Below are 72,089 nucleotides of genomic sequence, written 5' to 3'. Positions count from 1 at the left end.
GTGTTGGAGTAATTTCTGTTTTTTATTTTGTCATTGATTTTTACTCTCAGTCCATTATGATCTGATCGAACACAAGGCAGTAGCTCTATTTCTTTGCATTTCCTAAGGGCTGCTTTGTGGCATAACATATGGTCTATTTCGAGAAGTTTCCATGTGCTGCTGAGAAGAAAGTGAATCCACTTGTTGATGGATGGAATATTCTATATATGTCTATTAAGTCTAGGTTATTGATTGTGTTATTGAATTCTATGGTTTCTTTGTTTGGTTTTTGTTTGGAAGATCTATCTAGGGTGAATTATTGTGTTGTGGTCTATGTGATTCCTGAAATTGAGAAGGATTTGTTTGATGTACGGGGATGTACCATTGTTTGGGGCATAAATATTTACTATTGTTATGTCTCCTGATTTATGGTTCCCTTCAGCAGTATGAAATATCCTTCTTTATCCCTTCTGACTAACTTTGGCTTGAAGTCCACTTATCTGATATAAGGATGGAAACCCCTGCTTTTTTACTGAGTCCATGTGCGTGGTAGGTTTTTCCCCATCCTTTCACCTTTAGTTTGTGGATGTCTTTTTCTATGAGATGAGTCTCTTGCATGCAGCATTTTGTTGGGTCTTTCTTTTTAATCCATTCTGCCAGTCTATGTCTTTTGATTGATGAGTTTAGGCCATTAACATTCAGGGTTATTATTGAGATATGATTTGTATTCCCAGACATTTGGCTTATTTTTGGTTTCTAAGTTGGCTTGTTTCTCCTTGGAGTGGCTAAGGTAGTTTCTCCCTTTGCTGACCTACATTGTGGTTTTTCATTTCCTCCTCTTGGAATATTTTGTTGAGAACATTCTGTAGCGCAGGCTTTCTACTTGTAAATTCTTTTAACTTTTGTTTATCATGGAAGGGATTTCAGAGTTTTGGGCAACAAAGACAAAATATATAACCTTAAAAATAAAGATGACCATGGAGAAAAGATGTTGAGACCATGAATAGAACTCTCAAAAAATATGGGGTAATATGAAAAGACCAAACTTAAGATTTATCAGGAAAAATGAAGGCTCAGTAAAACAAACCAAAGGAATGCACAATCTTTTCAAAGAAGTATCAGAAATTTCTCAAACCTTTTAAATGAAATGGAAAATCAAATACAGGAGACTTACAGGACTGCAAATATGAAAAACTACAACAGATCCACACCAAGGCACATTATTATAAAAGTGTCTAAGAGAGAATAAAGATAGAATTTCATAGACCAGAGAAAAACAACAGTTCACATTTAGAGGAAAAACAATATGGATTTCAGCTGATTTCTCCACCTACACTGTAAAAGTCAGGAGGTCTTTAAATAATATATACCAAGGTCTGAAAGAAAGTGGATGCCAACCAAGAACACTATACCCAGCATTTTATTTATTTATTTTTATTTACTTTTATTTTTTAAAAATATTTTTAGTTGTAGATGGACATAATTCCTTTATTTTGTTTATTTAGTTTTTCATGTGGTGCTGGAGATTGAACCCAGTGCTTCATGCATGTTAGGCAAGTGCTCTACCATTGACCACAACCCAGCCCTTAAGCTTCACTTTTGATGATAAAGTAAAAACCCTCTACAATAAATAAGTTAAAAGAATTACAACTGGAAAGCCTGCACTACATACCCAATAAAATATTTCACAAAGAAGAAATGTAAAGTAAATTTGATTACTTAGCACTAGAAGAATAGTCAATAAATGAAGAAACTAATACAAATTATAAACCAAATAAAATGTCAGGGAACAAATATCATTTCTCAATAGTTACATTGAATTCAAAAATCCTTAACACATCAATCAATGAACATGGGCTGGTAGATTGGGATAAAATAGAAGACCCAAAAACATGTTGCCTCCCAGAGACTTACACCATATGCAAAGACACCCACATACTGAAGGTAAAATGTGGGAAAAAACATCATTCACATGGATCTCATAAACATGCAGGGGTTGCTATCCTTATATTGAATAAAGTAGACTTCAAGCTAGTGATAATCAGAGGGGACAAAGAAAAACATTTCATACTGTATAACTCATCCTGTTTCAACTATACAACAAGAAGAAATAACAATATTTACGCCCTAAACAATGGAGCATCTACATACATCGAACAAACCCTGCTTAATTTCAAGAATCGAATGTACCACAGCTCTACAATACTGGTTGACTATCATGTCTCTCCCATCACTGGATAGATCTTCCAAACAAAAGCTAAACAAAGAAGCTGCACAACTAAAAATACAATTAATAATGTAGATTTAATAGAAATATATAGAACATTTCATCCACCAATGACTGAGTACACTTTCTTCTCAAGAGCAGATGGAATATTTTCTAAAATGGACCATGTCTTAGGCCCAAAAGCAAATTTTAGAAAATACAAAAAGTAGAGATAATAGCATCCATTCTATCAGATTATAATGGGATAAATTAGACATCAAAGATAAAAAATAGAAGCTACTTTAACATCTGGAGACTAAAAAATGTGTTATTGAATGATCAATACATAGCAGAAGAAATCAGGTGTGAAATAAAAAAAAAATTAGTGGAAAATGGGAATAATGACAGAACGTACCAAAATTTCTAGGACAGTATGAAATCCAATCTAAGAGAAAAGTTCATAGCATTGGACTCATTCATTAAAAGAACAGAAAGTCACCAAGTAAATAATCTAACATTACAACTCAATGCCCTAGAAAAAGAAGAACAAATCAACACCAAAAGAATCAGAGGAGCTGAAGAAATAGCTCTTGTTGGAGAGCGCTCACCTAGCACGTGTAAGGACCCCAGTTCGAATCCCCGGCATTTCAGAGGGCAGGAAAAAAAAAAAAAGAAAGAAAGATACTCTTTGGAACTGAAGAATTAGAAGACGGAATATTTAAAAGCAGAGCCAAAGTATGAAATTGAAACAAACAAAATAAAAAAAAAATCAATGAAACGAAAAGTTGGTTCTTTGAAAAAATAAGATTGATAAATCCTTAGCCAAGCTAAGGAAGAGAAAGAGGGAAAAAACTTCAATTACTAAAATTCATGATGACAAAGGATATGTCATGACAGACACTACTGAAATACAGACAATAATCAGAAACCATTTATACTCCAATAAATTAGAAAATCTTGAAGACTTCAACAAATTCCTAAGGACATATGACCAGTGCAAACTGAACCTGGAGGACAGAGAAATTTTAAACAGATCATTTTCAAGCAAAGAAACTGAAGACACCGTCAAAAAGAAAGAAAAGCCCAGACCAGTTCTCTTCTGAGTTCTACCAGACCTTCAAAGAAGAACTAACAGCAATCCTCCTCAAATTATTCCATGAAATACAAAAGGAAGAAAGCCTTCCGAACTCACTCAATGAAGCTGGTATCACTCTGATATCAAAAGCAGACTAAGACACATCAAGGAAAGAAAACTTGAGACCAATATCCCCAATGAACATAGATGCAAAAATTCTTAATAAGAAAATGGCAAAGTATCTTAAAAACATATTAAAACGATACTGCACAAAAACTTGACACCAAATAAAACAAAGAACCTAATCAATAAATGGGCAAAGGAACTGAACAGGAACTTTGCAGAAGAAGAAATATAATCGATCAACAAATAGATGAAAAAGTGTTCAACATCTCTAGCAGTTAGCTATGCTGAGATTCCATGTCATTCCAATCAGAATGGCAATTATCAAGAATACACGTGACAATAAATGTTGGTAAGGATTTAGGGAAAAAGTTCACTCATACATTGCTGGTGGACCTGCAAATTGGTGCAACAACTCTGGAAAGCAGTATGGAGATTCCTCAGAAAATTTGGAATGGAACCACCATTTGACCCACTTTCCTCACTACCCAGTTTATACCCAAAGGACTTAAAATAAACACACTACAGTGACACAGCCACATCAATGTTTACAGCAGCTCCATTCACAATAGCCAAGCTATGGAACCAGCCTAGGTGCTCTTCAACAGATGAATGTATAAAGAAAATGTGGTTCATATACACAATGGAATATTACTCAGCCATAAAGAAGAATGAAATTATGACATTTGCCAGGAAATGAATGGAAATGGAGAATATAATGCTAAGTGAAATAAGCCAGTTCTAAAAAACTAAAAGTCGAATGTTCTGTCTGCTATGGAGAGCAGGCATGGGCCAGAAAATTCAGATATATATTATTTTGAAGGACACTGGTTTTCCTTATGCACACTGGGACTAGGGCAAGTTACATTTACCTGTCAAAAGTTACTTTCTTGTATGTAGGTCAGTACAGTTGCTCCTTGGGGTGTTGGTCATAGAAGCAAACTAAGTAAGCTAATGCTGAGGATGTCACTGCTTCTGCAGCCTGAGATATAAGCCCTGCTCTAAATGGTGATGGGTATGGAACTGAGGGCACTGAGGAAAAGGTACATGCCACTAGTGTAGCCAACTGCCACTGGACACAGCCCCAGGAAGAATGGAGGTTTGGCAAAGACTGGAGGTATGGAGGTGCCATCTTTGAGCCTGTCACCACTCAACTCTTCTTGGAGCAGTCCCTGGTCTTTTGTAAGCTTCTCCCAGTAAACCATATGTCTGCAACACTGTCTCTGGGCACTTTCTTTGACTTTCTCACAAGATTTCCCGCAGCTCTGGCACAGCTGTGCTATGGAAGTGACAAAGGAAAGACTGGGAGAGAAATGGAGAGAGAAGCCAGCATAGCAGTGCTCATCTGTAATCCCAGCAATTTGGGAGACTGAGGTTGGAGGATCACACATTGCATGCCAACCTCAGCAATCGAGCAAAAACCTGAACAACTTAATCTCAAAATAAACAACAAAAGCACTGGGAATGGGGATGCAACTCAGTGGTAAAACATCCCTAGTTTCAATTCCAGCACCAAAAAACCAACCAACCAACCAACCAAACAACAACAAGCGCATGCACGCGCGCACACACACACAAGCTAGAGAAGGAAGGAAGGGAATGAAGAAAATCTGCTTGCTGCCTGAGATTGAGCCTGGTCACATGAAAACCCAAAGCAGCAGCAGCATCTCACAGTCAACCCTCAGCTTACTTGGTGACTCTCCTCATAGGCCAGCTCTATTGTCTGTCGTTTGAAACGCCGTTATAAACAAAAGTGTAGAGGTGAATGTGTTTCACTTCCTGATAGGAGAGTGAGTGTAGTACATGTGCCTGTTTTGAATCATTTCTAGCAATTCTCAAAGGTTAGTTCTGCTTTGAAAGATCTTGTTTTCAACCATCAAAATCTGCTTAATCAAACTTTTATTAGATCAAACCTTTATGATTTCATTTTAAAAAGTTCTCTATTAGGAAATTTTCCTACTCAATAGATTGAACATGAGTCACCTCATTTTCTCTTGTTTCTAACGTGTCTCTTTTTATTCCTTCTCCTAGGCACTTACTCTATTTACATCCTTAACACATCTCACTAGGCCTGCTACTAGATCCTGCATTACTTTCTGTTCCCATTTTCCCTAATTTAATTTATTCAGGCTGTTAATAGGACTGTGTAAAAATGGTGATAAATCTTGATTTTTTTCTTCCAAAACATTACATTTCATGATTATAATTTCTTTGCATAATTCACTTTAGATCACCTGGCAAAAAGCTCTTTTATCAATCCCTCTCAAACACCTTCCCAGCCTCGATTTCTCCTCCACACTCCTTGTGTATTATTCTGTACAAATTTGTTGTATGGGATGCACCAGGTGCTGTCACATTTCTTTGTTTTTGTTCTTGCTCTTTCCTCCTCTTTACAGGTTTGGAAACACTATTTCACTACAAATTCCACTCCCTTCATGACACCTTGGATGTGTTCCCAGCTATCTGATCTATCTTCTTTATCTTCCCCATGGAGCAAAAACATACGTGAGAGATGGAGAAAGGTTCACCCTCTAGTCAGAGTTCATTCAGGGGTAATGTTGATGTGAGTTGTAATTTAGTCTTCAACGAAGCAAACTAAACAGGGAAAGAAAAGAAATATTAATTGGTTCATGCAATTGAAAACTCCTTACCTGAGCTGCCTGAACACAGTGTGGGGCTAACGTTCTCAGGGATCTGCCCCTCAGTTTATTTTATGACTGTGATTTTTGTCCATATTAATTTCAGTCTCAAGCCAACCCTCCACTCATGCAGGGTGGAAAAGTAGTTCTCAGGAGCCCTAGCTTTTCACAGTGTGTTTAGTTCTTGATCTCAGAATGAAAGAAATTCTCTTTCACAGCAGTCAGTCACAGCAGGACTTGAATTGTCTGGGTTTTAGCACATCTCCACTTTGAGCCCCTGGTTATTTGGGGGAAGTTTGAATTCTCTGATTGACCAGTCTAGGTGGTAATCTCATTCCTATGGCAAAGGAGGTAGGGCTAGGTAATGGGAAGGAAGAGAAGAATTATGTAGAGTAGAAAGACCCTTGCAGAATAAAGTAATTTTTGTTCATTGAATTCTCTGTTGGGTACTTTAATCTTGCCCTGTCAGAGCTGGCCACTCAGGGATATCTTGTGTTTGTTGAGGGCAAATGTCAAAAATCTTCAACAAACCTTGGCCAATTCAACAGTGGTTAGCTGATTGAAGAACCTTCAGGAGATGATGAATAAAACAGCAACCAAGGCCAGCATCATTAAACTAATATTCTTTAGAACCTTTCAAAGTTTCATTAATGAAACTTGATATTTTTCAGTACTTTAGGGAAGTTGAAGTACACTAAACAATGGGACAAGGTTAGTACTTAAGATGGGATCAGTAAATGAAGGGACAGGGTTAGTGTTTAGCCTGCAATCAGTTTCTTTGAAATATCAGACCCCCAATGCAGCTATAATTTGAATAACAGCAATTATGAATTAAAATTTTTTCCTCAGAAAAATTGTTGTATTTATTAAGAAATTGTTGGTGTAATTTTTTGGCATTGCTGAGCACAAACAGGACTCAAAACTTGCATTTTCAAATTTGTTGTCAAACAAATTTGTTGACAACAAGTTGTCAGTGAATTTTGTTCTATAGTCTTAAGAAGCATGAGCCTTGCTAAGAGTTCCAAAATCTTCAAAAGGGATTATTAAAGAGTAGTTCTTTTTCTTTTCTTCTTTTCTCTTCTTTTTTTTTCTTTTCTTAGTAACTTTAGATTAGCTGTGAAAACACCCCTGCTTTGCATTCTTTGCTCTAAAGAGTCTGCATGATTTATTTCAGCTAGTTATTTCATTGGTAAGGTGCTATCAGAGAGTTGACCCATGTGGCCACCACATGGATGGTATTGTATTGTGACCACCTAATTAGGGATGTTGCATTCAACAAACTCTTAATAAAGCAGTTTCTAACCTTTTTTTCATCATGACCATGTTGTAGAGGTTGTTTAGTATACAGGTTAAGCATTATGAAGTTGAAATCAGATTTAACTTGATATGAAATCCCCTCTACTGTTTCTTACCACTTGGTATTTTTGGACAAGTAACTAAGCCTCCCTGGTGCTTATTTTACTGACCTGTAAAATGGGGCTAATAATATATGTTAAAGAGAATTGTGAATCTTACAGCAAATGATGTGATGCTTTGTACAAAGCATGTGACACACTGTAAAGACTCAATATGATATAAGGGCTATTAGCAAAAGAGTGATTTTATCTACTATTGGTACTGATCACTTTTGAGAGAAAGCAGAACTGGACATTACTGTTGAAGGAATATTTCCTCAGTCATACTTAAGTACTTCTGTTTAAAATGAATAGTTTTTCAGCATGAATGTTGGCATTTGGAAGACAGAGCATTTGTGATGCAGTGTTCTGCTTTTATACTGTGAGGGGTTGAAGTCTCTGCTACTTTGTCCCCCCACCCATACTAAATGCTACTCCTCTCTAAGGACGACTGCTGGTATTTTATGACAAACACACCCACTTGTTGATCACTGGGCCAGACCCAGCGAGACTTCTCATCTCCCACAAGTTAGAAATATCTTACTCCAATTGAGATTAAATTGAATGTTTTGGGGAAATGTAAAGCTGCTGTACTCCAGATTCTTAAATATGAAGGATGTGAAGTGAAGCAAGGTGGAGTGTACAGGGGAACCTAAATGGGCCTCTCAGGGTTCCACTGAGGCCACAAATCATGGAACTGTGTTATGATCAGAGTCATGATACTGTTAGACTGTTGATGACTTGCTTAGTTTCATCACTGCCCTGGTTCTGGAGTGATGACATTATCTCCTGCAAAGCACAATTCTGCTTTATATGTGCACATAACATGCATTTATTGTTATATAAGTTCAAATCCACTGTCAATTACTGTTTATAGTCATTAAAAATTTTTTTTTTATTCTGCAGTAATTTCAAACCTATAGAAATGTTACAAGACTGGTTGATGGAATTCCTGTATGGCCTTTCCTCAAACTTGTTGAACCAATCTTATTGACCAAACAGGATTTAAAGTTTTTTACACATCATTAATGAGGGAGACAGGTTTATATTATGAATAGTTCAAATATTTGTCTATATATAATAAATATTGAAGTGAATTTTCAAATGGTTGAAAAACTTTGTAATGGGGGAGGGGAGACCACTGAACCTGCCTGGATATAAATTATTTACTGCCTCCTAAAATGCCCAGTGTACCCAGGCCTGGAGAGCAGAGCCTGGAATCACAGTGACTTTTCTTGTTGCCATTGTTCTTACTGCAGCTGGAAGAAACAGTTCCTGCAAGGCTGCCCACCAGACAGTGTGTCCACACATGTCATGCAGCGTGGTGCTGAGCACAGGTGCCAGCTGCCCATTGACCACTCTAAAATAGAACCCCTGGAATCCTGTGCCTGAAGCACGATGCTAAAGTAATGAAACTTCACCTGACGAAATATCCAGGTCAAGCACATTTAGCTAGAGAAATTCTGTTTTTCCTTGATTGCAATTTTGATGAATTTATTGTTTTCTTGCTTAAATTTTTCATTATCCTCTGGAGTTTCATGGAAAATCCAAGGTCCCCTCAGCAGGCACTAACCTGTTGGAATGATCAGACTCAATTATTGGAGTCAGGTCGCCTTCATTGTGGAGGTAGCAGGTAGGCACCCAACCCGCCTGCCTTGTGGAGCCAAGTGGCCAGCAGCCAGGCCGCCCAATCACCAGGCCAAGCACAGATAACATCACTGAGGGACCCCGCCTGACCCCTGCACCAGGGGCGGTGACATCACCGGTCGGTTGCAGTCGCAGAGCGAGCTGGCGGGTGAGTCAGGTCTCCTGCACGGTGGAGCTAGCGAGAGCCTTCTTTATAGGCTGGTGCAGGCATTTTGAATTTTTCCTGAGGGTGTGGCCATCATCATTGGAAGGGCAGCTCCCTTCCTGAGACACCTAAAGGAGACTAGAAGACCTCTGACAGGACCCAGGAGTCAAGAAGAGGAGTTATTGAGAGACTCTGGACCAACTCAGAGCCCCTGGTGAGTCTCTCCCACTGGATGGGCTCCCCAAATGGGGCAGTAGTACTGAAACACAGGGAACTTCGTGGAGTAGAGTGGCCCAGTGAGACTCCCCTGCTGGAGCCATGAACCCAGTCAACCGGGAGCATTGCAGAGGAGGGCTGCACAGTTAGAGGCTTCAACACAGAGTGAGGGTTCGAGGCCCAGGCAGTAGCTAGGTCCCCAGGGAATGTAGCAGAGGAGGGCCGCTCAGAGAGGGAGTCCCTCAAAGGGAAAGGCTCCCCAGACCAGGCGGTAGATCAAGACCCCTGGGAACACCCACTCCAGGTGGTAGTTCTGGACCGAAGGGAACTCCTCAGAGGAGAGCTGCCCAGAGGAACTTCCCCACTGGGTGAGTCTTCCCCTCTGGATGAGGCTTTCCCACCAGGGCAGTAGAACCACAGACACAGACCCAGATCAGACATGCCCCAGTCTGCAGTCTAGTCCCCCTTTGACTGACCATCAGTCAAGTGGAGTGCCTCTGCCCACTGAGAGTGAATATACCCCATCTGAAGGCCACCACCCCTAGAGGGACAGCTTCCTAGTGGAGCACCACATTATCAAGTTCATCCAAGACTTCAGGCTACTGAAGAGATGAGTTATTGGATATCCACAGAGACAATATTAGTCAATAGAGGAAATTTGCAATATCCCAGAGTGTCTTTATTAGAGTGGTACATACCTGAGCAATATGAGAACACAAGGGAAGAAAATGTCCCAAACAAACCTAGGCAGTATAGCAATAAAATCCAATGACAGCATGGCAGAAGAAATGTCAGAAAGGGAGTTCAGAATGTACATAATTAAAATGATCAGGGAAGCAAACGAGGAGATGAAAGAGCAAATGCAGACATTGAATGATGAGATGAAAGAGCAAATGCAGGCATTGAATGATCACACCAATCGACTGTTAAAAGAGCAAATACAGGAAGAAAGGATCATTTCAATAATGAGTTAGAGATATTGAAAAAAAACCAAACAGAAATCCTTGAAATTAAGGAAACAATAATCCAAATTAAAAACTCCATAGAAAGCATAACCAATAGGATAGAACACCTGGAAGACAGAACCTCAGATATTGAAGACAAAATATTTAATCTTGAAAACAAAGTTGAACAAACGGAGAAGATGGTAAGAAATCATGAACAGAATCTCCAAGAACTATGGGATATTATGAAAAGGCCAAATTTGAGAATTATTGGGATTGAGGAAGGCTTAGAGAAACAAACCAAAGGAATGAACAATCTATTCAATGAAATAATATCAGAAAGTTTCCCAAATCTAAAGAATGAAATGGAAAATCAAGTTCAAGAGGCTTATAGGACTCCAAATACACAAAATTACAACAGACCCACACCAAAGCACATTATAATGAAAATACCTAACATACAAAATAAAGATAGAATTTTAAAGACTGCGAGAGAAAAGAATCAAATTACAATCAGGGGGAAACCAATACAGATATCAGCAGATTTTTCAATCCAGACCCTAAAAACTAGAAGGGACTGGAACGACATTTTTCAAGCCCTGAAAGAAAATGGATGCCAACCAAGAATCTTATACCCAGCAAAACTTACCTTCGGATTTGATGACGAAATAAAATCCTTCCAGGATAAACAAAAGCTAAAAGAATTTACAAAAAGAAAGCCGGCATAACAGAACATTGTCAACAAAATCTTCCATGAGGAAGAGATGAAAAACAACGATGCAAATCAGCAACGGGAGGAACTACCCTAAAGGAATAGCCAAATAAATGAGAAACCAAATCATGTCAAAAAACAAAAATGAGCCAAATGATTGGGAATACAAATCATATCTCAATAATAACTCTGAATGTTAATGGTCTGAATTCATCAATCAAAAGACATAGACTGGCAGATTGGATTAAAAAGAAAGATACGACAATATGCTGCCTGCAAGAGACTCATCTCATAGAAAGAGATACCCATAGACTAAAGGTGAAAGGATGGGAAAAAACATACCATGCACATGGACTCAGCAAAAAAGCTGGAGTATCCATCCTCATTTCAGATAATGTGGACTTCAAGCCAAAGTTAGTCAGAAGGGATAAAGAAGGACATTTCATACTGCTTAAGGGAAGCATAAATCAGCAAGATATAACAATCATAAACATCTATGCCCCAAACAGTGGCTCATCCATGTACGTCAAACAAATCCTTCTCGATTTTAGTAATCAAATAGACCACAACACAATAATACTAGGTGATTTTAACACACCTCTCTCACCACTGGGCAGATCCTCCAAACAAAAATTGAACAAAGAAACCATAGAACTCAATAACACAATCAGTAATTTAGACTTAACGGACATGTATAGAATATACCATCCAACAAAGAGCCAATAAACTTTCTTCACAGCAGCACAGGGATCCTTCTCTAAAATAGACAATATTCTATGCCACCAAGCTAATGTTAGCAAGTACAAGAAGATAGAGATACTACCTTCTATTATATCAGATCATAATGGATTGAAATTAGAAATAAATGACAGAGTAAAAACCAGAAACTACTCCAACACCTAGAGTTTAAATAATATGCTATTATATGATGAATGGATAACAGAACATCAGGAAGGAAATAAAAAAAATTCTTAGAGGTAAATGAGAACAAAGAAGCATCATATAAACTTCTCTGGGACACTATGAAAGCAGTACTTAGAGGAAAATTTATTTCATGGACTGCATTCAATAAATGAAGAAAAAATCAATAAATTAATGACCTAACACTGCAGCTCAAAGACCTACAAAAAGAACAGAACAACACCAAAAGTAGTAGAAGACAGGAAATAGTTAAACTCAGAGCTGAAATCAATGAAATTGAAACAAAAGAAACAACCGAAAAAATTGACAAAACAAATAGTTGGTTCTTTGAAAAAATAAACAAAATTGATAAACCCTTAGCCACACTAACAAAGAGGAGAGAGAAAACTCAATATACTAAAATTTGGAATGAACAAGGAAATATCACAACAGACACAAGTGAAATACAAAACATAATTAGAAGCTATTTTGAAAATCTATACTCCAACAAAACAGAAAATCTCGAAGACATCAACTGGTTTCTAGAGACATATGAATTACCTAAACTGAATCAGGAGGACATACACAATTTAAATAGATCAATTTCAAGTAATGAAATAGAAGAAGTCATCAAAAGCCTACCAACAAAGAAAAGTCCGGGACCAGATGGGTTCTCAGCCGAGTTCTACAAAACCTTTAAAGAAGAGCTCATTCCAATACTTCTCAAAGTATTCCATAAAATAGAAGAGGAGGGAACCCTCTCAAACTCATTCTATGAAGCCAATATCAAGCCTGATACCTAAACCAGATAGAGACACATCCAGGAAAGAAAATTTCAGACCAATATCCTTAAAGAGAAGTTAGGAAAACTACCCCATCAACATAAAAATTCTCAACAAAATTTTAGCAAATCGCATACAAAAATATATTAAAAAGATAGTGCACCACGATCAAGTGGGTTTTATCCCAGGGATGCAAGGTTGGTTCAACATTAGGAAATCAATAAATGTAATTCACCATATCAACAGATTTAAGTCAAGAATCACATGATTATTGTGATAGATGCAGAAAAAGCATTTGATAAAATACAGCACCCCTTCATGCACAAAACACTAGAAAAAGCAGGGATAGCGGGAACATTTCTTAACATTGTAAAGGCCATCTATGCTAAGCCCATGGCCAATATCATTCTAAATGGTGAAAAACTGAAAGCATTCCCCCTAAAAACTGGAACAAGGCAGAGATGCCCTCTTTCACCACTTCTATTCAACATCGTCCTTGAAACTCTAGCCAGAGCAATTAGACAGACCAAGGAAATTAAAGGGATACGAATAGGAAAAGAAGAACTCAAACTATCCCTATTTGCTGATGATATGATTATATATTTAGAGGGACCAGGAAATTCCACCAGAAAACTTTTAGAACTCATAAGTGAATTCAGTAAAGTAGCAGGATATAAGATCAATGCTCATAAATCCAATGCATTTTTATACATGTGATGAATCTTCAGAAAGAGAAGTTAGGAAAACTACCCCATTCACAGTAGCCTCGAAAAAAATAAAATACTTGGGAATCAATCTAACAAAAGGGGTGAAAGACCTCAACAACAAGAATTACAGAGCACTAAAGAAATAAATTAAAGAAAACCTTAGAAGATGGAAAGATCTCCCATGTTCTTGGATAGGCAGTACTAATATTGTCAAAATGGCCATACTACCAAAAGTGCTATACAGATTCAATGCAATTCCAATTAGAATCCCAATGATGTATCTCACAGAAATAGAGCAAGCAACCATGAAATTCATTTGGAAGCATAAGAAACCAAAAATAGCTAAAGCGATCCTTAGCAGGAAGAGTGAAGCAGGGGGTATCGCAATACCAGATCTTCATCTATACTACAAAGCAATATTAACAAAAACAGCATGGTATTGGCACCAAAATAGACAGGTAGATCAATGGTACAGAATAGAGGACATGGACACAAACCCAGATAAATACAATTTTCTCATACTAGACAAAGGGGCCAAAAATATGCAATGGAGAAAAGATAGCCTCTTCAACAAATGGTGCTGGGAAAACTGGAAATCCATATGCAACAGAATGAAACTAAACCCCTATCTCTCACCCTGCACAAAAATCAACTCAATGGATCAAGGACCTCGGAATCAGACCAGAGACCTTGCATCTTATAGAAGAAAAAGTAGGTCCAAATCTTCAACATGTCGGCCTAGGATCAGACTTTCTTAACAGGACTCCCATAGCACAAGAAATAAAAGCAAGAATCAATAACTGGGATAGATTCAAACTAAATAGCCTTCTCTCAGCAAAGGAAACTGTCAGCAATGCGAAGAGAGAACCAACAGAGTGGGAGAAAATCTTTGCCACTCATACTTCAGCTAGAGCACTAATTTCCAGAATATATAAAGAACTCAAAAACTCTACACGAAGAATACAAATAACCCAATCAACAAATGGGCTAAGGAAATGAACAGACACTTCATAGAAGAAGATTTACAAGCAATCAACAGATATATGAAAAAATGTTCAACATCTCTAGTAATAAGAGAAATGCAAATCAAAACTACCCTAAGATTCCCTCTCACCCCAATTAGAATGGCGATTATCAAGAATACAAGCAACAATAGGTGTTGGCGAGGATGTGGGGAATAATGTACACTCATACATTGCTGGTGGGGCTGCAAATTAGTGCAGCCACCCTGGAAAGCAGTGTGGAGATTCCTTAGAAAACTTGGTATGGAACCACCATTTGACCCAACTGTCCCACTCCTTGGCCTATACCCAAAGGACTTAAAATCAGCATACTACAGAGATACAGCCACAACAATGTTCGTAGCCGCTCAATTCACAATAGCCAGATTGTGAAACCAACCTAGATGTCCTTCAATTGATGAATGGATAAAGAAACTGTGGTATATACATACAATGGAATATTACTCCACCATAAAGAATGATAAAATTATGGCATTTGCAGGCAAATGGATGAAATTGGAGAATATCATGCTAAGTGAGATAAGCCAATCTCAAAAAACCAAAGGATGAATAATCTCACTGATAAGTGGATGATGACACATAATGGGGGTGAGAGGGGTTAGTGTTAGGGTTAGGGTTAGGGAGGGGGGCAAGAATGGAGGAAGGAGGGACTATATAGAAGGATAAGAGGGGTGCAGGGGTCGGGGGGGAAGAAAAAAATAACCGAGTGAATCAAAAACTATTATCCTAGGTAAATGTATGATTACACAAATGGTATGCCTCTACTTCATGTACAGAGAAACAAGATGTATCCCATTTGTTTACAATAAAAATGAATTAAAAAAAAGAATCAATTATTACATTGCTTTAAAGAAAAAAATTCAAACAAATGAAAGAGTTGAGATTGACATTGATTTGTTTTGTTGGGTGTTTCTTTTTTCTCCATCTCTCTCTTTTTTCTCTAGTTCTGCTTTGCCCCCAACTAGGATAGGAGAAAGAAAGCAGAAGGTTTATCTTTTTCCATTTTAGTCACAGACAGAAACAGACTGGTAATGCTTGGCAGAAATCTTTGTTTTTATTTATTTGATTTATAAGGAGAGGAGACAAATTCTGCAAAGGGCTTCTTTTATCAAGAGAACTCACAGCTGGGAAGTAAATAACCACAAAAATGCACCACCTTTAACTCCAGGGTTGAAAAACTAACAGCAAGCCAGGGTAAAGCCATCTGGAGGCTTCTTAGAGTTGGAGAAAGAATTTTTTGGTTTATTACTGTTTTACTCTCTTAATTTCATTTATAATAAGCTTGGAGAAGCAAAAAGAAATATGAATATTCAGAGCACTTTTGTTTCATTATTAGAGCTTCATGATTCTACAATCTCTCTACTTGTTTTCCCGCACTGTGGTTGGAGTTCTGAAGTCAGCTGGATTCCTTAGGACAATGCAGCAGTTCATCAGTTGTAGAATTCTAACTTAGTTGATCCAGTTGGTCCTTCATGGAAATGCATGGATAGTCCACCATCATTCTAATGTGATTAACTTTAATAACTGAACTAATAAATCAATAAATAAAACCACCGGGATTACTATGCATTGGCACAGAGCCAATGAAAAAAATTAAATGATGAAGACCAAACTAAAAAGAAAGTATCTAAAACACAAATGACCAAATGGAGGCTTAATTTACATATATATTTAAAATTTAATTCTTCATATCTACATAGGGAAAATTAAAAAAAAAAACACCCAAGAAAACAATGAAGATAGCACATGAAGAAAAAGCCAGTCAGAGAGGCCAGTGGACATTTGCCTCACTTTACCTCACCTGGAGCTGGTAGAGGTATTGTGTGCCCCAGGAGAGAGGATCTCTTCAGGGGTGCAGGAGGATGGGATCCCAGGAGGGTCCCTCAGGTAAGGGACAGTGATCCTGATGGTAAATAGTCCAGTTGTCAGAGGACAAGGCAGCTCTGAACCTCTCTGGAGACTCTTCCCTCACTGGCAGCACTAGGCACAGCCCATGTGACTGCCCCATCTTAGGAGGATTCTGATTGGCTTGTTTTCTGAGTTTGTGCATGTGCACCTTGTCCTGCCAAGGGTCTGATTGACAGCTTCCTTGCCCAGTTCCAGGGCAAGTCACTACAGGTTTTTGTCATACTGGTCACCTTCTCCTTCCTGGGCCACAATCACAAGGTCAGCCTCACAAGTGGGGAGAGAAAGTCTCCTGATCCAGGTCCTGGTCTCATGGGAAAAGAGTCTTTTATCACTAGGCTTTCTGTTGGATGTAGGCAGCTGTCGTGCATCCTCTTTATCAGGTTATGCTGATCTCTGGCTCAGGTAGACTATACTCTGGATGTTGAATTTTGTCCTGTTTTCCTCTATCGATTGAGGGAGATATGCTACTTATAGGGTGTAATTTTTTTTAAAAGAAATTTTAGGTTCATAGGAAAATTGAGCATAAAGTAAAGAGAGTCTGTCCCCACATATGCATTGCTTCCTGTACAGCCCTACTCATCTTCCACTAGGGCAATGCCTTTGCTGCAGTTTGGGAACTTCCAATGACACATCATTTTAATCCGAATTCCCTTGTATACTTTAGGGTTCACCGTAGGCTTTGCACATTCTGGGCATTTGGACACACGTGTGACAACAGTGTGTCCATCACTATAGTGTCATCTTGAGTAGTTTCATGGCCCTAAAAGTGCTCTGGGCCTCACCTAGTCAGCCTTCCTTCCCCCAGCCCTCAGCACACACTCATCTTTTTTGCTCTTTTTGTTATTTTTAGTTACATATGACAGGAGAATTCAATTGGTATAATTTTAAAAGCATGGCATATAATTTGCTCTAAATCAGTCTCCAGTACTTCCCCTTTCCATCACCTACTCCTTCTCCATCCCATTTCCTCAATGCTACTGAATTTTCTGCTAAACAATTAGAGCCATTTAAAAAAAATTAGTGCCTCGATTTACATAGAGGGAAATGCATGATGGTATATTCATCTAGGTACAAAGGAAAGTGAGGTCAGACTCATTCCACTGTTCTTCCCTCACCTCATCCCACTTCCCTACCCCCAATCCTCTTTTTTGATGGATTCTTCCCCCTTTCTCTCTCTCTCTTCCATTCTGTTTCAAAAAACAATTTTTTAAAACTTTTTTTTGGATTAGCTTCTACATATCAGAGACAACATTTAGCCTTTAACTTTCTGAATGTGGTTTATTTCACTTAGCGTAGTAGTCTCTAGTTCTATCCATTTGCTGGCAAATGCCATGATTCCAATCTTGTTTATGACTGAATACTACTCTATTGTGTATACAGACCACATTTTCTTCATCCATTCATCTGCTGTTGGGCACCTAAGAGGGCTGTATACCTTGGCTACTGTGATTTGTACTGCTATAAACATTAATGTGGCTGTGTCTTTATAGTATGCTGACTTTATATATATATATATATGTATATATATATATATATATATTTTTTTTTTATCTATATCAAAGGGTAAAAGAGCAGGGCTATATGGTAGTTTCATTTCTAGTTGTTTTCTTTCTCTTTCTTTCTTTTTTTTTTTTTTTTTTTTTTGGTACTGGAGATTGAACACAGGGGCACTTAACCACTGAGCCACATCCCAAGCCCTTTTTTTGTATTTTATTTAGAGGTCAAGTCTGAGTTGTTTAGGACCTTGCTAAGTTGCAGAGGCTGGGTTTGAACTTGTGATCCTCATATCTCATCCTCCCAAATGCTAGGACTATAGGCAAGTGCCACTGAACCTGGATTATTCCTAGCTTTTGTGAAAAATCTCCATACTGCTTTCCAGAGTGGTCGCACATAAATATTCAGTCCTACCAACACTGTATGAGAGCACACACTAATGTTTGCAGTGTCTTTATGTAGGGCAGGCAGGAAGGCAGAAGTGGCTCCTGCTGCTGCTTTGGCTGAGGCCTTTAAAATTTTTTTAAATTTTTTTTAATTTTTACAGAATGCATTTTGATTCATTGTATACAAATGGGGTACATCTTTTTGTTTTTGTGGTTATGCACAATGTAGATTCATACCATTCATGTAATCATACATGTACATAGGGTCATGATGTGAAAAGATCTGGATCCTTCCATTTAGAGCTCCCCACTCCCATGTTATTCGACAAGAGTGCTGATGGGCACCGGCCACAGGAGCAGGCAAGGAAGGAGCTGGTCTCCTGATGGCAGTTCTTGCCCAGAGCAGAGGAGGGAGCAGAGGCACAATAACTTAGTGCCCTGGGGGACTAAGCTCTGCCCAGCTCTGTCTCTGCCTGATAATGAGAAGGGAACAGGGGTCAGGAAGGTGAAGTGACTGGGACTGAAACCAGGGAGTGTGAGGAGGAGTTTTGAAGGGGCTCTTGGCTGGGGAAGAGGGACCTTGGGAGCCATGTTTCTTCTCACACTCGGATGCATGGAGGCAGCCACTGCATCAGATTCCAGGAGAGGAGAGGCTCTGGGCCCTGGGAGATTCCTCCCTCATCTCTGCTGTGCATGGTCTCTGGGCATCGGAGGTCACCCAGGCTGAGACTCATCCTTGGGGCAGGCTTCGGGAGTGAGCAGGATGGCTATGTGTTGCCTGGGTCCCAGATGGCGTTGGCCTCACTTCTCACAGCCCAGTCCTCCAGGCCCACATCATGTGCAGTAAATGAAACTCCTGCTCCAGGGGTGATTTCAGTGTCTGGGAGTTCCTCACTGAAGGGAAAGCAGTGAAGTCTTGCATTTTTGTGGCCTACAACTGTTGGGTGTTTGGGCACAATATTTCCGGGTTACTTTCTGCCTTGTTTTCTTTTACCTGGTCCTATGTGGTCATCCTCTGCAAAAGTTCTGAAGCCAAACAGGAAGACCTGGGACCCTCCTCTGTCACTGCCTTGAAGATCTGAGGGATGGTCTCCATGAGATGAGAGACAGGACCCATTTTTTTGTAAGAGGTTAGACCTCCAGGGGAGCTGTGTGAGCCCATGATGGCATTTTGGTTGGGGCAGAAGCTCATACAATTGGTCAAGGGCTTCTGGTCAGATCTGTCTTCAGAGGTTTAGGGGTCATGTTTCTCTGCAGGCCCCCAGGCCTGGGCATGAAGGAAAAGAATTCTCCATGGACCACTTGGGGCTTAAATATGGACTGTGCTCCTATAAAGTCACTGGAATCCTTGCTCTGAAAATCCTGCGTCTCCATGACTACTGGGGTCCTTATGCCCAGAAATTCCTTTCTTCCTATTTCTGGTGGCTCTGAACACAGTGTTCCCCAGCAGGTGTCTTGGGTACAGCTGGATGATACAGTCTGTAAAAGTTTGAACTGCCTGCTCCTGAGTCAAAATAGCCAATTTTCTCCTAAAACTGGCTGATCTGCAGGATGTCTTAGAGTTGTGAGCAGACAATACCAGCTTCATCTGATGAGGTCTGCAGACGGAGGCAGGGACCCCCCAAATGGAGCACAGTGTCTGCAGGTTCAGGAAATCAGATATTGGAGACACTTTGACTAAATGTTCATGCAAACTCTTTGCACACTTGTAGGATGACTTGCATGTAGATTTCAGACCAGTTGCCAGCTGTGTGTTCTCAGGAAGCCAAGGCAGGCACGGAGACTGGGCTCATGGTAGTTTAGCCCTTGTGTCACTTTTGTGGCTTTTAGGGCTGGGACAGAGGTGAATCGCACAGCTTGCTGAGCTACCAGCCCGTGTTCTTTGAGTATTCCTTGAGTGAACCTTGTTATTATTTTTGGTTGTTCTGGAAATAACACCAAAGGTCCAAATCATTTTGCAGCCTAAGTGGAATTAATATTTTCCCAGCACAAGTGCCCAAGGAAATCTGAAAGTTCCCCTTAGCTTTACCCTAGGGCCCTGTCCTTCACTTTCTTAAAGTATTCACTTTTAAAAAGAATCATAAATGTAAATACTTTCTCTGCTCCTATGTAATGGGAAGTTTCAGAGGACCTTTGCCAGTCTCAAAGCCAGGAATGTTCTTCTAAAGGCCCTGGGGTCTCCCCCTTATTCTTTAAATAAAGAAAAGATGACTTGGGACCATGCCTGTCTTAGGTTGTCCATGGCAAATTACATCCTTACCCGTCATTGGAATTCTGACCTCCAGGCGTCAGAACCCTGTCTTAGGTTGGTATGCATTTCCACGGAGCTTACCCGTCTTTGACTACTGGTCCAGCATGCTTAGCCATACTTGGGGGGCTGTGCCTGTCTCAATGGCTGTCAAAGTCTGTACTATAGCCTGTTGATGACATCAGGCATCTTGGTGAGCTCTGATTTGGCTGCGTATAACATAGGCTATTCCTAAGCAGATAATAATTAGAACAGCTACTGTTCCAGCCCACTGTTTTGTCAATCCCAGGGCTTTAGATACCGATGCAACTTGAACCTTGGTGGCATTGACTCTGAGTATTTCAACTCATAGCTGACTGGTTAAATTATCAAACGTAGATGACCAATTACCAGTAAGGTAGACAGAGAGATTTTTAGATAACATAACCACAGAGCTAAGGTTATTATAAGCAATAGGGGTGACACACACTGCTCTTAAAGGATAAACACATCCCAGTCCCAAAAGTTCTTGCAAGATATCCACTTGTTCTTGTAGCAAGTCCACTCTTTGATTTACAAGGAGTATGCCTGCTGTTAGATGTTGGTTTAGGGTCTCTTTAGTCTGTAAGGCTGCAGCTGTCAAGTGATTGTTGTTGCTGTCAATGCTGCTGCTGCGGTTGCGGCTGCCACTGCAGAGACTGCTACCGTGGTGACCACGGACGCTGTGATGCCAAAATCTCTTCTGTTTCTTGATAGTAACACTGGCAATTCCGCATCTGTAACAGAGACTGGGACTGGTAGGAAGGTAGGAACACACATTAAGACTGCCAGCGGGAACCTAGAAGCATTCGAACATTGAGAGAGATAGCATCCTAAGAGACTAAAAAGAGGTTGTAAGTTAGTTCAAGGGGGGCTACGAGCATCATGGTCATCAGAAGTATATTGGTCTGAGTTACTTGTTGGTAGCGTTGGCACTGGTCGAGTTAGTCACTCAGGAACCCAGATAGGGCAATGTTTTATCCTGTGGAAACACACAAACCGAGCCGTGGCTCCAGTAATAGCACCGGGTCCGGGCCTGTTCCATTGTCCTGTAAGAACATCCTTCCATTTTACCGTCGCTCTATCATGTTGTTTATGATTGCCATGTCTCTCAGCGGCACAGTGATCCTCATTATCCAGAGTTAAAAATTTTTAAAATAAAGAGGCAAAGAGAAAGTTTATCTTTAGAGGACCTGAAGGTCTCCCCTATTCCCCCTTTTAGTTTATTTACAGACTTTCTTAGCACTTATTTAGACCCTCATGTATTTTATCACATAAGCACTTTCTTACCCAGAAACATTGTTTTTCACTAAATATATTTCCATATCTAGAACCTTTTATTTTTTTCTTTCCTGTTGACCTTTTTTGTTCACATTCTGAAACAACTCTTATGAAATTTCTTAATTTATATAAATTACTCCATTTTAATACGATTAAATATTTTGTTATTTATAGTACTCTAATTGAAACACAGTTGAAACCTTTAGAACCCTTTGTATAGAATTATACCTATTAGGACATAACTGTTAGTAACCTTGTTTTTAGTTTAGTGATGACACAAAACAATTTTCTGTACAAACACATTTGAGTAATCCCATGCATGTCAATTCTAATTCATTTATTTTCTTAAAAAAAAAAAAAAAAACCAAGATATTAGACAAGTGTCCTGAACAGTATTTGCCAGATTTTTCTTGTTGGAGGAAAGTCCTAGAAAAATTGATGTTAGACATTTTATAACATCAACATTATATTAGTTTGACCACCTAGAGACTTGCAAGTTATTTTCAAGACATTTTACTTCTATTAGTTTACCCAATTTAAATTGAACCTTTTTAAATCACGTGAATTAAAAATATTTGGATCCATTTTTAAATTTTAATTTTAGGAGCGCTCAGTTTGATACAGACAAAACATGACATCAGCACAACATACATATAACACAAAATCAAAGGCCTTGAAACTTTATAGGTGAATCTCCATTGCAATGTAAGAGATGTTCAAAAACTCTAGTTGAGTAAAAAAAAATAGAACTGATCAAAAAGTCATGAGTTCAAAAAAATGTAGAATTCAAAAAAAAACAAGAGTCCTGGAAAAATGAAGCGGCCGTTAAGTACTTTAGTAAAGCCATAAAATTTACTTTTGCTGGAGTTCAGGTAAGACTTTTTGCTCTTTTTTTCTTTTCTTTTCTTTTTTTTTTTTTTTTTTGGGTTTGAGACAGGTCTCCTACTGAGCCTTCAGGCTTTCTCTATTTACATTTCAATGTAAGCCTTGACTGAGATTTGGATCTGAAAGGGGATGAAATGTTCCAGCAGAAACTTGATGCCTAGGGCATTTTAACCCTTAATCCTGGTTAGTAATCAATTCAGGTTTGGATGCAGAAAATTGTGAAACAATTATCTCCCAATATTTGTGGGGACTGGGGCTACTATATCATACTCCTTACTAGGACATGCCACTGATGGTTGGGCTGGTTACTCCCTCCACACCGGCATATGTGGGACCTCATGGCAAGAGGACTAGGTGGGCTGGGTGGGGCGAAGTTGGAGGAGGAGAAGGAATTAGCATAGAAGCGCAAGGAAGAAGAGACTTAAAGATAAGGAATCCCTTTCCATCTGCCCGCTCGCTTGTGGAAGCTGTGTGCCAATATCTTTGGTAGCCACAATCCACCTTCCCATGGAGCCATCTTTCATCCCTGCACAGGCCAATTTGTTATCGGTAGTCATTCCTTCCCAAACTAACATTTTAACATTTACGGGGAGGCCCTACAGGGAGGGGGGAGGTTAGAGTGTGTGAGTTTCTGGAAGGAGATGCAACCTGGAGGAGCCGGCGGTTCTTTAGGCAACGGCTCTTTGGGGAGAAACTTGGAGCCCCCTTTGGGAGGTCCTGGAGAGAAGCAGGCCTTAAGGGCGGATAACGTAGGGCAGACTCCTAATGGGGGACCCTCCCCTAAACTGATTTCCCTCTTCCTAACAAGTTGTTCCTCACACCCAGTTTCATTTTCCTTGTCTGTCTCTGATCTTATTGATGTCCTTTCTGATGCTTTAGACCTTTCCTCTTTTATTTCCTCCAAAACCTCTTCCCCTTGTTTTATGGCCTCTCTGCATTTGGTTCGGGCTGTTTTAGTTTCAAGAGGAATTCCATTGGCCCAGAGCAAATCCTTTAAGGGACCTTCCATGCGCATTCCTGACATTTCAGTGCCCATTTTTCTCTATTAAACTAACAGAATGCAAAGCACTTTAACTAGCAAAACAAAAGCGAAATCACTTACAAACACTCAATCTCTGTAGCTTATCCCTCGAACTTTAACTCGTTGCTTTTCCCACAAACTTTAACTCGTCGCTTTTCCCGTGAACTTTACCCGTGAACTTTAACTTGTCGCTTTTCCTGCGAACTTTAACTCGTCACTTTTCCCGCGAACTTTAACTCCATTGCTTCCCGCGAACTTTAACTCTGTTGCTTCCCGCGAACTTTAACTCGTCGCTTCCCGTGAACTTTAACTCTGTTGCTTATCCAGCGAACTTTAACTTGTCACTTATCCAGCAAACTTTAACTCTTGGCTTATCGAGCAAACTTTAACTTGTTGCTTACCCTGCGAACTTTAACTCGTCGTTTACCCTGCGAACTTTAACTCGTCGCTTATCCAGCGAACTTTAACCTGGCCAGACTGTACTTTACTTTCCCTGTATTTACCTGATCAGTTCCTTCTTTGTAACTTGAGGTCCCGGGTTTCGGCACCACTTATGATCGCCCACCGCCTGCGGGGACAATCACAACGCGTACGCTCTTCTTCATCACAGAACCAAAAGAGTTTATTCCACAAGTCTCCGACTTATATTGAGAACATCAGCCTATCAGAGAGTAGACTACCAGGAAAGTCAACCTATCAAGGAACAGTCTCCAGGCAGATACCAGGATCGCCTCATGTACAACAGCCAACCAGAGTTACTTCCTAAAACTTGTATATGAGTGCAGCTATGTCTGGCAAGCTGCCAGGCGCAATCTTAGAGATCAGGCCACGGTGCGGCTCTGGGGCCCTCAGAGCCCGCCCCTGACACTGGGGGACATCCCTTGGAAGTGCAGGCCTGGAGGAAATCAGCAGCCCTGTCTCCCAAGTGGCTCTGGGTCCATGAGAGCCTAACTTCAGTGGCACCAGTTAGTGAACACAGATGGCCACTGCCTGATCACAGAGAGAAACACTTGCCAATTCAGGGAGAACTCATTGTGCTGGACACATAGCACTGTTCAACCTCCGTCCCAACATCCTCTGTTACTTCTGCACTGGCTCCTATCTGTGTTTACAAACCCTCCTGCCTTGGTTTCAGAGCAGCTGAGCAGACTGTGCTCTGGCCTATTTCCTGTTGGCTATAGTCTTGATTCACTTCCCCTTATCTTTTTAACTTTGACCACTCCAAGTTTTGCTTTGCATCAACAAAAGCGAAGTGTAGAAGCCTTACAAACCAAATAGACCCTTCCCCATCTAGTTTTTATATTATAGTTGTCCTGTGGTGTCACATAAACATAACTGGACCCCACATTCTGAAACCAAGGTACGATTTCTGCAGTTGAAGTCATATACATATTAGAGAATTGAAGAGGAGACAACATGACTGTCACCTTTCCCAGATAATTGCCATGTTAGTTGCTTTCTTTTATTTCTGAAGACAACCTTCCCATTTAAAAACAGCCTGATAATTTCCATTCACCTCTTTCTGTGGTGTCTCTTTGTGGGGTCTGGAGTCCACTTCTCCTAGTGTCCTTCTCTCTCTCTCTCTCTCTCTCTCTTTCTCTCTCTCTTTTTTGATAATTCACTTCTTTATTGCCAATATAACTGCTAAGGAAATAAGTGCATGTTGGGCATCAACAGTAGCCCATATGTCAGTGCAACAGATAAAAATATCAATGATCTGGTTCCAGAAGAAGGATGGCATTCTAGAGCCCCTCCAACACCTGGAGTTCAAGGTGATCCTGGGTAGGAGGAGGTGCATTTCTCAGCAAGGACTCCCTTAGTTGTTTCCTGAATTTAGTTCTCTTATTCTTAAACCAAACCTGCACTCTGGCTTCACTCACATTCATGCATCTTGCAAGTTCCCTTCTGGTGCTCACATAAGGGTACTGAGTTTCTTGGAAAACATTTTCTAGTTCCTGCACCTGCGACTGCGAGAACTTGTATTGGGTTCGTGGACACCTGCGACGGGGCTGTGGAATTGAAGCGGCCCCGTTTGCAGGCTGCTCGGGTTGTTGCTCCTGCCCGGGCTGCTGCGGCTGCTGCCCAGGCCCCTGGGTAGGCCACCGGCCTCGTGGTCTATATCATCTTCCTGGTTCACAGAGCCCTTATGGTTGAGGTTAGCCTCTTGAATCACGTCTTCCATGAGGCCTACAGCTCCTTCACGCAAGTGGCCGCCTGCAGTAGGGGCCGCTTCCTCTTCCGCGGCCGCAGTGCTACACCTTGCTCTGCTTCAGCTGCCATCTCCGTATTATACATCCCCAGACCATAGTAGTCGGCACCAGTGTGCCAGGACTGCGACGGCGCACCAGACGCTGCGTGGTGTCCACAAGAGCAGTTTGGCTGGCAATAGAGTCGCGCCACAGGGTGGTACTCTGTCCTTCCCTCTTGGACAGCCTGTGCCTTGGTTTTGTTTTCTTCCATTCCTTCAGGATGTCTGCTGCAGCTGGCATGCTGGATCCGTCGTTCTTTTCTTTTAATACTTTAACAGTGTTTTTCCTGTCTCCTCTGTCCCCCTAGTACAAATACGTACCCGTATAATGTTTTCATTGGAATTTTAATTGGACATGCACTTCATTCACCTGCGGCTTTTCTTAATTTACTGTAGACAAATGACCACCAACAAAAAATACACCCTGGATCATATTTTAAGGCTTAAGTGTGCACAGTGTAATTCATCCTGGAAATGATCATGTGCTTGCCCTGTTTCTTTCATCTCTACTTGGTTGGCTGGTCCTAGAGTACTAGTTCTAACCTGACTCTGGAGCTTCATCTCCAAACCATTCCTCATCTGTTGGTATGTCTGGGTTGTGCTCATCTGCTCCCTGGCCAATGCCTTTTCCCTGCCTGTGGTTGTCCCCTGTTTAGGGAGCTTCCTTGACTTCCAGACAGCAGGATGTACCTCCATAATTGGGTTAACCCTATTGTTCTTGCTTCCCCTCTAGGCAGGTATGCATGGGGGCACATGTGTCTTAGAGTATCTCAGTTTTCTCAGTATGCTCTGCAGGGCCTGGCTCCAAAGGGTGCTAATTAAATGTTTGGTGATTGAATATGTGTCTGTGAGTTAGCCTGAGAAAGGGAAGCCATGCCTATCATCCAGAAATGAGTCTGAAGGTCAAAGATTGGACAGGGTTGGGGAAAGTTTCAGTGCCAGAGGGCATATCTAACTTGAATGAAGTGTAGGGTAATACCACCCACACCACCATGAGAAAAAATTTTTAAATTGTTTATTTGGTTGTCCTGAGGGGTATGAACAACATCAGCATTGAATATGCTCAGTGTTGTAGACTGAAAGACAGTTTGTCCTGCAAAATTACCACCATGAAGCCCTAATTACCAACAGGGAGGCATTTGGAGGGCAGTCTTTGAGAGGTGATTGGATGTGAATGAGATCATGAGGGAGTAACGTTTATGATGGCATTAGTGCCTTTAGAAGAAGTGACACCAAAGTTTTCCTCCACCAAGTGAGGACACAAAAAGAAAGTGACTGTCTGCCTGTTAGGAGGAGGCTTTCACTGGAGAATGAAAATTAAACTTGGCATTTGCAGTATCAGGAAATCCAGAAAGAATTCCTTTTCTACTAGGCACCAAGTCCCTAGTGTTTTGTGATACATCCTGAAGTAATGAAGACTGTCACTCATGATGGCCTAAGAAGAATTCAGGTTCTCTACATTCCATTAAGTGCAAACATCCTTGTTGACATAGGCAGAGGCTCCTTAGTTACCTATTGCTGCCCTATTTTTGCTCTTCCCTGTGTTCCCTAAAATTCGGGGTATCAAGGTGAACACTCAGAGTAATTTCCTGGCTTCAGAGAGCAACCATCCTGGGCTTTCCTCAGCCTAACCCCCAAACCACTTGACTATTGTCCAAGCCCATAGCTGCTTCTTCCTCACCAGTTCTCACAGGGACTCCCCATGATCCCTGGGTGCTCATTCTCCTTGATGTGAATGAGCAATGAGCACAGCTTGTCAAACTGCAGATGTGCTCCTCTCTGTCTCAGGTGAAGCCCAGGGTCTGGGATCTTTGGATCTGGGATCATAAGACTGATGAATAGCATGTGTTCAATGCTGACTGTGACAGGTACTGTTCTGAGCCTATCAAGTGTACTCGTCTAAATTTTATTCTTACTTTAACTGTGGAAAGCAGGTCCTATTATATCTCCTGTTTTGCAGATGGGGGAACTGAGGCACAAACTGGATAAGGTCTTTGACCCAAGTTAGCAACTGTGGGTTACTGAAGCAGGGAGTGACTCAGCTGCTCTGGATCAAGACTTCATGCTTTGAGTTGGAGCCTAACTAGGCTGTGATACTGGGAAGAACTTGGTCCAGACCTGCTTCATTTGCATAGACCATAGGGCTTACTGGGTGTTGGTGAGGAGGAGAGAATTCTCAGCAGTAGAACTTGAGGGAAGGGGGCAGCAATGTTTGTGGCATAACCAAGAGGACCTGAGGTGGATCCTTTACCCACCTTGGCCCAATGTCTCTACACACCCAAAAATGAAGACTTGGGATTTTATGGGCACAGGTTCATCTATGCAGGACAGATGAGTGAAGGGTGTATATACTGAGAGCTGTGTGGTTTTATGTTCTGCTCTGTGTAATGGTGTTTCAGACAGTTTTTTTTTACTGCTGTGACTAATGGACCCAACCAGACCAACTGTAGAGGAGGAAGGGTTTATTTGGGGGTTCACAGTTTCGGAGGTCTCAATCCATAGACAGCAGACTCCATTCCTTGGGGCTCAAGATGAGGCAGGACATCATGGCAGAAAAGTGTGGCAGAGGGAAGCAGCTCACATGGTGAACAGGAAGAGAGAGATAGAGATAGAGATAGAAAGAAATAGAGAGAGAGGAGCCAGGAAGGGACAAAATGAAATGACTAAGGGCACAACCATATTAACTACTTCCTCCAGGTTCAGCTCACAGCATATGGGTCCTCCCTTGTAATCTATTCAAATTACAAATCCATCAAAAGGATTAATCTACGGATTATGTTGCAGCTCTTATAATCAAATCATTTCACCTCTGAACATTCCTGCATTGTCTAAGGAGCTCTCTTTGGGGACAGCTGACATCCAAACCATTACATCCTCTTTCACACCTGCCTCACTCTACTCGAGTGCCTCTTGGTTTCCTCCTTTGAGATTCGTCCTCCCCAAATCAGGGACTTTGCTTCCTCACAAGGCAGCTCTGTTTCACAAGCTGTTTCAATTTTTTTTTCAAAAATAAATAGATATAACTGTGCTGAATTTATATTGAGAATATTTGAAATTACATTCAAGTAAATGCTGCTCTTAGAAGATGCCTCTAGGCAGAAAAAAGGGAGTCTTACTTTTCACCCCACATCCTCCTAGACTATATGTCCTTCAATAATTAAAGCATGATTTTAATATCAGGTCATTCCTCCTTCCCTCCTCCAGCCTCCCCCAACACTCACAAGTCCCAGGTTGTCATGTGGCACAGCGAGAGTCATCCCTCATTAACTGTGCACCGCCTGTGCCACACACTAAGCATACAAAATGCCATCCCTCACTTTACAACACATTCCATGAATTTCTATCTCATGTTTCCATTTCTGCTTAGACAGAAAAAAAGAAGTCTATTCAAATTCTGGGATTTCTCTGGCCTGTCAGGCTTAAAAGTCACTTACTGCAGTGGCCACCTCTACAGCTGCTTCAAACTGAACTCCTGGCTACAATGGAGGTAGCCTAGTTGGACAGTGGGTCCTCCCCATGGCTGGATGGGCCTGTCCTGGAATGACTGCTGGTTATGGGTATTCATTGACCTTGGCAGTGGGGATGCTTCCATGAACCCCTGATTAGACTTGTCACAGCGACTCATGGCCCCCTCAGCTGCTGGGATCAGACTCTGGTGCACTGTGAGGTGGGATACAGGGCTCCTCTGCTGGCTCCACTTACTGTCTCTTCAATGGAGCCGACAAGTGGGATGTCGTAGCAATTCCTACCCTCTGCAGGAGCAGATGTGTGTTTGAGAGGCTTCCATGATTTGACTGCGTCCCCAGTGTAGCAAGTGTTGAAGAATAGGATGTTCTCAGGTGTTTTGCCCATGAGAATAATGCTGTCATGAGTGGATGAACCTACTTATACTGGGAGTGCATCTTTTTAAAAATGCTTTTGTTTATTCTAATCAGTTATACATGATAACAGAATGCACTAACACATCATACATAAATGGAGTATAATTTGTCATTCTTCTCGTTGTACTTGATGTAGAATGGCACGGGTCATGTAGTCATACAGGTCAGGTACATGGGGTAAAAATGTCTGATTCATTCTACTACCCTTCCACCCTCGCACCACCTCCCCTCCCTTCACTCCCCTCTACCTAATCTAAAGTAACTCTATTCTTCCCTAGCCACCACCCCCTTATTTTGAATTAGCATCCACATATCAGACAAAAATTTTGGCCTTTAGTGTTTTGGAATTGACTTATTTGGCTTAGCATGATAATTCTCCAGCTCCATCCATTTACTGGCAAATGCTATCATTTCATTCTTTAAGACTGAGTAATATTACATTGTGTGTGTATAGTGCATTTTCTTTATCCATTCATCTGTTGAAGGGCACTTACATTGATTCCATTGTTTTGCTATTGTGAGTTGAGCTGCCACAAACATTGATGTGGCTGTGTCACTGTAGTATGCTGATTTTGAGTTCTTTGGGATAAACCAAAGAGTGGGATAGCTGGGTCAAATGGTGGATCCATTCCAAATTTTCTGAGGAATCTCTATACTGCTTTCTATATTTGTTGCACTAATGTGCAATCCCACCAGCAATGTATGAGTGAGACTTTTCCCCCAACACTTATTGTTGCTTGTATTCTTGATAATTGTCATTCTAACTGGAGTGAGATGAAATCTTAAGAGTAGTTTTGTTTTGTGGTTTCTCTAGTTGAACATTTTTTTATATATTTGTTAATTGATTGTATTTCTTCTGTGAAGTATGTGTTCAGTTCCTTAGCCATTTATTTATTGGGTTATTTGTTTTTTTGGTGTTGAGTTTTTTGAGTTCTTTATATATCCTGGAGATTAATGCTCTATCTGAGGTGCAGGTGGTAAAGATTTTCTCCCATTCTGTTGGCCGTCTCTTCACATTATTGATTGTTTCCTTGCTGAGAAGAAGCTTTTTAGTTTGACTCTATCCCACTTATTGATTCTTGGTTTTACTCCTTGCACATTAGGAGTCTTGTTAAGGAAGTCAGGTTGTAAGCTGACATGGTGAAAATTTGGGCCTACTTTTTCTTCTCTTAGGCTCAGGGTCTCTATTCTAGTGCCTAAGTCTTTGATCCACTCTGAGTTGAGCTTTGTGCAGGGTGAGAGATAGGGGTTTAATTTCATTTTCTATGTATGGATTTCCAATTTTCCCAGCACCATTTGTTGAATATATTATATTTTCTCCAGTGAATGTTTTTGGCACCTTTGTCTAGTATAAGATAATAGTATTTATGTGGATTTGTCTCTGTGTCTTCTATTCTGTACCTTTGGTTTATGTGTCTCTTTTGGTGCCAATAACATGCCATTTTTGTTACTATGGCTCTGTAGTATAACTTAAGGTCTGGTGTTGTAATGCCTCCTGCATCACTCTTCTTGGCTATTCTGGGTCTCTTATTCTTCCAAATGAATTTCATAATTGCTTTTTCTAATTCTTTGAAGAATGTCATTGGGATTTAATAGGAATCATTAAATCTGTATAATGTTTTTGGAAATAGGGCTTTTTTTTTTTTTTTTTTTGCGGTGCTGGGGATTGAACCTGGGGCCTTGTGCTTGCGAGGCAAGCACTGAGCTATATCCCCAGCCCAAAATGGCCATTTTGATAACATTAATTCTGCCTATCCATGAGTATGGGAGATAATTTCATTTTTTTTTTTTTGCAGTGCTGGGGATTGAACCCAGGGCCTTGTGCTTGCAATGCAAGCACTCTACCCACTGAGCTATATCCCAGCCCTATTTTCATCTTCTAAGTTCTTCTTTAATTGCTTTCTTCAGTGTTCTGTAGTTTTCAGTGTAGAGGTCTTTCACCTCTTTTGTTAGATCGATTCCCAAGTATTTTATTTTTTGAGGTTATTGTGAATGGGATAGTTTTCCTAATTTCTCTTTCAATAGATTCATAACTGATGTATAGGAACATGTTTGATTTATGGGTGATAATTTTATATCCTGTTACTTTGCTGAACGCCTTTATTAGTTCTGTAAGGTTTTGGGTGGGATTTTTTGGATCTTTTAAATATAGAATCATGTCACTGTCATATAGTGATAGTGAGTTCTTCTTTTCCCATCTGTATCCCTTTAATTTCTTCTGTCTAATTGCTCTGGCTAGAGTTTCAAGGATGACGTTGAATAGAAATGGTGAAAGAGGGCATCCCTGTCCTGTTCCACTTTTTACAGGCAATGATTTCAATTTTTCTCCATTTAGAATGATGTTGGACTTAGGTTTAGCATATATAGCTTTTTAAGTGTTGAGGTCTGTTCATATTATCCCTATTTTTTCTAGTGGTTGAACACGAAGAGGTGCTGTATTTTGTCAAATGCTTTTTCTGCATCTATTGAGATGATCATGATTCTTGTCTTTATGTCTATTGATGTGATGAGTTACATTTTTTATTTCTGTATATTGAACCAACCTTACATCCCTGGGATGATTCCTACTTGATCATGGTTCATGAACTTTTAAGTATGTTTCTATATGTGTTTTTTTTCAGAATTTTATTGAGAATTTTTGCATGTATGTTCATCAGGAATACTTGTCTAACGTTTTCTTTCCCTGATGTATCTTTTTTCTGGTTATGGTATCAGGGTGATACTAGCCTCACAGAATGAGTTTGGAAGGGTTCCCTCCTTTTCTATTTCATGGAATAATTTGAGTAGTATTGGTGTTAATTATTCATCAAAGGTCTTGTAGAACTCAGATGGGAATCTGGTCCAGGGCTTTTCTTGACTGGTAGGTTTTTTTTTTTTTTTTTTAACTTTTTATTTTTATTTTTTATTTATTTATTTATTATTTTATTGTAAACAAATGGGATACATGTTGTTTGTCTGTTTGTACATGGCGTAAAGGCATACCATTTGTGTAATCATAAATTTACATAGAGTAATGCTGTTTGATTCATTTAGTTATTTTTTCCCTTCCCCCCACCCCTCCCACCCCTCTTTTCCCTCTATACAGTCCTTGCTTCCTCCATTCTTGCCCCCCTCCCTAACCCTGAAGGGCATCTAGGTTGGTTCCACAATCTGGCTATGGTGAATTGAGCAGCAATGAACATTGATGTGGCTGTATCTCTGTAGTATGCCGATTTTAAGTCCTTTGGGTATAGGCCAAGGAGTGGGATAGCTGGGTCAAATGGTGGTTCCATTCCAAGTTTTCTAAGGAGTCTCCACACTGCTTTCCAGAGTGGCTGCACTAATTTGCAACCCCATTGACTGGTAGGTTTTTGATGGCATCTTCTATTTCATTGCTTGTAATTTATGTGTTTAAATTGTGTATGTCCTACTGGTTCAGTTTGGGTATGTCAAATGTTTCTAGAAATTTGTTGATATCTTCAAGATTTTCTATTTATTAGAGTATCAATTTTCAAAATATTTTCTAATTATCTTCTGTATTTCAGTAGTGTCTGTTGTGATATTTCTCTTTTCATCATGAATTTTAGTAATTTGAGTTTTCTTTCTCTTTGTTAGTGTAACTAAAGGTTTATCAATTTTATTTATTTTCTCAAAGAACCAACATTTTTGTTTTGTCAATTTTTTGAATTTTTTCTTTTGTTTCAATTTCTTTGATTTCAGCTCTGATTTTAGCTATTTCCTCTCTTCTACTTTTGGTGTTATTCTGTTCTTGTTTTTCTAGGACTTTGAGCTGTAATGTTAGGTCATTTATTTGTTGACTTTCTATTCTCTTAATGAGCGAACTCAAGGCAATGAACTATTCTCTTAGCACTGTCTTCAAAGTGTCTCAGAGATTTTGATATGTTATGTCGTTGTTCTCATTTATCTCTAAGTATTTTTTTTATTTCATTCCTCATTTCTTCTATTATCCATTCTTCATTCAGTGGCATATTTTTTAGTCTCCAGTTGTTAAAGTAGCTTCTATTTTTTATTTTATCATTTATTTCTAATTTCATTCCATTATGATCTGATAGAATGCAGGGTATTATCTTTTTTTTTTTTTGTATTTGCTAACAAACCTTTGTGGCATAAGATATGTTTTATTATATAGAAGGATCCTTGTGCTGTTGAGAAGAAAAAGTATTCATTCATGGATAGATGAAATATTCCATATACATCTGTAAATTATTGATTGTATTATTTTGTTCTATAATTTGTTTAATTTTTGTTTGGAAGATCTGTCCAGTAGTGAGAGAGGTGTGTTAATGTCACCCAGTGTGTTTTGTTGTGGTCTATTTGATTCTTGAAATTGAAAAGGGTTTGTTTGATGTACATAGATGATCCATTCTTTGGGGCATAAATATTTATGATTGTTATGTCTTGCTGATGTATGCTTTCGTTAAGCAGTATGAAATGTCCTTCTTTGTCCCTTCTGATTAACTTTGGCTTGAAGTCCACTTTATATGTTTCAAGGATGGAAACCTCTGCTTGTTCACATGATTCATATGAGTGATATGTTTTTTCCCATCCTCTCACCTTCAGTCTGTGAATATCTTTGCCTATGAAATGAGTCTGTTCTAGAAAGCATATCATTGGGTCTTTTTTTTTTTTTTTAAATCCAATCTGTCTGTCTATGTCTTTTGCGTGATGAGTTTAGGTCATTAATGATCAAGGTTATTATTGAGATGTGATTTGTATTCCTGATCATTTTGCTTTATTTCTGGTTTTAAATTTGACTTAGTTTCTTCTTTGATTGACTATTCCTTTAATGAAATTCCCTCCTTTGCTGGTTTTCACTTTTTTTTTCATTTCATCCCCGTGGAACATTTGGTTAAGAATGTTTTGGGCTGGGGAGATAGCTCAGCTGGTAGAGTGCTTGCCTCGCAAACACAAGGCCCTGAGTTCGATACCCAGTACTGCAAAAAAAAAAAAAAAAAAAAAAAAAAAAGAATGTTTTGTAGTACAGGCTTTCTAGTTGTGAATTCTTTTAAGCTTAGTTTTGCTGGTTATAAAATTCTTGGTTGTCATTCATTTTCTATCAGAGCTTAATATATATTATTCTAGAACCTCCTAGCTTTGAAGGTCTGGGTTAAGAAATCGGCTAAGTTCTGAATTGGTTTCCCCCTATACATAATTTGATATTTTTCTCTCATGGCCTTTAAAATTCCATACCTATTCTGCTTGTTAATCATTCTCATTGTAATGTGCCTTGGTGTGGGTCTGCTGTAATTTTGTACACTTAGCCTCTTGTATTTGATTTTACATTTCATTCTTTAGGTTGGGAAATTTTCTGATTTATGTCATTGAAAAGATTGTGCATTCCTTTGGTTTGTATCTCTGCATCTTCATCTATCCCAATAAATCATAAATTTGGTGTTTTCATGTTCTTCCATAACTTTTGAACAATTGTTTCCATTGGCATTCAAAAATATCTCAGTTTCTCTTCTCCTCTGATAGGTAGGGTTGTCTGGAGTTTGATGATAGCTACAGTCTGGTGGGTACTGGCCCAGTTGGTTGGGTAAGCTGATAGCAAGATGCCCTCACACCCTCTTCCAACCTTCTGACCCCTTGTAGGCAGTGTGGTCTATCCCTGCACACTTAAGGACTTGTTGAGTTGGGGAGAACCTGGCTCTCTTCAGCCTCTCCAGCCTGTACTCCTCATGGGTGAAATGCCTCCAGTCTCCAACTTTCCAGGCTCAGATGTGCCCACCCATGCAGACCCAGGTACAAACTGATGAATTGTGTCTTCAGATTCCCCAGGCTCCATAACACTGCAGTCCCTAGATCTCAATGCTGTTTCAGCTTGCAGTCAGAGAGACCACCAGGGATGCACTCACACAAAGGAGGAATCATGTGAAAAAGCATCAAGATGGCAGCCACTAGCACACCCAGCAGAAAGATCACATGGGCAGCCAAACCTGCAGGGATCCTGACACTGGACCTCCAGGTCCTGGTTGGTGTCCTCAAATAGAGGTGGCTGTACCCCAAGATGGCAATGTCAGCAAACCTGCAGGCACCCCAGGTCCTGGCCAGTGTCCCAAGATGGAGGCAGCTGCACGTAACCAAACCTGCAGGCACCCTGACAGTGGACCTTCAGGCCCTGGCTTGGGGTGGCAGTGGTGGCGTTATCAGTGGCGGCCCTGGGAGTGCATCTTTATCTCAAAGATGGCTTGGTGACAAAGGTGAAATCAGTCTTCTTCCACCCTCTCTTGCCCTCTTATCTTGTACCACAGGATGATGAAGCAAGATTGCCCAAGCAAGAAGCCAGCACCTTGATATTGCATGTCCCAGCCTATAAAATGAAGAATGAAATCCCTTCTCTTTAAAAGTGTCCCAGTCCTTGCTGTTGTGTTACAGCAACACAAAATGGGTTAAGAGACCCAGTGCAAAAGGAAAATTCAGAATCTCTTAGAAAAAAATGCAGGAGGAAATTGCTTATGGGATCCAATTATAATGCTTTCACCTTTAAAATATTTTATTTTGGATAAAAAAACAATACAACACAGGCAGACAACATATTTATATATTATGAAACACATTTTTTAAAAATCCAAACCACTTTATTTTTAATTTATTTTTAAATTTATTTTTATCATAAACAAACGAGATACATCTTGTTTCTCTGTTTGTACATGAAGTAGAGGCATGCCATTTGTTGAAACACAATTTTGACATCATTATTTATATAAAATAATACAAATATAGCATTTCATTGATTTTATTTGTTTGCACTACTGAGGATGGAACCCAGGCGGACCATACCACTGAGTTATTTTTTGAAACAGGAACTCACTAGGTTGCCAAGGCTGACCTTGAACACATGATCCTCCTTCCTTAGCCTCCCAAGTAGCTTAGATTATAGATTCATTTCTTATGTGAATTTTAAAATTATGTCATTTGATTTCATATTCTTACGAACTTTGTTTTATTGATATACTTGAAAGAAGTATCAGTCACTTGGGAAAAGATTACAATGAATTTTAATAGTTTATTATTTTGTGGAGGATTTTTAAATCAATTCAACCATTGTATAATAAGCTATAATGACAATAGATGACTTTGTGGACAATTATTTCTCAGTATAAGTTTATTACTGGAATGGACCATGACTCTTGAAGAATTTTTCTAAAATGATGTGAATGTTCAAATAAGTTCATGAAAATGTGGATTCCATATGAAATTTTTGCCATATTTGTTCAGAGGAAATAGCCAAAATTTTGTATTACTTAAAAGTGACATGTGATATTTTGATGTACATATATCTTGTACATTTATGGCTGTACTCAAGCTAATTAACATACCCACCCACTCACATATTTACTGTGTGTTGGGGTGTGTGTGGTGACATCAATTGAAAGTAGCACATTCTAAGTATCCCACAGAGTGTTAATGACTGTAGGGACCTGGCTGTAGGTTAGATGTTCATAATTTATTCATCCTGCATCACTGAAACTTTGTACTCTTTGGCCAACAGTTCCTGACTTCCCAAATCCGAAGCTCCTGGCAACCACCATCTTGCTTGTTGCTTCTAGAGAGCAACTGGATTTGATTCCACATTTAATTGAAGTCAGGTAGCATGAACTTATACATTTCCTTGTTTCACTTAGAATAATGTCTCCTAAGCTCATTAGGGTTTCAAATGACAAGATTCCTTGCAGTTTGAAGTCTTAATGATGCTCTGGGTGTCAAATGCCTAACATGGTTTTGTATGTTGACATAATCTTGCAATACTATTTAAGAAAATTAATGAGTTTTTTTTTTCAGAAATAATTTCTGAAACACCATTTTCTTTTATGTGTGCCAAGGATCAAACCCAGGAGTGGTTACAAATGATCCACATCTCTAGTCCTATCTATCCATCCATCTCTTTATTTATTCTGAGAAAGGGTCTTGCTAAGTTGTTTAGGGCCTTGTCAAGTTGCTGAGGCTGGTTTTGAACTTGCAATCCTCCTGCCTCAGCCTCCCAAGCTGCTGGGAATACAGGTATATACTACCACGCCTGGCCCAAAGCATTTCTTAAGTATCAGAGGGATAAGTATTTGAGGACAATCTTTGGAGCTGTTGTGACTAACCTGAGGCATTGGGGTGAGCCTGCTGTCTGTGCCTGAAAACACCATGAGTTGATAGACTTGTAGGTGGACATGACTCTGCACCTGCAAAGTCTGGGAATCAAAATGTTTCACAGAAGGAACAGCCACACACTCAGAATAAATTCACAGAGCTAAACCGAAATCATTCTGTGAAAAGATACATCTAGAAATGAAATAAATTTGTTATAAAAACTTTAAAATAAAATGACCAAAATATGAATATTACAACAAAAAATCTTGTGACTGAAGTAAATCAGAATAAAATAAGGCAATAACTTTATGAATGAAGTACTGATAATTAAAGAAAATCAATGATTCAGAGAGTATGTGAATTTTGATATGTGGTTGGAAAACTGTAAATAATCGGAGTGGTTCTGGAAATGGACTCTCATGTAAAGGGAATGAGAACAGATTTTGGCAGAGCAGCAGGAGTTGTCCCATTCCAAGACAGGCCTTGTATACAGGAACAATAATCAGGTGCTGCACCAAAATAGAGAAGGACAGATGCGATGGAAATGATGACAGAGGAGGCTCAACTTACTGCATTGGGAAGCGCAGAGCCAAGAACTATCAGGAAGGAAGGGGTTATTTTAGGAAGCATTGCAGAGAAATGTTGGAGTGAAGCTCTGTTCAGATGGAAGAGTTTCACTGAATTCTGCTGCTCATTAAAAAAAAATCACAAAACAAATTTCATTTGAAAATGAGCCACAGATAATTCAAACTGCAATGAAGGTGTGTAGGGGAAACAGGAAGAAGCACAGAGTGAGGGCAACTCAGAACCAGAGAGTTCTCAGTGCTGGTGACACCTGCTAAGTGTGCAAGGCCCTTTTTCAAAACCAAGTTTAAAGCCACTAAGAAAAATGTTACTGAGCATGAAAGGGAATGAGAGGGGCTGAGAAATGATTGGACAGGAACTCAGGAGAGAACCAGCAAACAGGAAAATCACTTCAGCCATGAAGTGTAAACCAGAGGAAAAACAGGGAAGGACTGTTGCTTATACCAGCAGCAGAAAATGAAAAAGGGGAACAGTTTCACACAAATTAATCAAGGGATGGAAAAAGACTTGAGAAATGTCATAACTCAAGGATAGCTGAAGAAGATCTGATATATGAATGAAAGAACCACAGCAAAGACACAAAGCAAATATTAAAATTATGACTCATTTCTTTGGAAATAAAAATATAAGGATTATTTCAAGAAAATATTGAGCACTGACTTAGAATGACTCATAACAAGTGATATTCTTGTGAAATCTTGGACTTTGAGAAAAAGAGAAATACTCTGAGCATCTGGATTAAAAGAACAAATGCCACGGTAGAGAGGAAAGTAGTATCTCCTCAGTGTTTTGGAGACGAATATTGTGGTGGAGGGACTGACACCTGTCAGGCTGACTATTGGCAATAAAGTCCATGTTGACCCAAGTCAACATGGAAGACCTCAGGTAACATCGTCCCTGGAATTTCTTTCAGAAAAAGAAATGGAGAAGATGACGAAGTTCCTAGGGAGTCAGTGACATGATGGTCTGCTGTTATTGGTGGTTAGTGTGATCCATTAAAGAAAACTACAGGTGTAGGAGAGAGGTAGTGTTGTGTTGGTGGTCACTAGGGTCACTAATTTATAATCTGCTAAAGGAGACTTTTGCTTATGATGTTTTCCTATGATATGTTTTATTTTACAGAAAACAATTTGAAGTGTAAGTGGTAACAGTGACTATCATTTAATATAAAACCATCCAAAATTAACTCAACCTCTGTGCTTTTGTGTGTGTGTGTGTGTGTGTGTGCTCAGGATCAAACCCAAGGGTGCTAACACACTGAGCCACATCTCCAGCTTTTAAGATATATTTTTTTAAGACAGGGTCTCTCTGAGTTACACAGGGCCTCCTAAATTTGCTGAGGCTGTTTTAATGCCCATCCTTCTGTCTCAGCCTCCTGAGTCACTGGGATTACAGGAGTGTGGAACTACACCTGACTATCTGTATGCTTTTCGGTTAAAATCATAATGCTGTGGAATAACATAAATTTTATTATGGTGGTATATTCTAGCATTGGAAGAACTATAGAAAACACTGCTTTTTTGCTTGTTTGCTTGAACTGAAGAACCCCTGGGCAATTTAGCAATGAGCTACATTCCCAGTTCTTATTTTGAGACAGGGTCTCTTTTATTTGCTGAGTGTCTTGATAGTTGCCTAGGTTGGCCTCAAACTTGTGATTCTCATGCCTCAGCCTCCACGTCAGATAGATTATAGGAATGCACCTCTGGGACCACAAGTCAATGCTTTGAATATGCATTAAAACTGGCTACGTTGATATTATTTGGTTCCATGTCACAATGTCCTTTTAAAAAAGGAACATAAGCAATTTACAGTGCTGTTCTTTTAACCCCTCTACTTGAGCACTGCATTGAACTAAGTTTCTGAGCACAGAGTGATATTTTTTATATCTATACACACCAAGTCCTTGAATCCTCAGATTGAGAAATGGTGCCAGGAATTAACTCAGATCCTAGAAGGGTTCACAGTAACTAAGGTTTTCCAGGACTTGGATGTGTCCCAGCTGGTCATAGACATTATAGTGTCCTTGCTTGAGGCCAAGACTGCTTGCCCACAAGTCTGGGTGGAGTGGGTGAACTCGTCTGCATGAAAAGCCTGATACTCTCTTCATCCTATGTTTTTCCACTTCTTCCAAATTTAGTGATTCACTAACCATAGTCCCTGTGAGTTTGGGATTGGACAGGCAAAGTGGGTCCCTCTCCTGCAGAGTAAGAGGTTGAAGTTATGGTAGCTTCTACACAAAGGACACAGTGAGCAGCCTCTCTGAGTCACACACAGTGGTACCAACAGACCTGCAGCCTCTGTTACTGGTTACAGCAGCAGAAGGAGGCTCAGCCTGGCAGCAGGAGGAGCAGCTGTGGAATGTGATCTCTTCCCTGGGATGTGTTCTTGGGGCCTCCTTCACTGAAGTGCATGGATTGGTACCATCCTCTTGTCTCCACTTGCGCGATCACACAACAGCAGCCTCTGCAAAGCTCACCTCAGTGTTTCTGGTTTCTTCCTGTGTCACAGAAAAGTGAGCCAGGCACTGGACAACATGGGTACTTACTTGTCTTACTCTGCATCCACCTCACTACAGTCACATTTTCCCTCTTCTTCTTAGTCTGAGAGGAATTGTGGTCATATAGATAGAAGGGTGGGTTCATGAATATAGTCAATCACCTACCTGCTGGTCCCCATTTTGCACTGTCATGCCTGTCTGCACAGGCTTGCCGGGCTCACCTGTCCTGGCTGTCCTGTATGGGACAGGTGTTCTTCAATGAAAGGAGTGGGGACATCAGGAGTACTTCCATTCTGAATGGGGACAGGTGAAGTACAGGTGAAGTACAAATCTCCTCAGTGCCCATGACCATTGCAGTGGTCAAGCAGAGTCTTCTGGGCAACCAAGACACCAGCAGGCACTGAATCATGGCCTAGTAGAAGCAGCAGTTGGCAGTGTGGTGGGACATGGTTTTCATAGATATCTTAGATCCAACAGTCTCAACGTTGTGGGCAAGTGTCCTGCAGGGATGCAGGAGTGGCAGCAGCAGCCACAACCCAGCCATGCCAGGACTCCATAGGGTTGACAACAACTGGCTTGGCTACCTGGCTGTGTGACAGGGTAGCTGGTGACTGTCAATCCAGCATGTGAACCACTGTAGGTGACAGTTAAACAGTTGGGAGCATGTTGTGGCAGTGACCAACAGACCCCCATTTAATTCTTCCTCATATTTCCAGAGGGAATGGGATTATTTCTTATATTGTAGGCACTTGGGCTCCACCTCTCATCCTTAGCCTGACTTCTCCCTTTTGTGCTTCTGTGAGGGCTGCATACAGGTCACTATAGTGCAGGGTCCAGCAGAAGTCATGGGTGGGTGGTGTTATTAATGTTGCATGCAGCAGAGACACCAGATCACCATGCAATGTATGGCCCCAGGGGAGCATATCCCTGAACTTTTCCACTGGGGAAGTAGCCAATATGAGTGACAAGGTCAAAACTGTGTCTTTTTCAGTTTTTCTTAGTGCCGAACACATGGAGGTTGGACTCTTTGCTTTTGGATATGGAGTGACCAGAAATCCAGCAAAAAGCAAAACCAAAACAACAGTTTCAAAGTGAAACACACTTAATTCAGTTTCCATTAGTCTGACCTCCCAAGTTCCACTCCAGAGACCATTCTTTTTGCTCTCAGCCTGAGTTCCATGAAATCTTTGCATCCCCGTTAAACTGTAGTTGAATAGGACCACTATAAGGTGTTGGACTTTTCAATATGAGGTGTCCCTTGGAAATTCGTATGTGAGACAATGCAAGAAAGTTTTGAGGTGAAATGATAGAATTATAAGAGTATTAAATGAAGCAGTTCCTTAATGCACTCAGATGATTAAATGGGTGATAAGTGTAGACAGGGAGGTATTGGCCAGAAGAAATAGGTCCATGTGAACATGGCTTTGGGGTTTATATTTTGTACCTGGTGAGATGCTCTCTCTCTGCTTCTTAGTGGCCATGTCTTGAGCTGCTTTCTTCCACCACCTTCTTTTGACAAGATGTTTTCTATCATCTTGGGCCCAGAATTATGAACACAGCTGACTATGAACTACCTCTGAAACCATGGGAAATAAACTTTTCCTCCCCTAATTATTCTTGTCATCTCTTTGGTCACAGGGACAAAAAAAGTTGATTAGAACAGAAACAGGTTCCAACAGTTGAGTTGCTTGCAGTGACTTGTCTGACCATGTGGTTCAGGAAATTGTGGAGGCTATTGGTATTTGGGGTAGAAATTTTGAATAGTTTCAAGATGCAGGTAGGAAAAGCTTTGAACATTGTAAAGGAAGCTTATTATGTGATTCTAGTGTAAGCTCTGAAGATAAAAATGCTGATAGGACTGGTAATAGGAAAGACTGCTCATGAGGTTGCAGAGGAGAAGGAGGACTCTTGGAAATGCAACTAGAGGACATTCATGTTACATTCTGGTAAAGATATTGTCTACATTATGCACAGGCTCTGTGACTGTGTGATGGAATTTAGGCGTAATTTAATTAATCTGGTGGAGGAAATTTCAAGGAAGTACAGCTTTTAGGCAGCGATATGGATATTGCTAGCAAATTTTATTTGGGTTTATTGTGATAATGTGGAGCAGAAGGAAGAGTGTAAACTTGAATTTTGGCCAGAAAAGTTGGAGTAAAACCGAGCCTCAAGAAGTTGTGGTTGTTGATGCATTATAGTCACTAAAGAGATGATAAAGAAATTACACAATCACAGTAGGAGAGATGGCTTGAGGGCATTTCAGGAATTGGTAGGATCATACACAACTCAGGTTCATAGGATATAAAAGTACAAATTCCATTGAGAAGAGAAACTACCAGAAAGTTTTTTTCTCCAAGCTCAATCAGCCATTCAAAGGCTGCAGCAGCCAGGGTACCCAGAGGCTTGGCTACTGCTTGAGATGGTGGCAGACATTGCCTTCAACCACGTGGTGCTGGTTCTGCAGGAATGCAGGATGCTGGAGTTAGGGGGTCATGAAGGCTTCCAACAAGACTTCAAAGGAAGGCCTGGCAGTTCAAAGTATAATGAAGTGAGAGTTCCTGTAGGTAGGTCCTGAGAGGGTCAGGAGTGCAGCTGTGAGAAGAAAGCAGAAGCTGCAGTAGAGACCCCTGGGGTTCAGAGATGCACATACTGTGGAATATATGTCAGGGAATGCTGCTGGCTGAGGAGAGAGCCAGCCTATGTGAGAGACTGAGGGACAAGGCTGCCCAAGTCCTTTGGAGCTCACTGTGCACAACACGGGCCCCTGGTGCTGGGCATGGGGATACAGGTCTTGTTGGCCCAGCTGGGTTTTTGTCTTGATTTCTATCCATTTCTTCTTTCTGTCTATTTCTCCCTTTTGGGATTGAAATATTTATTCTGTATATTGGATATATAATACAATTAAGAGTTTAATTTGAGTTCCGGAAAAGACTTTGGACATTGAGTTTTGGGCAATGATGAAAACTGTTCTGATTTGGGCATCTGCTGGAGATGTACTGAATGTATTTTCCATGATGAGATGTTTCCAGCTTTTTGGAGATAATGGGTGGCACGTGGAATTTTGGAGATAGGCATATCTCCAATGAGGTAATTTCAGAGGTGAAATTATTAGATTATGAGATTGGTACCTTAATCTATGAATAAATCTATTGGGTGTATTAATAATTTGAAACTACTACTGTTTTGGGTGATAAATGGGGAAGGCAGGAAGAAGTAGGTCACTGGGGCCGTGCCCTTAAAGATTCTATTTTGTCACTTGGTCCTCCTTTCTCTCTGCTTCATAGTAGCCATGAGCTGAGAAGCTTCCTGCAAAATACCATTCTTCCATGAAGTTCTGCCTCACCTCACGCCCAGAGCAAGGGAGCTGGCTGCCCATGGACTAAGACCTCTGAAACATGAGGTGTTCTGCAACACCTTGGTCCACAGCAGTGTAACCAGCCTAACATAGACTGAGATATCTGAAAAGTATGGTTCAAGGCAACAGCAAGAGTACTGGATTCCATTAATATGGATCAGAAAGAAAGATATGTCTATACTTTGGTTAGAAGAAAAGGGACTTCATCCCCTCAAAATGTACATATTTTGCCTGATGCTAATATCAGAGTCAGGCACCATTACTGGTTCCAGATTCCTGGCCTATTCCACAGACTATTCTAATGGTTCTCTAAAATTTTATGCTGGAAATTACTAAGGAAAACCTGACTAGAGCTGCTCTGGGGTAACTGATGGCAGTTTGAATTGGATAATTGATGAGTCCAGATGACTACAGTCATGTCAAGCAGAATACGTACAGATATTCTTTGCAGTCATGTGATATTGATATCTAAATAACCAAAAGGAAAGAAGCCCCAGAATAGCCCTCTGAAAGATGATAATAATTTGGTGGTTACGTGTGAGAAAAGAAGCATCACAGAGTCCCGAGGAGCTCTAAACTAAGAGCAGCAGTGGATATGGGGCCTTGCTCCTTATCCTGGGGGCCTTCCTCTGAGGAAGCCAGCTTGTCCCCAAGCCCTTTCTCCAGCATGTATTCCAGGCAGTCATCACAAGAGGTGAACTCAACAGTGCACCTTTGGTCATCAGAGGAGCTGGTGTCCCAGCCAAGTTCCTTTGGTCTTTTCACTGGTGCCCAGTCAGACCTCACCAGGTGATCTAAATGAGCAATTATCTGAGCAAGCGCAGTCACAGCCCCTGCTCCCTGGCCCTTTTGGGCCATCAGGCTCTCATCCGCCTGACCTGCAATGCTCCAGCTCCTCAGCGGGATCACGCTGCTGCTCCAACAGCTGCCATCAGCCCTGCCTCTGGGCACTTCCTCCAGGATCCCCGCCCTCTCATGCCTGGATCAGCTGGCTGCCTCAGAGGCCCTGTCCTGCAGGTGGTGCCCTCCTCTCGGGAGATCCTGCCACTGGTCTCCTGGGGTGCCTCCCACATAAAACCAGTGCTTTTGTACACCAACTCGTGGGTGTTTGGACCATCAAGAAAAGTAAGGATCCCTCCTCCTTGCTGCTGACCAGTACTTCTGCCTTTTCTAGTTGAGCAAGTCCATCAGGTTATGCAGGCCATGATACCCGCTCAACTTCCTATTCTTTATTCAGAGGAAATAGAGCTGAGAGTCCAAGAGGAGCATGAAGAATTAGTGGTCCACGAGGAAGAGGAGAAGGGACAGACAGGAAGGAAGATCTGGAATCAGGTGCCCTGAGAATAGAGGAATCAACATGAGTGAAGCCTCTGGAGACCCAGGGAAACCTCAGTTCTCTGGAACCCAGTCCTGCACCTTGGGAGGGAAACCTCTTTCAATACAAGGCCCTGGAGATTCCCAGGGTCTTCTCTTGTGCTGGACCTGTCATCTGCAGCTTCCACAGACCTGCTGCAGGTGTGCTGACCATGGCTCAGGCTGACACAGAGACAACAGTGCTGCCAGAGCCAGACCCTGGCTGCTCCTCAAGGAAAGGCTGGACAAGCACCATCTGCCCAGCTTTCCAGGCTCCCACGCCTCAAGGAAGGGGGTGCATGTACAAAAACATTCCTGTGGTCCATCAGAGAGCTGTCCTCCAACCAGAGCTGCTACCTGGAGGCCCCAAAAGAGAAAGAACCTATGCCTTTGGCCCTGCTACTGTGGCTGCCCTGTCATCAAGGTGGGCTGCCCCTACCTGCCAAGAGACCTCTTCTGTGTCTGGAGGAAGACATAGGCACCCTGCTGAGGGAGGTTCCAGATGCAAAGAAGAAGTTGGAGGATGATATGGAGGCCTTGGAGGGTAGAAGAGAAACTCTGGAGGACTGTGCCCCCACCACTCAGCATGTCCATTCTTGCTCTCTACCTGGGACCATAGTGGGACTACAGACTTAGTGACTTTACCCACAGACCTCTCCCACATCCCAGCTATTCCTGCCAGCAGTCAGTGGGAATTCCAGCCTGCTGGACCCCTAAACCTGTCTATCTACCTTCCCTTTGCCCAGTAATGATGAGGGGGTCCCCTTGTTCTCTTCCCTTGCTTCATCTCACTAACCTTGTTTCTCCTGAGTCCCCCTGCCAATGTGAGAGTTACCCCTACCTTGTTTCATACCTCTCCTCCCCCGAGAAGAGCTGTGGCACCTCTCATTTTTCACCTTCCTACACCTCATATCCAGGTCCTTTCCCATCCATGCCTACCCCCTGCAGAAGGGAGTCCCCAGCCCCCATGTGCATTGAATCTCCTCCTCCCCTTCCTCCTCATTCATGTAATCCTCCTCCTCTTCCTCCTCTTAATGGTCCTTCACCTCTTGCTCCTTCTGCTGCTCCCCTTGCTCCTCCTCCTGATCCTTCTCCAACTCCTCCTCTTGTTAATCCCCCTTTTTGTTCTTCCTCCTGTTTCTCCTCTTTCTCCTCCTCTTGCTCTTCTTCAAGCTCCTCCTTTTGCTCCTCCTCCTGGTCCTTCTCCATTGCCTCATTCTCTTGTTTCTCCTCCTTCTTCTTATCTTCCTCCTCCTCCTTCTCCAGTTCCTTCTCTTGTGCCTCCTCCTCCTGCTTATCATTCTCTTCCTTCTGCTCCTCCTCTTCATTCCTTTACAGGCTCCACTCTAGGTCCTTCCAAGTGTAACACCAATAGCCGTGGCCAAAACTTAACTGCTTCAAGTGTCTTTCTCACCAACACAGCCAAGTCCTCTGCTCACCTGACTCAGCATCCCACCATGCAGCCTGAGGACATAGCATGGACACTACCCTCCCTTCTATGGCAGTGATATTTCCAGCTCCATCTGCCTCCAAAAACAGCTCCTGTCCATGTCCCCAGGTCCATGGCCCTAGGCATCAGAGGTAGGCAGCAAAGGCATCAGTCTCCACTGGCTCCCCAACACCTCAGGTCTCCCATCCCAATCCCCATTTGAACCAGTCCTTTATCCCACTAACCACTCCTCAGCCCTTATCTGGGAGCCCTCCTGGGAAGCAATGGAGAATTTGTCTTCACAATCCTGCCCTGCTTATGGTGATCCCAGTTATGGACCATGCATTGACCTCCAGCGTGGCAAGCAGTGTGTCTCTACCATCATTGTCAAAGCCTGCAGCACCAGAGGAACCTGTGGATACCACCCCTCCTTCCTCGGCTGTCCTCTCACATTTCCATCCTGTCTCCCAGAAAAACTTCAGACCAAAGTATGGGTTGCTTCCTGGTTTTGGGGACCTCCATCAGAGTGGTGCCACAGCTCCAGTCATAGCCAGTTGGTGTGAACAGCAGGAGCAGAACATGAGACAATGCTTCAAAATGTGCCAGTTCCCCTCTCAGGCCTACAGTGTTCTTGGGACCTGCACTGCTAGGATTGGAGGGAAAGCTGGTTTTGGAGTACCCTTTCCAGACCCAGGGTCTAAACCTGCAGCCACTAAACACTAGATCGAAAACACCTACTGTGGAGCACAGAGGAGATCATCTTGCATGCCTGGCTTGATACCCTACAAAACCCACACCTGGCTTGATGGTAACTTCATTGATCACAGCTCTGGGTCTTTTTCCTATCCTTGGACCTAGATAGGATGGTCATTGCTTGCTGAAGAGGCTTCCTATTCCCTCCCCTTCGCTGCCAAATGGCCTTTCTCTTGCACCCAAAATACATATAAATTCTTATTGTTTCTAATTCTTCTGTCTCTGTCCATTCATCATTCAGAGAATGAAGTGGCATGTGTTCATAATGATGTGTGAAACCTGACTTTAAGAAAATGTGTGTGTGTGTGTTCAGATGATTGATCCCAAGGTGCTTCCACTGAGCTGTACAGAAGTCTTTTTATTTTCATTTTGAGACAGGATCTCACTACTCTGGGGATGCTGCCCTAAAACTTACCAACTTCCTGACTCAGCCCCTGACTTGCTGGGATTACAGACACCAACACACCTGGACTGACTAGTAATTTTAAATCCCTTTCTTTTATTTCTTAAATTTGAACCCATTATTTTTTTAGATGAAGGCCTCATCTTTGCCATGGTATGGAATGTTCTCTCTCATCAAGCAGCATCTGTCAATGCTGCCTGAGAATCTTGGCTATGACTGTGTGTCCTGGGCTCACTAGGTCACTTCTGGTCATCATTTCTGGCTGGTGGATATGGGAACATGTATAGATTGGGACCTGGAGAATAACATAGCTTTCAGTCTCTGCTTAAGATGAGTGACCAAGGAGCCCAGGAGGCCTCCTGACCCTCAAGATCATCCCACTGTGGTTTGGCCCTTTATCGCCCTTTGTGCTCTACCTATCCCTTCAGCTGCCAGCATAGCATCAACATGTGGAGGACAACCTGCAGCTACCCAGGAGCCCTGCCTCTCGTCTTGACCCCTCCCATCAAGTGTCCCAAGATGGTGTTCAGAGAAGCCACTGACCTTCCCTCCCTGCAGCCTAAGTAGCACCACTCAGTGGTTGGAATCACCTAGCAGAGTGCTCTTCAGTCTGTTTCCTCCTCTGTGGCTCTAGAACCCCAGGTTGATAGGCATGTCTCTGTCCAAATGTGACAGCTGAATCCTGCCCTTCAAGGCGGGTATTCTTTCTAGAATATCGAGGGAGTTTAGAGCAAAAGTTCAGAGATGACTCCCATCCCTCTGCAGCCTCTCAGAACCAAGCTGTCCCCTTGAGCATGTACAGGATCCACCCACCCTGGCCATAGTTGTCTTCAAAGCCTCATTGGTCCCCTGGGCTACTGCAATGGAATGTGAGAGAGGAAGGTGAGTCTCTACCAGGGGTCAGTCCAGATGAGAAGACAGACAGACAGCCTTATATTATTTGTCTTCAGACACAAGGAAAGGACATCTGCAAGAGTGGGAGAGGTCCTGGGTGTGTGGGAGAAAGAATGTTCTGAAAGCCATGGCTGCCTCACCATGAAACCTGAGAAGCTGGGGCAGCAGAGCATCCCCATGCCCAGATATATAAATGCTGGCCTAGGCTGCCCCCCTGTTTAAGGGCTTCCCAGCTACTTAGGGAGGCCCAAGGCCTGAAATCAGAGACACACAACCAGTGGCATGGACCTCAAACCTGAGACTCCCTGACAGTGCCAAACAATGACTCGCACAGGAGGCTAGCCGTGCTTTGATCCCCCAACACAGGGCACCATCCCCTAACCCAGTAGGGCTGCCATTGGATCAGCTAGATTTGAGGGCTGCGCTGCCCTGTCTAGCCACACCAGCCCCTGATTTCCCCATCAGACCCAATCGTGCCCATCCCCACTACACCAGCCCTATGTGCCCCGTGCCCACTGGGATACTGCCAGCCAAGTGGACCCACCCATGCTCCCTACAGTGCAAAAGGGTCCTGCATCCCTCAGGGATCCACAGTTTAGAGCCAGTAATTGGAGGGTCCTGAAGCCAAGGGATCTCCTGCTCCTCTAGTTCTGTCTATCATGTCCTTGAGGAACTCCCAGCACTCTGCTAGGATTCCCTCAGAAAAACCAAAATAGTTTGGTTTTTATAGTCTCAGCCCCATGCCCTGGCCAATGACCTACTGCCCTCTTGCTTTCAGATTGTTCAGAGGACACAGGTCTAGCCATCCCCTTGCTGACTGGCTTTACCTGGGTTAAAGATGGATAGCGAAGGAAAACAGCCCCTGGCCCAGCTACATCTGTTAGATGCCAACCTGTGTAGAGTGGAAGGGAGGAGGAGAGAGTAAACAGAGGGACAGGGGATGGAAGGAGAAAGGTAAAAGGACCCTGCATTTGTCTGATCCATGATCTTGAAACTCAAGTTGCCCACTAGGTGCCAGCAGAGGACAGGGTTCCTGGGAGCTCAAATAACAGCCGTCTCTTCTGCCCCTCTCCACCCCGGCAGTGATACCATGTCAGGTCCCAGGGGACCTGAGGGCCTCTAGGCAGTGGAGTCAGGGGAGAGGAAGCATAGTATGTTATTGGACATGAATTTAATGTCAGTACAATTTAGACGAAATGAATATGTGGCACATTTGATTTTCAAAAATTACTTTAGAAAAAAATCATATTTACAGATTATAGTTCTAAGATGTTAAAATATCTAGAATCAAATAAATTGAAGTTGGCAATAACTGAAATATTATCAACTTGCTTTGAATATAAGAAAAAATTATTATTTATTATAATTTGCATGTAAAATTCTTTCAAGAAGTGTGGAAAGGGGATTTCACTATGATAAAAAACCTCTGTTTTAGGGTGTCCTGCATCAAAAGAATGATGCATACAAAATGGAAGTGGTAGTATAGTTGACACTCAATATCTGAATGAACATACTTAGAAATGCAAGGTATTTTAGTGCTACATTAGCATAAAAGACATTTATTTTGCATAGCGACATACAGAATATCACATGCTATTAATATAAGTAACTGTTTAAGACACAGAAAAGAAATGAGCATCTCAGAAAAAATATATTCTCCAGCTACGAACATTTTTGATACTCTTATACCCATTGATCTTGAAAAATATTTTAAAGTACTGATTTTTGTCATACTGATGATAAGAGATGAATGGACCATGCTCAATTGCCAATCTCACTCACAAGACATTGTGTGGGAAGTAGTTTAAGAGTTCTAGAGACACTGTGATTGTCCAGATTGAATGAAAATGTTGTAGATCTGATTGTAGCCTCGAAAATCCCTGTCATAGAAAAATGATGATCAATATTACAAAAAGTCAGGAAAATACAGAATTTCTGATATTGTCCTTTACTAAATGTGAAAAATTGAGTATTATTCACATTCATAATAAAGTTACTAGAAAAGTAGCAACAATATGGATTTGATTTTAAATACAAAGTAATATCAATTCAAACTTTAAAAATTCCTTCATTATTTTTATTTTATTTTATTATTTTTTGATTCATTGTACACAAATGGGGTTCAACTTTCATTTCTCTGGTTGTACACGAAGTAGAGTCATACCATTTGTGTAATCATACTTATATATGGGGTTCTATTATCTTTCCTCCCCCCCCATCCCTCATTTCCTTCTACACAATCCATCCTACCTCCATTCTTCCCTTACCCCTCCCCTGCTTATGTATCATCATCCACTTATCAGAGAAATCATTCAATCTTTGGTTTTTTGGGATTTGCTTATTTCACTTAGCATGATATTCTTGAACTCCATCCATTTACCTGCAACTGCCATAATTTTATTCTTCTTTATGGCTGAATAACATTCCACTGTGTATTTCTACCACAGTTTCTTTATCTATTCATCTATTGAAGGGCACCTAGATTGGTTTCATAATCTAGCTATTGTGAATTGAGCTGCTATAAACATTGATGTGGCTGTGTCACTGTAGTGTGGGGATTTTAAGTCCTTTGAGTATGGACCAAGGAGCGGGACAGCTGGATCAAATGATGGGTCCATTCCAAGTTTCTGAGTATTCTCCACACTGCTTTCCAGAGTGGCTGCACCAATTTACCACCCCACCAACAATGTATGAGTGTACCTTTTTTCCCCACATCCTCCCCAACACCTATTGTTGCTTGTATTCTTGATAAGAGATATTCTAATTTGGGTGAGATGAAATCTTAGGGTAGTTTTGATTTGCATTTCTCTAATTACGAGGGATTTTGAACATTTTTTCATATATCTGTTGATTGCTTGTAGATCTTCTTCTGTGAAGTGTCTGTTCATTTCCTTAGCCCATTTATTGATTGGGTTATTCGTATTCTTGGTGTAAAGTTTTTGAGTTCTTTATAAATTCTGGAGATTAGTGCTCTTTCTGAAGTGCGTGTGGTAAAGATTTTCTCCCACCCTGTAGACTCTATCTTCACATTGTTGATTGTTTCCTTTGCTGAGGGAAAGCTTTTTAGTTTGAATCTATCCCATTTATTGATTCCTGCTTTTTATTTCTTGTGCTCTGGGAGTCATGTTAAGGAAGTCTGGTCCTAAGCTGACATGATGAAGATTTGGGCCTGCTTTTTCTTATATTTGGTGCAGGGTCTCTGGTCTAATTCCTAGGTCCTTGATCCATTTTGAGTTGAATTCTGTACAGGGTGAAAGATAGGGATTTAATTTCATTTTGCTGCATATGGATTTCCAGTTTTCCCAGCACCATTTGTTGAAGAGGCTATCTTTTTTCCATTGTATGTTTTTGGCACCTTTGTCTAGTATGAGAGATCTGTATTTATGTGGGTTTGTCTCTGTGTCCTCTAACTTTACCATTGGTCTACCTGTCTATTTTGGTTCCAGTTACATGCCGTTTTTGTTATTATTGCTCTGTAGTGTAGTTGGAGTTCTGGCATTGTGATACCTCCTGCATCACTCTTCTTGCTCAGGATTTCTTTGGCTATTCTGTGGTTCTTGTTCTTCCAAATGAATTTCATGATTGCTTTCTCTATTTCTATGAGGTATATCTTTGGGATTTTAATTGGAATTACATTGAATCTGTATAGCACTTTTGGTAGTATGGCCATTTTGGCAATATTAATTCTGCCTATCCTAGAACATGGGAGATCTTTCCATCTTCTAAGGTTTTCTTTAATTTCTTTCATTAGTGTTCTGTAGTTTTCATTGTAGAGGTCTTTCACCTATTTTTTAAGATTGATTCCCAAGTATTTTTTTTTTTTGAGGTTATTGTGAATGGGCTAGTTTTCCTAATTTCTCTTTCGAGGATTCCTCACTTATGAATAGAAATGCATTATATTTGTGAGTGTCGAAAATCCCTTCATTCTTTCATTGAACTTCATAACAGTACTTAGCTGCTTTAGTTTAGGCACAAAATTTTGAGAATCAGTCATTCCATTTGAAAACACTTGAAGTATTCATATTGGAAATTATAAACTGTTCTATTAGGTATGTATATTACGGTTTTGATTTTAAAACTTACATGTTGAAGGCTTGGTCCCTAGCTGATGTTGCCATTGGAAAGTGGTGAGCTGTTGGAGCTGGGGCCTCCTGAGTGAGGATGTGAGGTCATTGGGGATGTGACCTTGAAGGGTATGGTAGGACCCAGCCCCATTCCCTTTGTCTTATTTTTTATTTTCTTCCCAGCCACCACTCTGTGAGCCATTTTGTTCTCACTCGAGCTCCCCACCAGAATGTTTTTCCCAGCTACAAACCACAGGAGATGGAGCCACATGACATAAGACCTATAGATAAGGATTACTGTGTTGATAAGGTTTGATATTTTTTCCTGTTTTGTGTATCTGCTCTTGCATTCATGATAGCTATCTTTCTTTCAGTTCTTGATGAAAGGCTTCCTTAAACATCTTGTGTAAGGCAGGTTTGGTGGTCATGAATGTGAGAAAGCTAAACTTAAACATTTAGTTAGACTAGTAGCAGATGATATTCTGCAGCTTGCTATGCAAAGTAAGTGTCTTTTATGATCAAATTTCCCTAAAATACCTGGCATTTCTAAGTAAATAGACATTGAGTTTCAAATGTACTACACTTCTATTTTGTATGCGTCATTCTGTTTTATTTCTTTTTAATTATTTTTTTATCTTTACAGACAGCATTTTGATTCATTGTACACAAATGGGGTGAGGAATACATCATTTTTTATGATGTAGGACTTCCTGAAATCAAAGTCCAAAAATCATTTATCATTGTGAAATTTCTTTTCCCATCTCTTTTCTTTCCTCTCCCACCACACCACCCTCATTTTACAGAACATCCCAGCTGAGGCTCTATTTTGAAAGAGTCATATGAATTTGTTTTAGAGTGATAGCATAGGCAAGAGAGGGCACCCGAGGCAGGAGAATTTCCCCCAGCAGTGGGCCAAGGGCCAGGGCTGGGCCTCAGGTGGGTCTCTTATTCTCAGTGCTTCCCCGTAGAGCTGCCACCATAGCTGACCAACCCTCCCAGGAGAGGGCAAAGTCTACACCTTTCCTTGGAAGTCTGTAGGTCCTGCCCTGCTGCAGTGGTGAGCTGGGACAAGGCAGGAGAACTGAACCCTAACTACTAGAGTGGCTTGGCCACTAGAAGGCAGCTGATGGGCAAAGGATTGAGCCAGAGCAAACCAGGGACCTACCCAGAGAGTGGTTCTGTGCCTGTGCTGCTGAGTGGAGGACTGTTTAAGCAGTGCCCTCTCTGGTCAGTTCTACCTACATCCCCAGTCTGTATGTGTTAAAAGATGGAAATAGATTATATACATAAATCACACTCTCATAATTATTTAAAGATGAGTAAACTCTCAGTTTTTATCCCATTTTTAATATTTAAAGGAATACAGGTATCAGAACCAGACTTCTGCGGGACACAGATTTGGAAACTTTCACATAGCAATTTAAAAATGATGCTGATGAGCACATTAATGGACTGAGTAGACAGAAGGCAAGATCAGATGGGCAATGTAAGTGAGGGATGCAACCACTAAGAAAGAATGCCAGAAATGAAATAGACTGGAACATAAAAGAAGAATGCCTTCAATGGAGTCACCAGTGGGCTGCCCACAGATAGAGAAGGGGAGAAATAAGGAGCTTGACAATGTCAACAGAAAATGGTGAAATTGAAATTTAAAAGAAAATAAGAATGGTAAAAGCAAACAGTATTTCCAACTATACAAAATAAATATTTGCGTGGGAAAAGAGAGAAAGGCCTAAAAATATTTCAAGTACTAAGCACTAACATTTTTACAACATTAATGATAGGCAACAAGCTATAGATTATGGAATCTCAGAGAACCTCAAGCAGTATAAATATTAAACACAAAATGTACACATAGGTATAGTCTAATGAAGCTCATGAAGTGAATGGGGAAAATTTTGAAGCCAAAGGAAAAACACAATTTTGTAGGCAACAAATATATCTAAACCACAGGAAATCATGAACATAAACGCATTGATGAATTCAGAAAAATTACACTTCTAATATTAAGAATTGTCCCATCTGTCTTTTAGCTCTTACACTTATATTTCTGTCCCAATTAATATGTTCTTTCAGATCAAATGCCAAATGTTTTCCTTTTTATGTGAGGTCACCTTTTTGTGTTAATGAGGTTTTACGGTGATCATTTGAATGCAATCCAGCAGATTTTGTGAATTCCTAATTGATGAAGATAATGTAAATACAGGTATTGATTAACCTGCAATGCTTTGACATAGATTCCTTGACTTTACTGTAGTGCCAAAGCCCTAAGCATGCAATGGAAACCTCACCTTTTGAATTATCAATTGGCCATTTCTCATGCTAGCCCTATGTATGTCCTCACATAGCCAGGCAGCAGCAGTGAGCCAAGTTCCCATCCAGCACGTGAATCACAAGGGCAAGAGCGGGTAGTCTGTGCTGTGATGCTGAAAAGCTTAGGTACAGTGAACACACTTTCCCCTTAGGATTTTTTCAAGTCTTATGGATTTAACAGGAAATAGTCTTCCAAACATCTTGGAGAGTAAGTGGCAAAAGTTTATGTGCTTTGGATTCAATTGAGCAGTGGTTAATTCTGGTGTAATATGCATATAGAAGATGAGTCTTCACCATCACAACCAAGTTTAACATTTTCTTGGACCAGTGGTTTTCTGTGTATATGAAAGTAAAATTTAGTCTCCAGTTAGGTTAGTTATGTTCCTGGTCACAGCTGTTCTGATCAACCCTTCCGTTTTCTTCCTGCCATGGTTTCCCACAACCTTTCCCATTCCCTTTAAATATCAATAAAATTAAGGAATCTCTAGCAAGGTTTGCCAAGAGAAATAGAGAAGACCCAAAACAGCACCATCAAGAATCAGCACGGGAGCTGGTGATGTAGCTCAGGGTACAATTCTTGTGTAGTATTTGTGAAGCCTAGGCTGCAAGCTCCAGCAGCACACACACACACACACACACACACACACACACACACACACACAGGTATTATCAACAATACCCCAGAACTTCAGATGGGACAAAGATATTGCAGAAAATTATCAATGTATTTATGCACATAAATTGAGTGGCAATTGTTTTAAAATACAGATAATTAGACAATAGAAATGTAACAACCAACACCTATTTTGCACACTGGAGGTGGAAGTGGCTGAGTAGAGTCAGCGAGATAATGTAGGTGTATATGACAGTTGCACTGTGGGAAATGTCCAAGAAACTGGAAAGTGGGGACCATTTCCAACTCATTTTATTAGGTCAGCATTACCCAAACCCAAAGTCAAAATATGGAATATATTACCAAAAAATAAAAAAGGAAGAAAGAAAGGAAAAGAAACAGGGACAGTGCAGTTTCTACAATGGATGACACCCAGGAGCTGGAGGACACTGTGAGCATGCTCAGTAGAAGGTGAGAAAAGTAAGTATTTCTGTGTGTGTGAGAGAGAGTAATGGAGGGGAGAGAAAGAGACACCCAAAGGTATAAACGTAAAAATGCCATCAACATTGAATGTGAACAAAAAGCTTATACCCCAATCATGAGATATCACATGTACATAATGTAATGTCTATATACAGATACAGACACCATTCTATGATACATACAAAACCAATAAATATTAGTATACGTGAACATCTAATGCTATAACCAAACATAGCACACGATGGTGAAGTGGGAAGCGTGGATTTAACTTTTGGTGCATAAACGCCCTCCTCTCAGTCAAGTGCTCTTAGGGCACACTGACCAAAGAGTCATGCACTGTGAGGTTTTCTAACACTGAAGAGTTTCTGAAAATTGAAATATTGAGTAAAATATCACAGAATTTGGAAATTTTGTTTGTCTTTAACACAAGAACCAGAAATAAGTGGAGTAGGTCTTGTTTGGACTATGGTTAAAAGTTCATGTCCAAAATAATGTTCAGTGCAGGGGCCATCAGTGTGCCAATGCTCACAAATTTATTAGGTAAATTGCTAAGGAATTCTGAGGTCAGCACACAGGCATTCCACACATCCTCTGGTCCCTGAGGCACTTCCCACTGCTCAGCCACTCTGGGACTCCACATGGGAGACCTGATAGACTCAGTCCCAACACTGGACCCCATCTCCTAGCAGTGGTGCTGGAGAATCATGGACATTCAGCCTTAATCCTGCATGCCCTGACCCAAATCTCTGAAGGCTCCATCTCCCCTGCCATGACTAGAGACTGCCTCCCCCAGTTCTGCTACTGCCTGACCAACTCCTCAGGTGGAGGCTGTCCTCTCCTAGCATCACTTGCATTCAGTGGGTTCCTGGCAGGCAACTGAGTGCTGCCAGCTCTACCCCTTCATTGCTGTTAAGTTTCAGTCCCTTGCTCCTGATGTGTTTCACAGACTATGCCTGTAATAGTGCTGGGCGCTGCCCAGGCCCTGTCTGGTGTTTTCTTCTCTAGACATTAAAGGCATGCACTTGTAAAACGTCTTATATTCTCCAAATGGAGTTTTCCCATAATAGCACAGAATAACACTTATAAAAAGACATAAAACAATCACCAAAAGACTTGGACAAAAATTCAATAAACAAAACTAGAAAACAAATGGCTGGGCAAAGCTGAGACACACTCGTATGAATGTGGGAGATGTGAAGAGAAAGTGAGCAGGCAGAGAAACACACAGGCTACAATGTTTGACCTGACAGAAGGAGTACTTCACACAAGATCTAGAATGTTCTTGGTACCTGTCCTTTTGAATTTGCAACACACTAAAAAATACAAGTATTGTGTTGGGTTGTTTAGCATGTGAACTTTCTAAATTTCTTATATATAGATAGGATTTTGGCATGAAAAAAGAATTAAAAACATAAGTAAATATTGTAGAATTTCATGCAAGATCAATTTGCAGAAATGATAAGCATTGTTTAGGGGATTTACTTTATAATCGGGAGCCCTGAGTCTCTCTTAGGGCCCAGGAGCAACTGGCGCTGCTGTCCTTCTCCATGCTCAGCAGATGCCCAAGGAGCTAGAAATTATCCTGAAGTAAGTGCAAGAGCATGGATGGTTCTGATTGATGGTGGTTGGCGTCTGTGGAATTCCTTTTGAGTCAAGGTTGCAGACCCAGATGCCTCCAGGGCCTTTCTGTCACAGGACCTCTCCATACTGCCTTCCCCTAACTCTTCCTCCTCCAGGTCCTCCTGTTCCCAGAGCTGACCAGCCACAGCTCATCACGCAGACAGTGATAGTGCCTACTTCTTGCTGCTCAGTCCCTAAGCCTGGCATCTCTTCACTGCTTCCCATGGACTTTGGCATCAAGGTCTCTTCCTTGGGAGTGCCTTGTTGAGCTAGGAGGAATGATTTCTCTTCACTGACTGTAGTCAAGCTGCTGTGGTCCAGTCAGGACACCAAGCTAAGCCCTTTTGCACCCTAGCAGCCCAAGGAGATGTACCAGACCCTCGCTGCCCTCTCCCGCTAGGGACTGGCCACTTTTGATGATGCACCTGCAGTCTTCCTACATTCTGCAGCCACAGTAGCTGCAGCTGCACAGACAGTCAGTTCCTGGTCTAGGTGTCCAGAGTGCATGTGTTCCACTCTGCCTGGCCTGCCCTACCTCCACTGAGCAGGTAGTGGGCTTTCTCCCAGGCGGGTGGCCTGGGGGCACACCCTGGCTGGCCCCAAGACTCAGACTACAGGCATAAGGCAGTGGAGGCGGTGTGGCAGGTGGTTGGGCCACAGAGCCTGGCTTCCCTGACTCTGCTGAAGTGCACACCGAGGTACACTGGCCAAAGGTGCAGTGCGGGAATCTTTGGGGTCACACTGCTGCCAGCAGCGGGGATGCAAGCAGTGTGAGTGCAGGTGGAAGGTACCCACGGGTGGCCAGGAGCACTAGTGCTGCTCACTATCTCTGGTGTGGCCCCTGAACTGGACAAATCACCACCACCAACACTGAGTCCTTGGGTGAACCACTGACACCGGCCTGGCCGCCTGGATCCTTGGAGACTCTGGTGCTGCACAGCCTGCAGAGTTGTACTGTAGCCCTGCTCCTGGGTCTGGGGAGCCCACTGCAGACCTGCTGGAGGACCTGACAGAAAGCCCCTAGTTTGCACCAACTGTGGCTCCATCCAGATACTGCTTTGGCCAGTGGTCAACACTGGCCACTACCAGTGCAAAGCCTGTGGCCTCTATAGCAAGATGAATGGCCCCAGCTGGTCCCTCGTCATCCACAGAAGCTCTTGCTTTCCTCACAGAGGCTTGGACTGTCTTGTGCCAACTAGCATGCCACAATCACCTTATGAAACTGGGTGCAGTGCTTTTGGACTCTACATGAAACTCATGGGGTGCCTCCATCATTTGCCATGAAAAAAAAGAAATCTAAACCTGGAAACAAATCCTAAAGACAAAAATAATTCAAAGACTTGCTCTGATAATAACAATAATTGCATTCTTACGACTCCAGTTTCTACCTCTTCTAACTCAGGATTGCAGCAAAAACACTTCCCCTCCAACACATTCGATAGACTCAGGTGCAGTGCCCCAGTGACGTCTGGTGCAGGAGTGGGCACCACCCCTGAGAACAGCAAGCTCAAGCATTCTGGTGAAGTTGGGTGGGCTCTACACAGGCTTCAGTCTGGTCTTGCCTGCCAAAGTCACATCTTCAGTGCCCACAGGATTCCTGGTGGGCTCTAGCCCTGGCCTGAGCCCCTGCTACTAGGAGGCAGGGAGAGCTCCACAGAAGAGGGCCTTGCACCTCTTACTGTCTGATTTTGTCCAGTAGCCCAGACAGTGGAGAATGTCAAAAGAACTTTGCTCCAATGTGTGTATTTCCCCACCAGGCCTGCTAAAGTGTAAGAGAAGATGAGGCTTCTCAGGAGAAGGGTCAGTGCAGCAGGAATGTGGCCTGCTCCATTCAGCCAGGGCCACCTCCATCCAGCCTGCCTCTGGGTTGGCTCCTGAACTGCTTGCACCAACTGGGACTGGGACCAGGGCCTTGCCTGCTAAGGAAGATGGAGACGGACTCTTTAACAAGGTTTCATGTGTATTGCCTCAAATCATGTGTTTCTTCTAATGGATTTTGGTTATTCCAGAATTTCTGCATACCAACAGTTCCACACGCAGATTTCATGGCTGCCCTTTCAGTGCTCCTATTCAGCCTGAAGCTGCTAGGGCAGTCATTGTCCCTTGCCCCTTTTTCCTCTAACAGCAGTTACAGTGACTTCTGCAGAGAGTGAAGTGGATGAGGATAAACTAAAATACATAGTAAAATGACCAAGAATCCCTATTCAACCACACCTGGAGGCTAACAAGTAGGCATATTAATGAGCACCATTAAGGCCTATTTCAAATGTAAAAGTCCTAGAGGCTCATCTTTGGGAACACCTCCAGTCAACTCCTTTGTCCCAGAGGTGGAAAATGGAAGATGGGTGTGAACTCAGATGGAAGTTTCAGGAAGGAGGATGAGTCACTAAAAGGAGGGTGAAAGTGAATGCAGATGGTAGCCAGGATGCCTTTTTCAAAATTTTACATAGATTTTGCCCCACGCTCTGCCCCAGAACCATCTATAAACTCCTAAGCTGGCACACAAAAATGTTTTTTTCCTGTTATCAGGCACCCCCCTGCATGGCAAGAGTTCTGTCTCTTCTCACACTCAGCAAAGACAGAAGATCCTGACTCAAAATTAAAAAAAAAAAAAAAAAAAGACTGTAGCTCATAGATAATGTGCCCAAGAGTGTTTTAGTTTAAACAAACAAACAAACAAAAAAGGAATGTTTTCGGTAGCCTTTCTAATGCTAGAATACACTGAAATGATAACATTTATGTTGTTTCACAGCAAATGATTTTTTAAATTAAAAAGACTGAGGTTCTCAGGTGTAGAGGCAAACCCCTGTAATATCAGAGGCTCTGCAGGCTGAGATATGAGGAAGGTGAGTTGAAAGGCAGCCTCAGCAATTTAGCAAAGCCCTAAGCAACTTAGAGAGATCCTGTCTCCAAATGAAATATAAAAAAGGGCTGGGGCTGTGATTCAGTCATTGAGAGCCACTGGGTTCAATCCTTTGTACAAAAACAAAACAAAACAAAACAAAACCCCACAGAGATGAGTTTTTTGGGGAAGTTAGAAAAAGTATTACAGTATGTTTCCGTCAGCTTTTTCACTGCTGAAGATGGACAGACAGGTTTAGGGTTACAGCAGGCTGGAATTCCCACTGATTGCTGGGATGTGGGAGGGTTCCATGGGTGGGGTCAGTGTGTCTGTAGTCCCACTATGGGCCCCAGGTAGAGAGCAAGGATGGACAGGCTGAGTGGGGGCACAGTCCTCCAGAACTTCTCTTCTACCCTCCAAGGCCTCTATATCATCCTCCAACTTCTTCTTTGCACCTGGAACCTTCCTCAGCAGGGTGCCTATGTCTTCCTCCAGACACAGAAGAGGTCTCTTAGCAGGTGGGGGCAGCCACCTTGATGACAGGGCAGCCACAGTGGCAGGGCCAAAGGCATGGGCTTCTTTCTCCTTTTGGACCTCCAGGTAGCAGCTCTGGTTGGAAGACAGCTCTCTGATGGACCACAGGGATGCTTTTGTACATGTACCCCCTTGCTTGAGGCCTGGGAGCCTGGAAAGGCTTGAGGCCTGCCCAGCCTTTCCTTGGCCCACTTGTGTGGAAGTGAGGAGCAGCTATGGTCTGGTTCTGACAGCACTACTGCCTCTGCATCAGCCTGAGCCATGGTCAGCACACCTGCAGCAGGTCTGTGGAAGCTGCAGATGACAGGTCCAGCACAAGAGAAGACCCTGGGAATCTCCAGGGCCTTGTATTGAAAGAGGTTTCCCTCCCAAGGTGCAGGACTGGGTTCCAGAGAACTGAGGTCTCCCTGGGTCTCCAGAGGCTTCACTCATGTTGATTCCTCTATTCTCAGGGCACCTGATTCCAGATCCTCCTTCCTGTCTGTCCCTTGGGAACTTGCTTTCTCCTCTTCCTGGTGGACCACTAATTCTTCAGGCTGCTCTCGGACTCTCAGCTCTGTTTCCTCTGAATGAGGAATAGGAAATTGAGCCGGTGTCATGGTCTGCATAACCTGATGGACTTGCAACGAGGAGGAGGGAATCCTTACTTTTTCTGGATTGTCCAAACACCCACGAGTTGGTGTATGACAGCACTGGTTTTATCCGGGAGGCACCCCAGGAGACTGGTGCAGGATCTCCTGATCTCCCGAGAAGAGGGCACCACCTGCAGGGCAGATCTTCTGAGGCAGTCAGCTAATGCAGGCATGAGAGGGCGGGGATCCTAAAAGAAGTGCCTGCAGACAGGGCAGATGGCAGCTGTTGGAGCAGCAGCGTGATCCCACTGAGGGGCAGGAAACTTGCAGGTCTGGTGGATGGGTGTCTGATGGCCCAAAAGGGTCAGGCAGCAAGGGCTGCGACCGCGCTTGCTCAGAAAACTGCCCATTCAGATCACCTGGTGAGGTCTGGCTGGACACCAGTGAAAAGACCAAAGGAACTCGGCTGGACACCAGCTCCTCTGGAGACCAAAGGCACACTGTTGAGTTCACCTCTTGTGACGTCTGCCTGGAACACATGATGGAGAAAGGGCTTGGGACCAAGCCTGGTTCCTCAGAGGAAGGCCCCCAGGATAAGAAGCAAGGCCCCATATCCACTGCTGCTCTTAGTTTAGAGCTCCTCGGGACTCTGTGATGCTTCTTTTCCCACATGTAACCACCAAATTATTATCATCTTTCAGAGGGCTATTCTGGGGCTGCTTTCCTATTGGTTCTTTAGACATTGATACCACATGACTCCAAATAATATCTGTGTGGATTCTGCCTGACGTGACTGTAGTCATCTGGACTCATTGATTACCCAATCCAAACTGCCAACATTTACCCCAGAGCAGCTATAGTCAAGTTTTCCCAAATAATTTCCAATATACTACAATTTTAGAAAACCATTAGAATGGTCTCTGGAGCTGTACAGCAGGAATCTGGAGCTAGTAATAGTTCCTGACTCTGATATTAGCTTCATGGCAAAATATGTATATTTTGATTGGGATAAGGACCCTTTTCTCTCTAACCAATGAATATATATATCTTTGTTTCTGAACCATAACAATGGGATCCAGCATTCTTTCTGTTGCCTAGGACCACATTTTTCAGAGGTCTCAGTCCTTGTTAGGCTGATTACACTGCTGTGGGCCCAAGGTGATGCAGAACACCTCATGTTTCAGAGATCTCAGTCTATGGGCAACCAGCTCCCTTGCTCTGGGCATGAGTTGAAGCAGAACATCATGGAAGAAGGGCATCTTTCAGGAAGCTTCTCAACTCATGGCTGCTATGAAGCAGAGAGAAAGGAGGACCGCATTACAATATATAATCTCCAAGGACATGCCCCCAGTGACGGACTTATTCCAGCCATGTCCCACTTTCCCTATTTACCACCAAATACAGTAGTACTTTCAAATTATTAATCCACCCAATGGATTTATTTATAGATTAGAGCACCACTCTCATAATCTAATAATTTCACCTCTGAACATTTCTGCATTACCTCACTTCAGCCTTCTTTTGAGGTACACCTATCTCCAACATTTCACATGCCACCCATGATCCCCAAAAGGCTCTGAACATCTCATCATGGAAAATACATTCAGTGCATCTCCAGCAGATGTCCAAATCTGAACAATACCGGCATTGCTCATAACTTGAAGTACAAAGTCTCTTCTGGGACTCAAACTCTTAGTTGTGAGCCCTTGTAAGAATCAAAATCATCTATGTACATCCAATATAGACACAGAGTAAAAAATTTGCATTCCAAAAAGGGGAAATAGACAGGTAGAAAGAAGAAATGGATACACATCAGGACTAAATCCCAGTAGGCCAACAAGTCTGGCCCCATGCCCAGCACCAGGGGCCCATGTTGTGCACAGTGAGCTCCAAAGGACTTGGGCAGCCTTGTCCCTTGGCCTCTCACATAGGCTGGCTCTCTCCTCAGCCAGCAACATTCCCTGACATATATTCCACAGTATGTGTATCTCTGAACCCCAGGGGTCTCTACTGCAGCTTCAACTTTCTTCTCACAGCTGCACTCCTGACCCTCTCAGGACCTACCTACAGGAACTCTCACTTCTTTATACTTTGAACTGCCAGGCCTTCCTTTGAAATCTTGTTGGAAGCCTTCATGACCCCCTAACTCCAGCATCCTGCATTCCTGCAGAACCAGCACCACGTGGTTGAAGGCAATGTCTGCCACCATCTCAAGCAGTAGCCAAGCCTCTGGGGACCCTGGTTGCTGCAGCCTTTGAATGACTGATTGAGCATGGAGAAAAAACTTTGGTAGTTTCTCTTCTCAATGGAATTTGTACTTTTATAACCTATGAATATGTGTTGTGTATGATCTTGCCAATTCTTAACATGCCCTCAAACCATCTCTCTTATTGTCTCTGTGTAAACTGTTTAGCATGTCTTTAGTGACAGTAATACATTGACTATCACAACTTCCTCAGGCCCAGTTTTACTCCAACTTTTCTGACCAAAGTGGAAGTTTGGAAAGAGTTTTCTTTGCTCCTCATTATCACAGTAAACCTGGATAAATGTTGCTAGCAATATCCATACCACTGCCTGAATGCTGAGCTGCCTTGAAATTTCCTCCAACAGAGTAATGAATCCATTACCTCCAAATTCAGCCACACAAACAGTGATAGGACATGTCCATAATGTAGACAATATCTTTGCAGAGTGTATCAGAATGTTCTTTAGTCCCATTTCCAATGGAGTCCTCTTTCTCCTCTGCAGCATCTCAAGCACAGTCTTTCCTATCGATTGTCCTATCAGCATTTTTGTCTTCTGAGCCTCCACCAGAATCACACAATAAGCTTCACTTTCAATGTCCAAAGCATTTCCAGGTTACATCTCTAAGTTATTCAAAATTCCTACCCAAATGCCAAAAGTTTCCAGAAGTTCCTGAACCAAATGGTCATACTAGTCACAGCAAGGAACTCAATTCTTGGTACCAATTTCTATTCTAGTCAGTGTTTTTATCACTAAGACCAAAGAGATGACAAGAATAATTAGAGGAGGAAAAGTTTAGTTGGCTCACTAAACTTGGGGGTCATCCATAGTCAGCTGAGTTCTTACCTCTGGGCCCAAGATGAGGCAAAACACCATGGCAGAAGAGTGTGGTGGAAGAAAGCAACTTAGGACATGGCCACTAGGAAGCAGAGAGCAAGTTCATTTGTCACAAAGGCAGGTTGATGTTGACCTACTTCTTGTGGCCAACCCCTACCTGTCTACACTTATTGCCCAGTTAATTCCTATAAGTGCATTAAGGAACTGCTTCATGTAAGGTTCTTATAACCCAATCATTTTCCCTCAAAACTTTCTTGCATTGTCTCATGCATGAGCTTCTGGGGGAAACATCTTATCGAAACTAACACCTGATAGTGGTCCTATTCAAATATGATTTGACCTGTGATGCAAAGACTCCATGGAACCCAACCTGAGAGCAATGAGAATGGTCTCTGGAGTGGAACTGTAGGAGGTCAGACTAATGGAAAGTGTTTGGATAAACTGGGTTTCATTTTGCAACTTTGGTATTTGCTTCTTTCTGTATTCCCTGATCACTCCATATCCAAACACAAAAAGAGTTCAGCCTCCATGTGTTGGCAACTATGATAAACTGGAGAAGACACAATTTTGACCTTGACACTCATATAGGTTGTTTCCACTGTGGAACAGTGGGATACGACCTCCTCCTGGCCATATGGTGCATGGTGGTCTGGTGTCACTACTGCCTATTGCATCACTGTCACCACCACCCAGGTATGATCTCTGCTGGACTCTGCACTGCAGTGACATACATGCTGCCCTCACAGGACCATGAAAGGGAGGGGGAGGCTAAGGGTGAGAGTTGGGGTCACAGTGCCTGAAATATACGGGAAAAGCCCCAGTTTGTCTGGAAATATGGGAAAGAAAGTGACAAATATCTGTGTTGGTCGCTCTCACAACATGTTCCCATAACATGTTCAACTGTCAGCTACAGTGGTCCCCATGCTAGACTGACAGCTACCAACCATCCTGTCACACAGACAGGTAGTCAAGCCAGTTGTTGTCAATCCTGAGGAACCCTGGCATGACTGGGTTCTGGCAGCTGCTGCCATTCCTAGATTCTGCTTAGAAACTTGTCCACAACTTTGGGATTTCTATGGAAACCATGTTCCACCACACTGCCAACTGCTGCTTCTACTAGATCATGATTCTGTTTTTGCATGAGTCTTGGTTTCCCAGGGGACTCTGCTTGACCACTGCAATAGTCGTGGGCACTAAGGAGGTTTCCTAGGACACAAGTTCTCCACATGTCTCCACCCAGATCAGAAGTACTTCTGATGTCTCCACTCCTTTCTTTGAGGCGCACCTCTCCCATACATGACAGTCTGGACAGGTAGGCCTAGTATCCTGTGCAGATTGGCATGATGGTGCAAAATTAAGACCAAAAGGCAGATGACTAATTATGTTTGTAGACACACCCTTCTGTCTATATGAGCATGATCCTTCTCTCACTAAGTGGAAGAGGGAAAATATGAGTGTATGGGGTGGATCAGTGTAAGACAAATAGGTGCCCATGTTCTCCAGTGCCTGGCTCACATTTTTTGTGCCATAGGAAGAAACCAGAAGCACTGAGTAGAGTTTTGCAGAGGCTGCTATTGTGTGTGTGGTAAAAATTCACGCACTTCAGTGAAGGTGGCTGCAAGAACACACTCCCATGGAATAAATCACCATTCCATAGCTGCTGCTCCTGCTGCCAGGGTGAGCCTCCTTCAGCTGCTTCATTCAGATGCAGAGGTTGTAGGTGCTTCTAGCACCACTGTGTGTGACTCAGAGGGGGCTGCTCACTGTGTCCTTGGTGGAGATGCCACTAGTGAGGTTCAACCTCTTACTCTGCAGGCACAGGGACCCACCCTGCCTGTCCAACTCCCAACTCTTCAGGGCCATGGTAAGTGAATCATTAGGTAATGGAAGGACTGGGAAAAAACGTGGGATGAAAAGAATCTCCCAGGCTCCTCATGTAGGCAGAACCACCCACTCCACCCAGATTTGTAGTCCTGTGGACAAGCAGTCCTGGCCTCAAGCATGAACACTATAACTTCAATGACTGCAGGAATGCGTCCAAGTTCTTGAGACCCTCGGCCTCCCTGAAGCCCTCTAGGACCTGGGTCACCTCCTGGTCCCATTTCTCAATCTGAGGATTGAAGGACTTGGTGCGTACAGATATACAAAATGTCACTTTTTGCATATGTGTCACATTCAATCAGAACAAATAGCTTAACTCAGTTCAATGCAGTGCTCCCATGGAAGGGTTAAAGGAACAGAGTTGTAAGTTACTTTTATTTCTGTTTTCTTCTGTGACTTAGAAGCAGTATAGCCAGAATTAATGCACACTCAAAAGCAGTGTCTTGTGGGAGCAACAGACCAGGCAGTAACTGCAGAAAGTGATTTTTAAGCCTGACAGACCAGAGAAATCCTAGAACTTGTCTAGCTGGATTTTCTTTGAAGCAGAAATGGAACCACGATGTAGAAATTCATGTAATTTATCAGAAAGTGAGGGAGAACCACCATGCAGCTGGGATAACTCTGTGCCTGGATTTTGCCCTGTTCTAGCTAGGTGAGTTTCCAGACAAGGTGAGGAGTGTGCAAGCAAATTTAAGGTATTTCCAAGTACATCAGCTAATCCAACAGATACTGCTGACTTTGCTATGCTAAGTAGTCAGTGTCTGTGGGGACAGTGGTTAAATTCCACTGATTGACAGGGGTCCTGCCCAAACTTACAGAGGGTAGAGAGGTATTATTGTCATTGTTTCCTTCTATACAGAGAGGAACTTTCCTTCTCATTTCCACCAGTGTTGCACCCAGTCACCCCAAGCTGTCAAACACAGTGGACCCCAGAAAAGACTTTGTCATAGTTATTAATTTCCACATATAATGGAAGACATGGTATTTGGTTTCCTTAAGGAAGATATATTTACATTCAATTCCATGACTGAGTTGTCTAGCTGCGTCCATGAGCTACAGCTCTTGCTCTAGTTTTAACATTTGCTTCCTTTGCACCAAGGTGGCTGACCCAAGATGCCACAGGAGATGAGAAGAGGAGACAGAGGCACCTCACTGTACAATCAGGAATAATTTTATTCTGTACATCTGTTAATGATACTTGTCTATTACATCAATACCTTAGCTCTAAGGGTAAAATGTAACACAAGTTAACACATACAAATTTGTTATTCAACAACATGTGAGCAACCTGATCAATGTAAGTGAAAAGTGTACCAGCATGTGTCCCATCGCCACATTTACAATACCATATTTCTTGTCCAAGGGGTCCCTGTGGATTTGGCAGAGAAAAGTTTGATAACAGTGAAGTTATTACAGACCATAATGAAATGAGACAACCTCACTCAGAGATGAAAAATTCTCTACTGGTAATTTGTTCTATTCCTATGTCTTGGTCTCATCCCTTTGTCCATGGACCCAGGCATCCATACCACCGAGGCCCTTTTGCCATCCCCATGGCCATAGACTCAATAGACTCAATGGGTCTCCTGTGGTACAGCTTCGGGTTTTGTCCACAAGGTCAGAGCTGCCACAATCATCCCATAACCTATAGTCAAGCTATGTAAATACTTCATAGAAGAACAAAGCCCATTTCTGCTCTTCCCACAGGAAAGCACAGTATCTTCCAATGTGGCAGTTGATTCAAAATGTCTTTCCGTATTTTTGGCCTCTTTTATAGCTGTGACCAAGGCCCAAAGTGAACTAATCTATTTCCCTGATATATCCATAGAATCCATTCAAACCCATCAGGGCAGGAAAAACAAAAAACAAAAAAATTGTAGGGGTATTCTTGGGTTAATATATCCAAGGTTTCTAGTTACAATGATTTTTGTTTAGAAAAGTACTTGAGATATTCTGATTCCCAGTCTCACCGGACCAAACTTTTACCGGACCAAACTTTTACCGAATCAAACAATGTCTTTAACATTAGTCCTAAGTATGAAATGATGTGATGACAACATCTCACCATCCAGGAAGGTCTATGTCTGGGAATTGAGAAATTTGCTCTTTATGTACAACAGCAAGACCCAACCAAATAACCCCTGAACACCTGACAGACAGCTCAGGTCTTTGCAACTTGGAGGAGGTTGTACCCCATGCCCTGATTTGAAGGTGTGCCAATACTCTTTGAGCTGCTGTCTCTACGTGGAGAAAAGACAGAAGTTAAAGCCACATTGTCAACATAATAAAGCATTGGTACTCATTCTGGGCATGTCCAGGTCACAGCTGCCACCACCATCCCATAATATATGTTCAGACGATGTAAATACCCTTGTGGAAGAACAAAGACCATGGGTGCCCTTCCCACATGAAAGCATACTGACCTTGCTTTTCCTCATTGGACCTCCTGTACTTCCTTTGCCCTCTAGTTCTCCCACCTTCTAAGATAGATTCTCTGTATCCTCACTTTCTAATCTGTTCAGTTGCTCTCATAGTCACAACATGCATGGCTTGAGAAACATGAGATGTTAGTAAAGGGCTTAGGAATGACACCAGGCTTCTATGACACTGTCTCATAGCTGCTTGGAGAATGGTTCCACATTTCTGCTGTGAATGGTGCATTAGCAGGACCAGTGTAGATTGCTACATGAAGGGCCTGATTCACCCTAACTCCCTTAGGATGTCCTGGAGTTCTTCCATGGATCCCCATCACAGGGTGCCATGGGTGACTCCACCATATTGTGCCAAGCATTGTTTCAGGTAGCTATTAGCCAGAATGATAAAGAGATGGAGTGTCCTCATTTATAGCTAAATTTGTACATTGTTGTAGGGTATGGTGTGTGGTGATTGATGTGCTCTTACTCATTTCACTTTCTAATAAGAGTACACCTTCAGCACCAGTGTCCCAAATCCAAAATAGCCATTCTATTGCATTTTCCATAGCTTTCTTCCTATACTTATTCACAGTTCTACCAAGCAGAGTGTAATCGCTCATGGACATGTGCATGTGCTGGTGGGGAGGGGGAAATCCTCAACCTCCTCTCCCAGTGGCCTTGGCTAATGTGTCTTTACTTTTTCAGTCATGAACTGGCACCTAAATTGGCTCATTCAGTCTGCTTCCTTTCTTCAGAGGTGCTGGGTTCACAAGCATCCCATTTATGGGGTCCAGTCCTGAACAGACATTCCAAGCAGTAGTGTCTATGACACACAGTCACCTCCCTTTCCCTTGACTAAAGAAAATAGAGGTGAGGTTCCAAGTGTAACTAGAGGAATCATGGTGCGTAAGGAGCAAGAAGAGGGTCACACAGAGGCAGATGGGCAGTGCAAACAGTAAAGTGGTGCCCCTAACCATGGTGAAGTAGCACCCTCAAGCCTCTGGGGACCCATGGAACCAAGTCCTGAGACTCAGGGACGAAGAGCCTACAAGAGAGAACCCAGGTCTTCATTGCCTGAAACTCTGGCTTCCAAGTGGTCTAGTCTGTTGGTGATGCTTTCTGTTGAATTTTGAATTTGGTTAATTGATTCTTTCATTTTGAGGATTTCTGACTCATTCTTCTTCAGGATCTTTGTCTCCTTATTGAAATGGTCTTTCCTTGAATTTTTTCTCTGATTTCATTTATTTTTTAACTTTTTTTTTTTAGTATATATGTATTTTTTTTAGTTGTAGGTGGACAAAATACCTTTATTCTGTTTTTATGTGGTGCTGAGGATTGAACCCAGGGCCTCACACATGCTAGGTGAGTGTTCTACCACTAAACCACAACCCATCCCCTCTGATTTCATTTCTTATATCATCTTTACCTAGTAGATCAGTTTAACCATGAACTTTAAGAATTCAATTCTGACATTTCCTCCAGTGTGGTGTCAATGGAGCCACTTGTTGAGGGTTTCTGTGTTATTTGGGATTGTTTATTCCCTTGCTTTTTCATATTGTTTGTGTGCCTACCCATGTATCTGGATGGATCTGATGCTGTAGTGTTTCTACCTTATGAATTTACAGTGTCCCTCTGTGGTACTAGTACCTCACAGATTGGGGTGTGTGTGTGGGACCAATGATAGCAATAATGTATGCAAACATTATATAGCAGTAGACTAGGTCCTTAGTTCCTATTTTGATACCTAGTGTTAATTGGTATGATACGTAGAGAGAGTGGGATTAGCAATTTCTATCACTAAAAACAGTAGATAATCATGCACTGTGTCTGGTTGTTATCTAGGACTTCCACCATATTAATTATTGCTATGACATTGATGGTAGGGGTAGATGCTATATATCTCAATTAGTATTAACTAGTGTTAAGGATAGATTGAGGATGAGGAAAGAAGTGATAGGAGGGTAGAAAAGTGTTTGCAATTTCAAAGGTGAATAAGGCAGATGCAGTGGTGAACTGTCAACTTGATTGGATTAAGAGATGCTGATGATTAAGAGTCTTCTGTGTGTATCAGTGAGGGCGTGTCTAGGAATGAGTGGAATGTGGGATAGTGAACTGAAGTGGAGACCCTCCGTAAGCATGAAAGAACAAGGAAGCAGATGCAGTTGCAAGCTCAGCTTTTCTTAAACGGGTTCTTGATTGCTGCTTTGATCATTTGAGGATTTTGGACTCTCGCTTCTTCACTCTTCCAAAGCAGACTCTGCCGGTGATTCTCCAGGTAGTTTCCAGAAGCCTTGGTCTTGACTGGGGTAGCACTGTTGATCCTTCTTGTTCAGTGGCTTCTGTGTCTTGGACTGCACAACTGCTGGTTCTTCCAGTTCTCTAGCTGCAGACAGCCATTGTAGAGTATCCAGCTTCTGGTCGTGTAAGTCAATCTAATAAATCCCCTTTTTATGATCATACTTC

General features: G+C 41.9%; 1 pseudogene; it reads left to right on the top strand.

Annotated features, from left to right (window-relative positions):
• The first annotated feature begins 45,903 nt into the window (after window positions 1-45,903).
• On the top strand, window positions 45,904-59,924 carry LOC124982697 (transcription factor GATA-6-like; annotated as a pseudogene).
• Window positions 59,925-72,089: the final 12,165 nt, after the last annotated feature.

The sequence above is a fragment of the Sciurus carolinensis genome, chromosome 4, assembly GCF_902686445.1.
Source record: "Sciurus carolinensis chromosome 4, mSciCar1.2, whole genome shotgun sequence".
NCBI classification, from domain to species: Eukaryota; Metazoa; Chordata; class Mammalia; order Rodentia; family Sciuridae; genus Sciurus; species Sciurus carolinensis.
Note: the sequence above shows the minus strand (reverse complement) of the source record. Positions and strands in the feature narration are given on the sequence as shown.